At 44.6% G+C, this 72,089-nt stretch overlaps 5 non-coding genes and 1 pseudogene across 5 annotated transcripts; 2 read left to right on the forward strand and 4 right to left on the reverse strand.

Annotated features, from left to right (window-relative positions):
• Positions 1–3,577: 3,577 nt before the first annotated feature.
• Positions 3,578–3,659, reverse strand: trnas-gcu (transfer RNA serine (anticodon GCU)). Its single transcript has one exon. It is a non-coding gene; the product is annotated as a tRNA-Ser (tRNA).
• A 16,754-nt stretch (positions 3,660–20,413) lies between these two features.
• Positions 20,414–20,486, reverse strand: trnar-acg (transfer RNA arginine (anticodon ACG)). The gene has a single exon. It is a non-coding gene; the product is annotated as a tRNA-Arg (tRNA).
• A 2,641-nt stretch (positions 20,487–23,127) lies between these two features.
• trnar-ucu (transfer RNA arginine (anticodon UCU)) lies at positions 23,128–23,219 on the forward strand. The gene is given in 2 exon segments: positions 23,128–23,164; positions 23,184–23,219. It is a non-coding gene; the product is annotated as a tRNA-Arg (tRNA).
• Positions 23,220–24,786: 1,567 nt separating this feature from the next.
• On the reverse strand, positions 24,787–24,860 carry trnaw-cca (transfer RNA tryptophan (anticodon CCA)). Its single transcript has one exon. It is a non-coding gene; the product is annotated as a tRNA-Trp (tRNA).
• Positions 24,861–41,305: 16,445 nt separating this feature from the next.
• Positions 41,306–43,318, forward strand: LOC137335606 (zinc finger protein 271-like; annotated as a pseudogene).
• A 5,549-nt stretch (positions 43,319–48,867) lies between these two features.
• Positions 48,868–48,960, reverse strand: trnay-gua (transfer RNA tyrosine (anticodon GUA)). The gene is made up of 2 exons: positions 48,924–48,960; positions 48,868–48,903 (listed from the first exon to the last, which is right to left on the reverse strand). It is a non-coding gene; the product is annotated as a tRNA-Tyr (tRNA).
• Between the last annotated feature and the right edge of the window lie 23,129 nt (positions 48,961–72,089).

Below are 72,089 nucleotides of genomic sequence, written 5' to 3' on the forward strand. Positions count from 1 at the left end.
AATGAGAGATTCTCCAGCGAGGCCGATGCTTTTAACTTGTGTCCAATCTTCTCTTGCAAGATTTCAAGACCCAAGAAGGAATCTCTCCCAATCTGTAACATAAATTCTGCTAGTTTGCAAAACCTGACATTTATACTCTTTATTTTCTTTGCCTGCATCTCTCCATCTCTCCATGTCTCCGTCTCTTGTCTCTCTGTATTGTCCACAATGGACTTCTCAGGCTTCCTTGAACGGCGATGGCTGATCTAACCTGCAACAATTGCAGAGAACGTTAAAGAAAAAAAAGACTGAGGAAGTAGGAAAAGGAAAGGTGCAACCCAGCTGATAAATTCGTAGCTAATGTTTCCACATTCGTGGCTCTTCGTTCTCATGGTGAATGAAAGCAGCAATTTGAGCAAAGTGTACTTCTGGTGGAGTGTAAACTATGACGATGTCGAGACAGACGACAATGTCGTTTCAGAGTAATTCATTGTGTAAAGTGTTACTTGATAATACAAGTCGTACATTCAAAACAAATTTGATAAAGAGAGACTAATATTGTTGATCTGAAATAATTAGTTTAGAACCTGATATTGCTCTACATCGGATATCGTACAAGAAAGCGAGTTTGGATGGCCATGGTGTTCTGAAAGGATGGCGGATCGGCTGCGTGGCAGTTAAATTTTACAGTGGCTGCACGGCTCTGTTACCAGTTGGACTTTGGATCTGATTCTCGCTCAGGGAGTTTCACTGGTTCAAATCCCGGTATGAGCCCCCTTGCGTCCCCATTTTTCGTCAAAAAACACCAATTGGCTTCTCACATCTTTGAAGCACGTGCAGAAGGCAGGTTTGACTTATCTCCAGCCGAGCATGTTTGAACACCAGAGGACAGAATGCAGAGGGTTTGTCCACGAAAGACACGTCGACGAAATGAAGATAATCTTTCAAGAGGTTGTGCAGATTGAAGCCGGCACATGAATTTATCCCAATTCAGGCGATCTCATGGGTGCAGATACAAAAGATAAAGTAAGCTGCATTGGCCTGGAATCAAACCCCTGGTTTCCCGTCGGCAGGCGAGGGTTCTACACTGAACCACCAATCCACACACGGCTGCAGGCTGCACGTGTAGCGTTGGATACAAGTCTGGAACATGCAGTCTGGCAGAGTTCCTGTGATTATCCTGCGCAATCGACAACCGCGTGCTTCCAGTGGGTGACCAAACGACTGGGTCAAGTATGGCCTTGAAATTCACTGAGATTCGAAATCACATCACATCGCAACTGTAAAATGGTCAAATAAATAAGAGCTGTAGTTACCAGGCAGCGTTTACTTTTTTCAGAAATAATGTAAGAATCCAGCCCTCTGTACACGTCTAAGATTTCACGGCATGCGACGAATTTCCTTTAAGCTGCCACCGAAATTCTGCTCAATCACAGAATTGGAGATTTATACTATTTTTCTTTGCATGTATCTATCTATCTCTGTCTGCGTTTCTTCACTTTCGCTGTTGATCCCTAATGGACTTATCAGGCTTCCTTCAACAGCCAGGTCTGCAAACCCGGGATGGGAAAAGGCTGTCGGTTCTTCGTCCAATTGTTGGATTTCGACGGGATGAGATTTGCTATTTTCCGTCTCCGTTTTCGGAAAAAATAAACCCAGATGGGATTCCCCGTCCTCGGGCCCCGTCATCTCAGGGTAATGGGAATGAACCCGATCTAGCACTCGATTTAATATCTGTCTTCTCATTGTTTAACAATAAAATTATAGGGATATATTTATTTGAGGACACATTTTAGAAATGAACACATCACAGACTTATTCGAAAACTAGAAGCACGTGGGATTAAAGGGTCGGTGGAAACGTGGGCAAGTAATTGGCTAAAGGATAGGAGGCAGAGATTAGTGGTGAACGGATGTTTTTCTGACTGGAGAGAAATATGCAGTGGGATCCCCCAGGGGTCGGTATTAGGATTATTGCTTTTCTTGTTATATATAAATGACTTGGATGTGGCAATAGGGAATACAATTTCGAAGTTTGCGGATGATACAAAACTTGGTAACGTGGTAAATAGTGAGCAAGATAATAGCAGACTTCAGGAGGACAAAGACAGACTGGTGAAATGGGCAGTCACGTGACAGATTTAACGCCGATCGGTGTGAAGTGATGCACTTTTGGAAGAAGAACATGGAGAGGCAGTATAATCGAAATGGAACAATTTATGGGGGGTTCCAAGAGCAGAGGGACCTGGGGGTTCATATTCAGAAAACAGGGCAAGTTAATAAGGTGATTAAGAAAGCGTATGGGATACTTGGCTTTGTGAATCGGGGCATTGAATATTTAAAAAGGAAATCATACTAATCCTTACAAATCATTGGTTCGGCCTCAGCTGAAGTATATTGTACAGATCTGGGCACCACACTTTAGGATGAAAAGGCATTGAAGAGGATTCAGAGCAGGTTGACCTGGATGACACCAGTGCTGAGGGACTTCAGTTCTGTGGAGAGATTGGAGAAGCTGGGATTGTTCTCCTTACAACAGAGATGGTTAACGGGAGACCTAATAGAGATATTCAAAATAATGAGGGGTTTTGAAAGAGCAAGTAGGGAGAAACTGTTTCCTCTGGCAAGTGGGTCGGTAACCAGAGATCACAGATTTAAAATAATTGGCAAAAGAACAAGAGGGGAATTGAGAAGAATTTTTTTCACACAGAGGGTTGTTAAGATCAGGAACGCACTTCCTGAAAGGATGGTGGAAGCAGATTCCATTGGATCATTTAAAAGGCAATTGGACATAATTGAAGAGGAGTAATTTGCAGTGTTGTGGGGAAAAATCTGGGGTGTGGGTCTAATTTGTTCAGATCTTCGAAAAAGCTGACACTGGCACGACGGCCGAATGGCCTCCTTCTGTGCTGTAATATTCTATGATTCTCTGATTACCTTCTGAATCATTGCAATTGAAGCTATTCAGTGTTGAGCAACCAAGAAAATTATAACCGTGATATTCGGCTTTTCCATTCCCTTATGAATATCGCAGATTATAATGTCCAGGCGGGGGTGGGTCTGAATGGGGGATAGAGTGCGGAGCTTGGAATGGAAGCTCATCAGAATGAACTTGGTCTCATCAGTTTTTGTTATTCTTCTTACCAGTTGCCCGAAACAGGCGGTGAGCCTTCTTCTCGAGAGAGGATCGTCATTACAGTTCAGATGGAAAAGGGTCTCAAGAAAATCGGGTAAAACGCACACAGAATGATCCGGGACTTACAGCACACCCCTTTTAAACAGACACAGATACGGAATAATCCGGGACGAACAGTACGTCCCTTTTTAACGGACACGCACACGGAATGATCCGGTCATAAATCTTCATTGTGGTCCATAAGTTTCTCTTACGTTGACCATAAGATTTACTCTTTTTACAATGACACCAATGTACAATCTGATACTTCGCGACCATACAATCTCAACACCTTCCTGGAAGGAACTGTATCTGATTTCAGCAAACAATGCAAAACCCACGGTCTGCCGTTTCGAGAAGGATGGGACTTCGACCAGACCTTCTGGGTGAACTGAATGAGAGAAACAAAACTTAAACAAAATAGCGACGAGGATGGGATTCGAACCCATGCGTGCATAGCACAATGGATTAGCAGTCCATCGCCTTAACCTCTCGGCCACCTCGTCGCATACGGAAAGAAGCGAAAGCTCCTTTATTCAAAATGAAAATACTGGCTATGTGGCCAACCTGAAATGAAAACTGTGAATGTGTTTATCCTCAGCAGGTCAGGCAGAATCTTTGGACATAGAAACAGAGTTAACGTTTCAGGTCGATGACCATCACATGAGTATTCCAACTCACTCAACTTGCGCCTTGTAGATGGTTGAACGGCTTTAGGGAATTCGAAGGTGAGTGACTTGGCTCAGAATATCCAGCCTCTGACCTGCTCTTGTCACCACAGTATGTATGTGGCTGGTCCAGTTATGTTTCTGGTTAATGATAACCACTAGTATGTTGATGGTGGGGGATTCGGCGATGTTAATACCAAATTCCAACAGAAGAGATTTAATGTAAAGATTCCAGGGATGAGGGGTATAAGTTTCATGGATAGATTAGAGAAGCTGGGGTTGTTCTGCTTGGAACATAGACGGTTACGAGGAGATTTGATAGAGGTATTCAAAATCATGAAGGATCTGGTCAGAGTCGATAGAGAGAAATTGTTCCTATTGGCGGAAGGTTCAAGGACCAGAGAACATAGATTTAAGGTGTTTGGCAAAAGAACCAAAGGTGGCATGAGGAAAAACTTTTCGACACAGCGAGTGTTTAGGATCTGGAATGTACCGCCCGAGGGGGTGGTGGAGGCAGATTCAATCATTGTCTTCAATAAGGAACTGGATAAGTATTTGAAACGAAAGAAATTACAGGGCTACAGGGATAGGGTGGGGGAGTGGGTCTGTCTGGATTGCACTTGCAGAGAGCCGGCACGGACTCGATGTGCCGAATGGCCTCTTTTCGTGCTGTGACCTTTCTTTGATTCTATTCTATTTGTCGGAGGCGATGCAAAGCGACCGGAGCGTGACGTAAATCGACCTGCTCATGTACATTCCCTGATAATAAATCCTAGTGTGATGCAAAGAAGAAATTCATAATTATGGTACATATCTTTTATATTATACTGACTATAAAAGGTACTCGGTTCACCAGGGCGCCATTGTGCACATTGATTGATACTTCACCGAGATCACACCTTACAGTCCCAACACCTCCGTCCAAGAAACAGTTGGGTGGCAATCCAGACTCTGCTGAATTGTGCAAACAGGTGTAAACCAGCAATGCGGAAAAGCACTTCTTATCAAAGAAGGGTTTTTGGTGAGGCGGCAAAAATGAAAAACTCTACAAATTCTGGCAGCAGTGAGATACGAATCTACATAATTCAGAGATGTAAGTCCGCATCTTAGACAGCGCAGTTACTCACGCAAATAGTAAACCATTCAGTTCCAATGATAAAGGTCATAGAGCTGGAACGTTCCCTCTGGTTCTTTCTCCACAGGTGCTGCCTGACCTGCTCAGCGTTTTCAGCATTTTCTGTTTTCATTTTTGTGCTTTCACAATGGCTGTTTTCCTGAAAACACCCAATTTGACCCAAGGACGCAGCTCACACTTCACTTTCCTCACGCGCTTTAAAGTCTGCCGTTTCGGAACTAAATCTCCTCCGCGCCGAGCTTTCAAAGGACCTTTCGCTCACGGCCAATCTCCTGTAATCGACACCTTTTCACCATTGCCGCTCTTCTCATTTCTCCTCATTACTTTTCAATCGGACATTTCCACAGACCTATTAAGATCAAGCGGAACATTTCCGACCTTCCTGCACCGCCCAGATTGCCAAAAGTGCACCTTTCAGCCGTCATTCGCAGCTATGCAGCGCCGCCCGTCTCTCCCGCACATCAACTGCTCGGGGAAAAGCGCCAACGACCATGAAAACAAAACCCAGTTCTTCAGTTAACATCCCCCGTGTCACAAGATACCCCATGGAAATTTCACGGAAAAGTATGCGCTGTCCGACCGAATGCCAGCCCTGCTTTCTTTGAGCTTGTCTCTGGAGCAGATGGAAATGTATCGACTGGTTTCAAGGCACAAATGAACATTGATGCGAACGGGACATGTGCCCCCGAGAAACAGCGGTCGATGCAGTGCAAACTTAAAGGTGTAAGACTGTGCAAGTGAGTGTTAGAGTAGGCAAGGCCGCAGGAAAGTGTCAATGAAATAGACCATGATTGTGGAAGGAAAAAAATCTGGAAGAAGCGGCGGGTCTGAATTGTGGATCTTTCAGCAGAAAAACATGAGAGAACAAAAACAGGACACAGACAAAGGTGCTGGAGGCAGAAAGAAAAAGAATGAAATAATAGAAATGAAAAGAGAGTGAAAGAAAGGATAGGATATAAGGCGATGAAAGAAATAAGGGAGCGAGAAAATTAAGCGTGCAATACTCAGCCCGCAAACGGGCGCTGCTCCCAATCGGCTACACTTCGCCCCACAGACCCTCATCCCATTCACACCGTCCTACAATATACTGTCAATGCTGTGCAGTAAAACAGAGAGTTTAAAGGTACAAAGACACTCACACCGTCCTACAATACACTGTCAATACCTGTGTAGAGAGACAGAGAATTTAAATGTATAAAGACAGTCACACACCGTCCTACGATACACTTTCAATACCTGTGCAGTGAGATAGCGAGTTTCAAGGTACAGAGACACTCACCTTTTTTTTCAAAAGTAGCACATCCCAGAAATAAGAGAGAGCGTGGGTCAGTCTCCCTCTCCTGGTGGAGCTGAGGCTTGTCAGCCAACAGTCCCCTCATCCCACTATTGGCTGTGGAGGAAGTACAGTGTAGATTTAATGGAATACCTTCAGCCTGACCGAGGTTAGGCTGACTGGCCACTAATTACTCGATCTACCACATTCTCCCTTTTAAACAACGGTACAGCTTTAGCAGTCCTCCAATCCTCCGGCATCACACCTGTAACCAGGGAGGATTGGAAAACGATGGTCAGAGCCTCCGCTATTTCCTTCCTTGCTTCTATTAACATCCTGGGATATATTTCATCAGGGCCTGGAGATTCAGGTGGAGTGATTTGGGGGTTTTCATTTTCCAGTTTGCAAACGTTTGCACCGCAGGTCAAGATCACAAATCTCGGTCCAAATTAGGACTACTTCCGGGTTTAAACTTCAAATCGTGAATTATCCCACGACCCCAACGAGACTGGAAAGAAGAACGTGTCCTTAAATGAACATGTTACAGACACATTCTATGAGAGTTCTGTCTGAATAATGAAAGAGCGTTTTTGAGCAGTCATCTTGATATCTGTTTCCGCCTGAAACCTGAACAAGTACAAACACCACAGTGTTATTTTGTCGCTTAATTCCACAAATTAGGTAAAAATTGATTGCAGACTGCCCACACCTCCTCTCACTAACATCTATCAGCGACACGTTATTGTCTGTTCGGGGTTCAGACCGTTTTATTTTGTCTATTCCGCTTGTCCGTTTACCTGTGCATCCCGATACTTCCAACATTTCTAGCTGTGTTTATCTTTGTGTATCCATCAGTGCGTTGATACACCGATGATTATGTGTGCTTGTGTTTGTTATATCAACTAAATTCGGGAATCAGACAATTCTCTCTCTGACAGTAAAGAACTATTGAGCCGAACTTTAGAGCAAAGTATTATTTATTGCGGTGCTGAAACTAAAAACCAGAAGAGGAACAATCAGGGAAAAGAGAAAAACCTTTGAGGGAAAATGAGGACAACAATCAAGGTTTTTACCAGTACTTTAAGAGAAAGAAGGGTGACTAAGAGTAATGTGAGCCCCTTAAAGACAGATGGAGGTGATATTGTATTTGAATATCAGGAAATGGCAGAATTGCGAAATATTTACTTCACAGAACAAAATGAAGCTAAAATACCAGAGACACGAGGACAACTGTAAATAAATCATGGGGATTCAGTATAAGTAAAATCATGGCAATGGAGAAAATAATTAGAATAAAGATAGACAAATCTCCAGGACCTGATCATTACCACCCGAGGGGATTAAGAGGAATAGGCGAGGAAATGGCACATGTTTTAGTCATGATCGTTCAAACTTTCTTGATTCAGGAATTGTTCCTTTGATTGAAACATTGTCAATGTCACCCCATTATTTAGGATGGGTAGCAGAGATGAAGTTGGAAATTATAGACCCATTAGTCTGACGTCTGTTGTGGCGAAGTTACCAGTATCCATTATTAGGGAAAGAATGCCTGAGCACTTGGATAAATATGAAGTAATCAGACAGAACCAGCATGGATTTGTAAAGGGTAAGTCAAGTCCAACAAAGCTAGTTGAACTTTTTGAAGATATATCTAACATGGTAGATAATGGAGTGTCTATGGGTGTTATATAATATTGAATTCCAGAGGGATTCGATAAGGAACTACAGAAGAGACTGTTAACATAAATGGGAGTGCGTAGAATTTAAAGCAACCTATTGAAACGGGTCGGGAGTTGGTTAGAAGGTGACAGAGACCCAGTGTATAAATAACGTAGACGACGGAATAGACTGCCGTATATCCACGTTTGTCGCTGACACCAAGTTAGGTGTCACAGTGAGTCGTGTAAATGGAAGCATAAAGTTGCAAAGGGAAATTGAAAGATTAAGTGAGTTGGCAAAATTGTGGCAGATGGAGTTACATAGAATTACAAAGAATGTACATCACGGAAAAAGGCAATTCGGCCCAACTGGATTATGCCGGTGTTTATGCTGAAGACACGCCTCCGCCATCCCCTCTTCATCTAACCGTATGAGCAAACCCTTATATTCCTTTCTCCTCCATGTGTTTATCTAGCTTCTCCGTAAACGAATCCATGCTATTCGCCTGAACTACTCCTGTGGGAGCGAATTGCACATTCTAACCACTCTCTGGGTGAATGTGTTCCTCTTGAATGCCATATTGAATTAAATAGTGAATACCTGATGTTCATGGTTCCAATGATTTGGAGTCCTTACCTCCGCAAGTGCAAACACCTTATCTACGTCTAACCTATCAAACCCTTGCATAATCTTAAAGTCCTATATCAGGTCACCCCCGAGTCTTCTCTTTTCTATACAGAAGAGCCCCAGTCTGTTCAAAGTTTCAAAATGGGCAAGTGTGAGCTCATTTACTTTGGACCGAAGCAAGATAGATCAGAGTATTTTCTAAATGGTGAGAAGCTAGGAACTGTGGAGGAGCAGAGATATTCAGGGGTCCAAGTACAGAAATCGCTCAAAGCCAGTGGAATGGGAGAAAAATTAATTTAAATGTCTCATGGGATGTTGGCCTTTATTTCAGGGAAGCCGATATTCAAAGGGGGGAAGTATGTGACAGATATAAATCCCTGCTGAGAAACAATTTAAAGTATTGCATTCAGTTCTGGGCACCACATCTCAGGAAGGAAATGTTGGCCTTGGAGGGGGTGCAGCGCAGATTCACCAGAATGATATCGGGGCTAAAATGGTTAAATTATGAAGACAGGTTATGCGGAGGTCGGTCCTCATTTTTCTCTTATGAATCAGGCCACAACCGTTTTCTGTTGACGGGAGCGCGTCTAATACTAAGTCAGTCAGAATCGGATGTAAATCACATCACATGCACAGCGGCTCTGGGACTGACGACTGGTTTAGCATTGAGTTTTTTTATGGAGGTTATAGATTGGCCGGTGGCATTGGCGGACACGTGGCAGATGAAATTTAACGCAAAGAAATGCGAAATGATACATTTCGGTAGGAAGAACCAGGAGAGGCAATATAAACTAGAGGGTACAACTCCAAAATGGGTACAGGCCCAGAGAGATCTGGTGGTTTATGTGCACAAATCGGTGAAGACATCAGAACAGGTTGAGAAATCGGTTGAAAAGGAAATTGGATCCTGGACTTCATAAATAGAGGCATCGAGTAACAAGCTATGGAAGTCATGATGAACCATTATAAAACACTGTTTCGGCAACAACTGGACTATTGTGTCCGGTTCTGTGCACCGCAGTTCAGGAAAGATGAAAAGGCCTTACAGAGGGTGCAGGAGAGATATACTAGAATGATTGCAGGGATGAGTGACTTTTGTTACTTAGACAGACTGGAGAAGCTGGGGTTGTTCTCGTTGGAACAAAGAAGGTTGCGGGGAGATTTGATAGAGGTATTCAAAATCATGATAGGTCTAGACAGAGCAGATAGAGAGAAACTGTTCCCAATGGTAGGAGAGTCGAGAATCAGAGGACATAGATTTCAGGTGATTAGCAAAGGAACCAAAGCTGACATGAGGAAAAACTTTTTTAAACAGCGAATGGTTAGGATCTGGATTGCACCGCCCGAGGGGGTGGTGAAGGCAGATTCAAAGGAAACTAGATAAGTGCTTGAAGGGAAAAAAATTGCAGGGCGACAGGAAAAGGACGGGAGAGTGGGAATAGCTGGATTACGATTGCATGGAGTCGAATGGCGTCCTTCCGTGCTGTAAACTTTCTACGATTTCTTTGGGATGTGAGCGTCGCTGGCAAGGCCAGCATTTATTGGCCATCCCTAATTGTGCTTGAGAAGGTGGTGGTGATTCAGCTCCTTGAACCGCTGCAGTCCGTGTGGATGAAGGTTCTCCCACAGTGCTGTAAGGTAGGGAGTTCCAGGATTTTGACCCAGCGACGATGAAGGAACGGAGATATATTTCCAAGACAGGATGGTGTGTGACTTGGAGGGGAACATGCAGGCGGTGTTGTTCCTATGTGCCATATGCCCTTGACTTTCTAGGTGATAGAGGTCGCGGGTTTGTCGAAGAAGTCTTGCAAATTGCTGCAGTGCATCCTGTAGATGGTACACACTGCAGCCACGGTGCGCTGGTGGTGAAGTGGGTGAATGTTTAGGGTGGTGGATGGAGTGCCAATCAAGCGGGCTGCTTTGTCCTGGATGGTGTCGAGCTTCTTGATTGAAGCTGGAGCTGCACACATCCAGGCAAGTGAAGGGTATTCCATCACACTCCTGACTTGTACATTGTAGATAGTAGAAAGACTTTGGGGAGTCAGGTGATGAGTCACTCGCCGCACAATACCCAGCCTCTGACCTGCTCTTGTCGCCACAGTATTTATGTAGCTGGTCCAGTTCAGTTTCTGGTCAATGGTGAGCCCCAGGCTGTTGATGGTGGGTGATTCGGCGATGGTAATGCCGTTGAATGTCAAGGGGAGTTGGTTGGACTCTCTCTTGTTAGAGTTGGTCATTGCCTGGCACTTGAATGTTACTTGCCACTCATCTGCCCAAGGCTGAATGTTGTCCAGGTTTTGCTGCACGCGGGCATGGACTGCTTCATTATTTGAGGGATGTCGACTGGAACTGAACACTGTGCAATCATCAGCGAACATCCCCATTTCTGACCTTATGATGGAGGGATGTCTATTGATAAAGCAGCTGAAGATGGTTGGGTCTAGGACACTGCCCTGAGGAACTCCTGCAGTGATGTCCTGGGGCGGAGACGATTTGCCTCCAACAACCACTACCATCTTCCTTGGTGCCAGGTAAGATTCCAGCCACTGGAGAGTTTCCCCCCTGATTCCCGTTGACTTCCAATTTCCTAGGGCTCCTTGAAGACACATCGGTCAAAGGGTGCCTTGATGTCAAGGGCAGTTACTCTCACCTCACATCCGGAATTTAGCTCTTTTGTCCATGTTTGGACCAAGTCTGTAATGAGGCCTGGAGCCGAGTGATCGTGGCGAAACCCAAACTGAGCATCGGTGAGCAGGTTATTGGTGAGTGAGTGCCGCATGATAGCACTGTCGACGACACCTTCCATCACTTTGCTGATGATTGAGTGTAGACTGATGGGGCGGTAATTTGCCGGATTGGATTTGTCCAGCCTTTTGTGAACAGGACATCCCTGAACAATGTTCCACTTAGTTGGCTTTCCACCTTGGTTACCAAGTGACAGTCGAAACTTTAATGAGTTTGTTGTGTTTTTCCTGTGTTGAATTGTCACCCGTTCTCATTTAAAGGCGGTATTTTAGGACTTGGTTAAAAATGTTTCGTGCTCGTGATGCAAGGTATCTGGTGCAGACTTTGTTAAATTCCCCACCTTAGTAATAAAGAAGGGCAACGTCTGCTCCACTCTATCATACGACCCCAACTAGTGCCGCCTCAGTTAAAGTACATTAACTAGTGCCCCCCACTCTTGTATAACCTCAAGTGAGTGCATACAAAGAGTGTGTGCTTGTTTGACTGTGATGTTTATGCAACAGCATCCGCCAATCTTTCCGTTGCTGTGGAAAGTTTGTTGGAGACGAAAATCGAATCCCACCCTGACAGTCCTGAAGAATCAATGTCCGGACTCAGTGCACTCGGCCATGCTCTATGTCAGTGTTGTCCAAGAGAAATTGCTGACTAGCCGCAAATTTGGCTATAGTGGCATTGTCTAAGTCACATGAACGAATTTTAGCAGAAAACATCTTGCACACACACAATAGACAGTGAGGTGTACTTCACCTGTGTATATTTCATAACAAACATCTCCCACCATTCAGTAACCGAGGAAGTAAAGGACTCACAACGATCAAAACATTCACACACTCTGCTTTTCACCATTTTATCAACAACACACAAAAAGTTTAAAGTCCACATGCGAATATGAGTATTGAGATCACAGGCCTAAAGACGTGTCCATGATTCATTTTTATTTAATAATCGCAATTGTAAATTGCCACATCTTGATTCCCATTTAGCCAGATGAGGCTCGTGGCAAAGGTATTGGAACAACTGGTCAATGCCACAATGGACTGATTCCACGGGCCGTGTTCTGATGACCTCAAACACTGCACATTCTTACAACAAATAAAAATAAATCTGCCGGGGACAGATGTCGGGTTGGTTTTCTGGAAGCAACAAATCAACTGGGCAGAAACATTACCTCCAGCCTCAGGCACAAGAAAGAATTTCGTACAAGCAAAGGACTGAATGTGAAGATTGAGGATTCAAAACCACACCACCAGGCGAAACTGCGATCTGAATACAGCGCCGTCAACCGCTGGCTCATCGTGACTCGAGAAACTCGAGTTTATTGACCCCGATTTTCTCAGTGAGGCCCAATGGCAGTTTCACACTCTCTGGTTCTCGCTAAATCCTGCTGGAAGGCCGAGTGATCAGAATATAAACTCCCCGGAGTTTCCTCTGCCTGTGCTCGGTGTATGGGGACGTTTGGTCGGGCCGTGGTATCCACTTTCCCAGGGAGGTGCAATAATGCTCGGTCTGAGACTGCATTCGCTGCTTTCCCTCGGCAGCGGGTGATTTGAGAGAGCAGGGCCGGACAGGCGGCCTGAATGGTGCTGCTGTCACGGCCTCACTCACTCCGGTAGTTGGGGAACAACAAAAAACTGATGGGATTGTTGCTGCATCTGAGATGCGGCTTCGAACTGCTGTTGTTAACGGAGGCAGCGCTGCAGGATCCTTTAATGATCCCTCACAAATCAACTGAAACCTGTCGGAATGTGAATACCATTTTACTTTTCCAAAGTAAGGGGAGTGACATTCATTGCGGAAAAATGGGAAACAGTTTGCCTCTCGCTCACTGCAGAAATATCCACGTCACAGCGAGACAGCTCTCCGGCAAACAGTGAGTCTCCTCTTCGGACCTGGTCTGTCAAGAAGAATTCTGATTACCTTTAAGCCAATCTCGGATTTTATATTTATTGTTCGTGTGCCTGCTCTCCGACCGCAGGCTTAATGTTGTAATATCAGCCGTGCTCAGCTGGTAGCAGCACTTTAGAAACCCAGCAATGCGAAACAACGAATGTTAAGGTAACAGTTACCCCCTGTGACTGGAATTGAACCACCAACCATTATTATTTAACAGAAACCAATTACGCTACTGAAACACGACGTTTTGCGCACTGAACCATTAATTCACCGAGCGAAAGCTTCAGCTTGCAGTGATCAATGTAACAGCTGTCTGACCATCAGTTTACTTTTCCAAAATAAAGGGTATGCAGTTTGCACGAGTGAAAATCTGTGCTGTCTTATTTCTGAACTTCAAACTCCCCTTTCCCCCAAATGCCTGTATGTTGGAAGACTCAGTCACCCAGTGATAGACAGCATTGATTTTTCGAGCTGTGATTCACCATCCTCTATTTTAGTAATGTTCAGGTTTTTTTATTCGTTCATGGGATGTGGGCGTCGCTGGCGAGGCTGGCGTTTATTGCCCATCCCTAATTGCCCTTGAGAAGGTGGTGGTGAGCCGCCTTCTTGAACCGCTGCAGTCCGTGTGGTGACGGTTCTGCCACAGTGCTGTTAGGAAGGGAGTTCCAGGATTTTGACCCAGCGACGATGAAGGAACGGCGATATATTTCCAAGTCGGGATGGTGTGTGACTTGGAGGGGAACGTGCAGGTGGTATTGTTCCCATGTGCCTGTTGCTCTTGTCCTTCGAGGTGGTAGAGGTCGCGGATTTGAGAGGTGCTTTCGAAGAAGCCTTGGCGAGTTGCTACAGTGCATCCTGTGGATGGGACACACTGCAGCCACAGTGCGCCGGTGGTGAAGGGAGTGAATGTTTAGGGTGGTGGATTGGGTGCCAACCAAGCGGGCTGCTTTATCTTGGATGGTGTCGAGCTTTTTGAGTGTTGTTGGAGCTGCACTCATCCAGGCAAGTGGAGAGTATTCCATCACACTCCTGACTTGTGCCTTGTCGATGGTGGAAAGGCTTTGGGGCGTCAGGGGGTGAGTCACTCGCTGCAGAATACCCAGCCTCTGACCTGCTCTCGTAGGTTTGCTGGAAATGAGATGAGTTGAAATGAGCAGGTCCAACGAGCCGGTGTCTAACACTGCGCGGTGTCTGCAAAGTTGTATCTTGCACTTACAGTGAAACGGACGGCAGTTTTCTCTTTTAAACCAGTGGTTATGATGTTGAGAAAAAAATGTGCCCGAGAAAGACTGGATTTCAGCGGGTGACTCTGGGCCAGAGCAAAGTTCAGTTAAAATTTATGATTGCCAAGTGGCTGGACGGTGGATTTGGAACTCCTGTGCGGCTGCACTGCGCGCTGTCCAGATCTGCTTGGATCGATATTCCCTTCAACTCATTACTAACAGGGACAGTTCGACTCTAAGTTTCTTTTCCCCGGCGCTTGGAGATATTTCAAAAATTGGATAAGACTCGTGCTCAGCCCAACCTCGTCACTTACACGCTGACAGATACAAAGCGGCCATTCTCTGCTTCAGTGAGATGAAAGCCGAGAGCAGTTTCACGATCAAATGTAATGGCGAACAAAACTCATTCAAAGCAAGTGCAGGTCACTGAGGTGCCTTTAAATTCCTGATTGTTTGCACTGAACTTCTTCCCAAAGCGTTTGAGATTCACGTGGGGCGATTTGGGGACTTCTTTTCATTTTATGCAAAAGTTTCAACTGCAGTTCAAGGTCAAAAGCCCTGGGACCACTGTTGTTCACAATTTATCGGTGCTGGGACCACTGCTGTTCACAATTTATAGCTGCTGGGACCACTGTTGTTCACAGTTTATCGGTGATGGGACGGTTTTTATTCACAGTTTATCGGTGCTGGGGCCGTTTTTGTTCACAATTTACCTGGACTGGGACCATTGTTGTTCAAATTTTTTCGGTGCTGGGACCACTGTTGTTCAAAATTTACATGAATGATTTAGACACGGAAATCGGAAGTACAATTTCAAAATTTGCGGACGACATCTAATTGGGAGCTGTAGTTAATACAAACGCAAAATGCGAAAAATACAGGAAGACATTAGTAAACTTACAGAATGGGCGTGTAAATGGCAGATTAATTTCAATATAGATAAGTGTGAGGGGGTGCATTTTGGTAGGAAGAATAAGTAGGCCACATACTGCTGGATAATAAGAGTCTAAATGGAGGAGAGGAGCAAAGGGATCTATGGGTACATAGACAAATCATTAAAAGTCACGACACAGGTTAATAAGGCTATCAGAACGCAAACTAAGCACTGGGGTTCATTTCTAGAGGGATAGAATTGAAAAGCAGAGCAGTTATATTAAACTAGTAGCGATCCTCGTTTAGACAACATTTCGAGTACTGGGCACAGTTCTGATCTCCATATTATAAGAAGGATAAAGGGACATTGGGGAAGATGCAATAAGATTCACAAGGATGATACCAGAACTGAGAGGATATACTTACCAGGAAAGGCTGAACAGGCTAAGGCTCTTTTCTCTAGAAAAGAGAAGGCCGAGGTGTGACCTGATAGAAGTAATGAAGATAATGAAAGGGTTTGATGGGGCAGACGTAGATAAAATCTATCCACTTGCCTTGTGGGGGTGTCCAAAACTAGTGGTCATATGTATAAGATAGTCACTAATAAATCCAATGGGGAATTCAGGATACATTTCTTTACCCAGGGTGTGGTCGGAATGTGGAGCACGCTGGCACAAAGAGTAGTTGAGGCAAATAGCACAGATACATTTAAAGGGAAACTAGTTAAACACACTAAGGAGAAAGGAATAGAAGGATATGCTGATCGGGTTAGATGTGGAAGGGTGAGAGGAGGCTCGTGTGGTGCATAAACGCTAGCATTGAAAAGTTGGGCCGAATGGCCTGTTTCGGTGCTGTGGACTCTATGCAAAAGTCGAGGGCAGAAAGAGACACCGCCCTGAAACTGGGGAACTCAGGGAGACAGACTTTAGAGCAAGGTTCTGTATATTTAGAATGAGCAAATAAAACATTCATTCTGAAACATCCAGTATCCGATCAGCTCTAAAAGCAACTGTTAGCCCCGCGTGATTTGAACACTCAGCTTTCCTGTGACACAATAAGTAATGTGGATGGAAGCAGGAAGTTGAGAAGTGACGTTGATAGATTAAGAGAGTGGGCAAACTGCGGCAAACAGAGTTCAATGTGGGAAAGTGCGAGGTCATTCACTTTGGTCCTAAGAAAGATAGATCAGAGTATTTTCTAAATGGCGAGAAGCTAAGAATTGTGGAGGAGTAGACAAATTTAAGGGTTCATGTACATAAACCACTGCCAACGAGCGGACAGGTACAAAACATAATTCAAATCAATAACGGAGTATTAGAAAGGGTCGTTAGCTCACTTGGTTAGTCCTAATCGCGGGTTTGATCCCCGTACGGGCCATCAGAAGCACACTGGATTTGTTTCCGTTTTTTGCAACTCTTAAAATCCAACATTTACAAGCGAATCCACACTCCGAGTCAAGGGAATTTTTCTGGTTAACACCCATTGCATCTTTGCCCCCGGGGCGGAAAAAACAGATCTTTCTTTTTATGTGTCTTCCTCTGGTTTGCAGATAAACGTTTAACTCGGGGCCTGTTCCCATTAATGGCCAGAAGCAATAACAGACAGATTGGGCGGATCTGACCGCACCGAGATCTGGAAAAGGCAACAGTTTCGGACAAATGCATCAAATCAAATGGTCACCTGGAACCGGGGGAGACAAAACCAAGAGAAAAAGGCAGAGGGGAATAGAGAAATAAAAGCTAAAGGAATATGATCGAACTTTTCCTAAACTTGATTCCTTTCTATTCTATCCCCAATCCTCCAGTGGCGGAAATAAAATTTCACTGTAAATAAACGCAAGAATCGATCCAAATCTGGTTCTGGGGAATGAAGTGGGCCAAGTGGAGCAAATGTCAGTGGGGGAACGTTTAGGGAACAGAGATCATAGTATCATAAGGTTTAGAATCCATAAGGCTTATGGAAAAGAACAAGGAGCAATCTAGAGTAAAATTAGTTCATTGAGGAGGGCCAATTTCAATGGGTTGAGAACGCATCTGGCCAGGGTAAATTGGAATCAAAGATTGACATGGAAAACTGTAATCGAACAATGGGCGGCCTTTAAAGAAGTGATGGTTCAGGTACAGTCTAGGTCCATTCCCACGTGGGGGGGGGAAAGTAGGGCAAATAAAGCCAGAGCTCCCTGGATGATGAAAGAGATAGAGAGTAAGGTGAAACAGAAAAAAGAGGAGTGGGACAGATGTCAGGTTGATAAAACAAGTGAGAACCGGGCTGAATGTAGAGAGTTCAGATGGGAAGTGAAAAGGGAAAAAAGGGGCATGGAGAGATTATCAGTATAGACTGGTGGCTAACATAAAAGGGAATCCAAAATTCTTCTTTTGTCACATGAACAGTAAACGGGTAGCAAGAGGAGGGGTGGGACCGATTACGGACCAAAAAGGAGAGCTACGCATGGAGGCAAAGGGCATGGCTGTGGTACAAAATGAGTACGTTGCATTTGTCTTTACCAAGGAAGAAGATGCTCCCAAGTTGCAGGAAAAGAAGTTGTTGAGATGCGAGATGGGATATAAATTAATAATGAAGAGCTATTAGGAAGGCCATCTGTGTTTAAAGTAGATCAGTCACCTGGTCCGGATGGGATGCATCCTAGTTTGCTAAGGGAATTAGGATTGGAAATTGTGGAGGTACTGGCCATAATCTTCCAATCACCCAATACGGGGGTGGTACCAGAGGACTGGAGAATTGCAAATATTACACCCTTGTTCAAAAAGGTGTCTATGGATAAATCCAGGAACTACAGGCCAGTCAGTTTAACCTCGGTGAAGGGGAAACTTTTAGTAACGATAATCCGAGACAAAGTTAATCGCCAATGGACAAGTGTGGATTAATTAAGGAAAGCAGCACGGATTTGTTGAAGGCAAATCGTGTTTAACTAACTTGATTGAGTTTTTTGTTGAGGTAAGAGAGATTCGATGAGGGCAATGTGGTTGACATGGTATATATGGACTACCAATAGCCGTTTGATAAAGTGTTGCATAATAGGTTTGTCATCAAAGTTGAAGCCCATGGAATAAAAGGGGCAGTGGCAGTACGAAATTGCCTAAGTGACAGGAAACAGAGAGCAGTGGTGAACGGTTGTTTATCAGACTGGAGGGAGGTGTACAGTTGTGTTCCTCACGGGTCGGTACTCGGACCACTGCTTTTCTTGATATATATTAATGAATTGGACTTTGGTGTACAGTGCACAACTTCAAAATTTGCCGATGACACAAAGCTTGGAAGTGTAATGAACAGTGAAGAGCATAGTGATAGGACAAGACAGGCTGGTGGAATGGGCGAACACATGGCAGGTCAAATTTAACGCAGAGAAAAGCGAAGCGATACATTTTAGTAGGAAAAACGAGGAGAGGCGACTTCAACTCAAGGGCTTAATTCTAAAGGAGCTGCAGGAACCGAGAAATCTGGGGGTATTTGTGAACAAATCTTTAAAGGTGGCAGGGCAGATTGGGAAAACGGTTAAAAAAAGCTTATGGGATCCTGTGCTTTACAAATTGAGGCAAAGAGAACAAAAACAAGGAAGTTACGATGAGCTTTTATAAAACACTGGCTCGGCCACAACTGCAGTATTGTGTCCAGTTCTCGGCACCGCACTTTGGGAAGGCTGTGAAGGCCTTAGAGAGGGTGAAGAAAACATTTATTAGAATTGTTCCAGGGATGTAGGACTTCAGTTACGTGGATAGACTGGAGAAGCTGGGGTTGTTGTCCTTAGAGCAGAGAACTTTGAGAGGAGATTTAATCGATGTATTTAAAATCACGAAGGATCTGGACAGAGTAGATAGAGAGAAACTGCTCCCATGGGCGGAAGGGTCAAGAACCAGAGGACAAAGATTCATGGTGATTGCAAAAGAATGAAAGTCGACATGAGGAAAAACGCTTTTACACAGCGAGTGGTTAAGATCTGGAATTCACTGCCTGAGTGAGTGCTGGAGGCAGATTCAATCGTGGCTTTCAAAAGGGAATTGGATAAGAACTTGAAGGGAAAAAATGCAGGGCTACGGGTAAACTGCGGGGGAGTGTGAAGAGCTGGATTGCTCTTGCAGAGTTCAGGCATGGACTCGATGGGCCGAATGGCCTCCTTCCGCGCTGTAACCATTCTAGGATTCAAAGAAGCAGAAATTAAATAACTCAAACTGCCGAAACCCGAGATCTTTAGATCTTAAGTAAAACGCCCTCCCAACTGAGCTATTTCCACCCCACTGTTAATTGATCTTTGTGTCCTTATGTTGGAAGAACATATAACCCCAGGGGGAATTGCCCCTCCCGGTCATTCCGCACTTCATGTATGAACATCACACTCATATCTCCACACCCACAGTTCATATATAAACATCGTACTCATATATACACACCCACAGTTCATATATAAACATCGCACTCATATATACACACCCACAGTTCATATATAAACATCGCACTCATATATACACACCCAGAGTTCATATATAAACATCGCACTCAGATATACACACCCACAGTTCATATATAAACATCGCACTCATTTCTGCACACTCATAGTTGATATATAAACATCGCACTTATATATACTCACCCACAGTTCATATATAAACATCACACTCATATATACACACCCATAGTTTATAAAAGAACAGCGCACTCCTACTCCACACCCAGTTTATATGTATCCAAAGTCCTGTTGAGAGTTCTCACCAAAGTCTGAACACTGAAAGTTTAACTGTTTTCCAGATACTGTCCGTCTTCCTTTGTATTTTCAGCATCGGATTTCCTGCAGACCGGCAAAGGGAGCGGAACAGCGGTCCTGTCGGTGAATGCTGCTTTCAACGAACGTCTCGGCGTTCAGGAGCTGGCGGGGATTGGAAAGCTCTTGTGTCACACGAAGTGTCTGAACGGCCCGGATACACCTGAAGATCTTCAGCGCGGTGTCTCCACCTCGTGCTGCAATGTTCGTGTGTCTGACATCAAACTAAAAGGCGGCTTGTTGGAAAACGTTGTGGTCACAGTTTCTTTTTGGAATTGAACCTAAATCTTTCAAGATGGAATGTTTTCTTTGCTGCTTCACCACAAACAATATCTTATTACGAAATTTGATTCTGAGTTCCCCAGTGTCAGAGATAAAATTGCACAAACCCGAACCAGGTAGGAGTCGAACCTACAATCTTCTGATCCGTAGTCAGACGCGTTATCCATTGCGTCACTGGCCCAAGTCATGGGAGTTGATGTATTTTATTTCACTTTTCATTCAGAATCAACCGACAGGTTGACAGATAAAAACAGCGAGATGTGCAAGCGAAATCGAAATGAACCAAACGGCCTCAAACTCCAACACACAGTGGCGAGTATCTGACAGGTATCAGTGAGAGGAGATGGTGATTTTGCAGCTTGATTTGGCTCCGTGGCTTCGCTGCTCAAAGTGCCTGTTTCGTCGGGTCCTTTATTGTCTTAAGCCTCCGATGTGACATTTACCCAATTTGTGAGTTAAGCAACAAAATGATCTTTAACAAAATAATATTTGTATTAGTTTCGGAGTCAACAAGGAAAGGATTCCAGAACTGCAGTGCGGAAGTGTTCCTTCATTGTGCAGACGGAACTCTCATACAATGTGTCCGAAACACGTTTCGAGGATACTGTTCCAGAGGGCTGATTTTACAAACTACTTTAGTTACAACCAGCAACCAATCTCCATTAAAAGTTACGAAGCGATACTCGTTTCAGAGCAGTTTTCGCTGTTCAGCATTTGTAAAATTAGCAGAAACTCATTTTGAACACATCTTAGTATTAATGAGAATGTCAGGTGCATGACAATTGGGATGGAACCGTCTCTTACAATAAGTACGAAGTTTAATCGATTACAAAGTGAAAAAGCCAATCCAGTCTCTCAGTCTCTCTGTCACTTTCTCGGTGAGTGAATGTAAACCAGCAGAAGAAGCTAAAACAAAGAACTGAGCAGTTTTGTTTGTTTCCTTTTCCTTCGGGCGAGTACAGTTGAAGAGAATGATTTCTGTTTCCAACTGGACAAATAACTGGAATGAGCAATGTATCTGGTTCCCATGGTTACCCAGTGAAACATCCACGTTTATATCTCACATTTACACTGATCCCTTCCTTCCTTACTAATTATAGGAAACTTTTGGTAAGGTTCAATCACACTTCAGAAGTCCAGAAGCAAAAAGGAAGGTGGACACCTCATGGTGACGTCACCTACAGGCGAGAGAGGTTTGCAGGTTTACCTGGAGCTGCAAATGTATAAACTCCTTCCAATGTACAAACTCCCCTCACCAACAGTAATTCAATTCCAACTGATCTGAGACTTTGGGCATTTATGGTGATTATACTTTGTGGAGTTAAAGCAGCAGTAAAATCCGTTGTGTGTTGTATACATAGCCCTTCAGTCAATCTTAAACATTGTCACCCGACCGACCATGAGCAATGCCACACGGGGTATGTTAGGTTACGGACAGTTCTGCCTCCAGCAGTTGTTCTCTCGGTCACACATCCGGCATCACCTCTCGGTCTCACACTGCAGAGTCACGCCTGAATATAACCAAATTTCTGCTTCAGACGTTCACCTGAAGATCAACAAATCACAAGTCAAGAGGAAGGGAACAAACAAATCAAATATTTAAGACCGTTAACAGATAGAAAATTCACCATAAATGACTGAGAAAAAATGAAGCAAACGGATCAAGATGAACAATTAGCAAAAGGTAACAATTAAAGAAAGGAGAAGTGGAACCGATCAAATCGCTCCAAATAGTTTTTGTAAAATCCTTTCGATTTTCATCTTAGTTTCTCCGTTAATTTGGGGACGGACATCGAGAAATATTTTTCGTACCATCATAAAGACAATTAGAATAAAAATTTTCACAAAGTAGGCCTTAATCTTACTTATACGATAGCGTGTTATGTGTTTGTAAAATCTGCAATTGTTCTACCATTCTTTAAGTTTAGCGAGATGCTCTGAATATATGTTCTACATTGAAACGGAAGTGGATTAATAAAATAAAATGAAGAAATTTGTTTAAGAACATGAAGAGCTGACTTTCCATGTTGGATATCGCGATATATTTATTTACGCAACTGTCATTTGTGAAATGATGGAATGTATTTATTTCTATATCTGTACGGGTAAGGAAATCCCCATTGGATCATTTCCAGGAACCAATCAAGTACTTAAATTAGTTTATCAAACCCTAAACACCCTTTGGGATTTGCCGATTGAAAATTTGAATGGAAATCGCGACCATCACAAAGCATTGGATCAAATATACCCACTGAGGTTTCGGGGTTGTTACTGATTTATTTCTATCACTGAGTAACCTATTTTAAACATGGTGAAGCTACAAATCTAATGATAAGGGTCTGGGTTAGAGATGGAACAGATGAAAGTATCAAATTTAATCACACTGATTCCACAAACACTGCACACCACATCCCTTAAACATTGTTAACTGTTTCTACATAAAACTGGAGAGGGTGTGAATAGAAAGTAACAGAAAAAAAAGCTCATTAATGCATCAAATTTAATTTTGATATTGTTGCACAAACACTGAACATTCCATCCCTAAAACACTGTCCCGATCTAAAATCAGTCGGCAGGACCCTGAGCCACGGTGAAAATGCTGTGATTTCAACCTGGTTCAAAACACGCAGCCTTCTGACCTGGAGTCAGACGCGACTGTTCTTGTACCAGGCCCGCAAGTGAGCGGCTGGAGCAGGGTCCATTGGAGGGCGATCGGTGCAGACTGCCGCCGCGGCTCTCGGAATGTGAGAGGCGGAAGCAGCAGCAGTCAGACGGCCTCAACCACAGCACAGTATCCCTGCTCTCTTTCACATTGCATCACTAACTCTGTGGCGCAATGGATAGCGTGTTGGACTTCTACTTAGTGGTTGGAGGAGATATTCAAAGGTTGTGGGTTCGAGTCCCACCAGAGTTAGATTTTAGTTCAGGGACCGGGAGCTGGGAAGTGAAATTTTGCAGCAAAACCGCAACAGGATCATTAATGTCCATCAAGGAGGTGAAACTGCCCCCGACACTTCATCTTATACAAGTGGCTCCAGTCACACCCGAATTCATGATTCTTAAACCACTCTGAGCTGGATTGGCGAAACTCTCTCAAGAAGGAGACTCAACATCGGCTCAGACCGAAAGTCAATTTGCTGGACTTCCGGCTCTGTCAGACTGCACGTTCCTTCAGACAGGTTTCTAACTGACGACATGCATCCTGCTGCCGTGCGGGCATTGGTGCTTGAGGGGTAGAATTCTTGCTTGCAGTCATTCTTTTCCTGTAAAACTGGCTCCTGAAGTGTAGGATGGAAAGTATCCTGGCTGAGCGGTCAAAGGCGCTGGTTTCAAGCTCCAGTTAAATCCCACGATTTGTGGATGGATCAAAATCATAGTTTGCGTCTCCAAAATCGCAGCCTCCCTCCTGTAAACAAGGAATACTAAACATCTCATCTGCTGTTGTAACAGCGTAGTTCGGAGGAACCACATTGCAATTAAAATGAGTAGATGCATTTTGGAACACACCAATTGTGCCTTCAACTCCGGTCGAAATGTTCACAAGCAAAAGGATTGTTTAAGCTAGCTCAGACTCGAATTAACAACCTCGGTATTTCCCGACCCTGTCCTGTCATATAAGGGCCGCGCACTGACCGATTGTGCCGCGAGAGCCCGATCACTCTGATCACCTATCCCACTCTGCTGGAAAGAATCTTAAGGTGAGATGTCCTTACCTGTGGAAACGTGTCCTGTCCCCGTGATGAAACTAAGATCTGCACTTTCACTTTCAGCTTCTTTCACATCCTCTGCTCCATCGCACTACAATCCGGTTTTCTGCGAACAGGTCAAAATAAACATTGCCAGAAATTCTATCAGTAGAATGATTTGAACCCAGCGCCCACGCAGCGATTGGATTTATTGCCTTAAAAGCAGTGAGTTCCGGTTGCACAACGCCTTACCGGTCTTTCACGTTTTGTTTAATGCCGAAATAAATAGATTTGAGCTAATTTACCCCGTGCTGGGGTTGTTCTCCTTCGAGCAGAGAAGGTTCAGAGGTGATTTGATCGAAGTGTTCAAAGTCATGAAAGGTTTAAAGTTAATAAAGAGAACCTGTTCCCATTGGCGGAAGTGTCAAGAACCAGAGGACACAGATTTGAGGTGATTGCAAAAGAACCAAAGGCGACATGAGGAAAATTTTTTTTACGCAGCGAATGGTTATGATCTGGAATGCGCTGCCTGAAAGGGTGGTGGAAGCAGATTCAATCGTGGCTTTGAAAAAGGAATTTAATAAATACTTGAAGGGGAAAATGCAGGGCCACGGGGAAAGGGACCAATGGGATTGTTCTGACAAAAGGCAGGTAAGGTATTGATGGGTCGAATGGCCTCCTTCTGTGGTGTGTTCATTCTATGATAAATATTATTTTACATACAGTGAATAGACCATCCCTGAAAGACTGTCCCGCGATCAAACAGAGTGATACTGAAACGTTGCGAAAATGAGATGACCTCGACGTGATTCGAACACGCATCCATTCTGATTTGGAGTCAGACGCGTTACCGTTGCGCCACGAGAGCCACAGGAGCTAGCTAGAGCCGGATCCATTGGAGGGAGATCGGTACCGACCGCCACAGGGACTCGAAGAAGCGGAAGCAGCAGCAGCAGCAACAGCGCAGGAGCCATAGAGTCATAGAGTCAAAGAGTTATACAGCACGGATAGAGGCCCTTCGGCCCATCGTGTCCGCGCCGGCCATCAGCCCTGTCTACTCTAATCCCATATTCCAGTATTTGGTCCGTAGCCTTGTATGCTGTGGCATTTCAAGTGCTCATCCAAATGCTTCTTGAATGTTGTGAGGGTTCCTGCCTCCACAACCCTTTCAGGCAGTGAGTTCCAGACTCCAACCACCCTCTGGGTGAAAAAGTTCTTTCTAAAATCCCCTCTAAACCTCCCGCCTTTTACCTTGAATCTATGTCCCCTTGTTATAGAACCCTCAACGAAGGGAAAAAGCTCCTTCGTATCCATCCTATCTGTGCCCCTCATAATTTTGTACACCTCAATCATGTCCCCCCTCAGCCTCCTCTGCTCCAAGGAAAACAAACCCACTCTCTCGTCCAGCCGTTACCAGCGGAGAGCTGCCAGTCCCGGCCTGAGCCCTGTCTGGGAGCCGCCTGTCATTCTTTCTTAACAGAACGGGACGATCCAGTTTCAGCTCACACACAAACTCATGACAGATTCACTTATTTAAACCTTGTTTAGATTCAGTGAATTGGGATTTAATTCAATCCTCATCTGCCTGCCGCTCTGTCAGTTCAGGACTTTATTTGAACCGACACTTGGAGCTCTGTTTTACAGGGTGCCGACTGTTTAAGCATTTCTCAGTCCCACCACGAACACTTTTTGCTGCTAACTTCTGCTTAATACACTACTTGGTGTATTCTATAGGCCACCAGCTCGTGGGGCGGATATAGAGGAGCAAATTTGCAGGGAATTGACACAGAGGTGCAAAAGCCATAGAGTAGTGATAACAGGGGATTTCAACTATCCTAATATAGATTGGGATAACCAGAAAATAAGGCGCAAAGAAGGGGAAGAATTTTTGAAATGTGTTCAGGATAACTTTCTCGACCAGTACGTTTCTGGCCCACTGAGGAAGGAGGCATTGCTGGACTTGGTTCAAGGGAATCAGTCTGGCCAATTGGAGCAAGTGTCAGTGGGGGAACATTTAGGGAGCAGCGATCAGTATCATAAGGATTAGAATAGCTATGGAAATGGACTCTGTCCACTCTAAAGTAAAAATACTCAATTGGAGGAGGGTCAATTTCAGTGGGATGAGAATAGATTTGGCCCAGTAGACTGGAATTAAAGATTGTCAGGCGAAACTATAATTGGACAGTGGGCGGCTTTTAAATTGATGATTCGGGTATGGAGAAGGTACATTCCAACGAGGTAGAAAGGTCGGGCAACTAAAGCCAGAGCTCCCTGGATAATAAGAGAGATAGAGAGTAAGATGAAGCGGGGAAAAGTGGCGTATGACAGGTGTCAGATTGATAACACAAGTGCCAACCAGAGAGAATAGAGAAAGTTCAGAGGGGAAGTGAAAAAGGAAATAAGAGGGACAAAGAGAGAGCATAAGAATAGTGGAAAACATAAAAGGGAATCAAAAAGCCTTCTACATACATGTTAACAGTAAACGGGTAGTAAGAGGAGGGGCGGGGACGATTAGGGACCATAAAGGAGATCTACTCATGGAGGCAGTGGGCATGGCAGAGGAACTAAATGAGTACTTCGCATTGGTCTTTACCAAGGAAGAAGATGCTGCCAGATTCTCGATAAAGGAAAATATAGTTAAGATACTGGATGGGCTAAAAATGAGAAAGAAGAGGTACTAGAACGGCTTGCTGTACTTAAAATAGATAAGTCAACTAGTCTGGATGGGATGCAGCCGAGGATGCTGAGGGAAGTAAAGGGGGAAATTGCAGAGGTGCTCGCAATAATCTTCCAGACATCCTGAGATATGGGGATGGTGACAGAAGACTGGAGAATTGCAAAGATTACAACCTTGTTCAAAAAATGGTGTCATTTAAACCCAGCAAGTATAGACCAGTCAGTTTCACCTCGGTGATGGGGAAAGTTTTGGAAATGATAATCTGGGACAGAATTAACAGTCACTTGGACGACTGTGGATTGATTAGGGAATGCCAGCACGGATTTGTTAAAGGCAAATCGTGTTTAACCAGCTTGATAGAGTTGTTTGATAAGGTAACAGAGAGGGTAGATGAGGTCAATGCAGTTGACGTGGTGTACATGGACTTTCAAAAAGCGTTTGATAAAATGCCACGTGGTAGGCTTGCTATCAAGATTGCAGCCCATGGAATAAAGGGGGCAATAGCAACATGGATGCAGCACTGGCTAAATGACAGGAAACAGAGAGTTGTGGTGAATGGTTGTTTTTCGGACTGGAGGGAGGTGGGCAATGGTGTTCCATAGGGGTCGGTGCTGGGACCACTACTTTTCTTGATAGATATTAATGACTTGGACTTGGGAGTAAAGGGTACAATATCAAAATTTGCAGATGACATAAATCTTGGAAGGGTAGAGAACAGTGAGGTGGATCGACTTAAAGAGGATATGGACACGCTGTTGGCATGAACGGACACGTGGCAGATGAAGTTTGACACTGAACAATGCGAGGTGATGCATTTCGGTGGGAAAAACGAGGAGAGGCAATATAAACTAGAGGGCACAATTCTAAAAGGGTTAGAGGAACAGAGCGATCTGGGGGTATATGTGCACAAATCGTTGAAAGTGGCAGGGCAGGTTGAAAAAGTGGTTTAAAAAGCAGACGGGGTCCTGGGCTTTATAAAGAGGGGCATGGAGTACAAAAACAAGGAAGTCATGATGAACCTTTATAAAGCACTATTTCGGCCACAAATGGAATATTGGGTCCAGTTCTGGGCAGTGCACTTTTGGAAGGATGTGAAGGCCTTGAGAGGGTGCAGAGGAGATTTACCAGAATGATTCCAGGGATGAGGGACTTAAATGACATGGATGGACTGAAGAAATTGGGATTGTTCTCCTTGGAACTGAGAAGGCTGAGAGGAGATTTGATAGAGATATTCAAAATCATGAAAGGCCTAGACAGAGTAGATAGAGTGAAACTGTCCCCATTGACGGAAGGGACATGAACCAAAAGGCATAGATTTAAGGTGATTGGCAAAAGAACCAAAGGTGACATGAGTAAAAAACTTCTTTACACAGCGAGTGGTTGAAATCTTTGCTTTTTGTGCTTTGCATGTGATGAAATGTCATCATTTTACAGACTGTATCTTAAGAGTGGGATTAAAAGTTCAGTGCTTCTGACACCAGGAATCGGGTGCAGCCGTTGTTAAATTTATCAAAGCAAGCAATTGTCGCCGTTTATCACAAGAACGCCCGAACCGGATATGCGGTCAAGATGAAAGTAACGCAACGAGAAGCATCTGATACAACACGAAAGGCATCGGACTGTGACAACAATCCCCACCATTTTGCTTTTCCAACATGAAAGGTGTGACATTTATTCTCTGAACATGGAAACAGTCTGGTCTCGCTTACGACAGAAATCTCCACGTCACAGCGAATTCACCTTTCGGGACCTTGTCTGTCAAGATGAATTGTGATTTCCGTGAAGCCAATGTTCCATTCCTTTATATGTTTCATGTGCCTGCTCTCCGATCAAAAGGTTTTTTTTAGTCCACAGGGTAAATGTTGGACTAACAGCCATGCTCAGCCGGCAATGATCACGGTACATTTTCTTGCAGAAAAAACACACAATGAAACCCTGGAACTTTGAGGCGATGAATCCTCAGGAAAAATAAAATAAGGGCTCGAATCAATCTTACCAATAGCACCAACGAGAAAGGTGAAGAGGTCACCTGCTAAACCAGTAATTCACTGAGCTAAACCTTGAGGTTGCAGTGACCAATATAACAGCTGTCTCCTGTCAGGTTACTTTTCCGAAATGAATAGTTGAAGCTTGCAGGAGTGAAAATCCAACGAGCCGGTCTTCACTCTTAAACCAGCAACTGTGAAGTTAAGAGAAACGTGCCGGAGAAATACTCGATTTCAGCGCGGTGACACTGGGCCAGAGTAAAGTTCAGTTAATATGATCGCCGAGTGGCGAGCGGGTGGATTTGGAACTCCTGATCGACCGCACTGTGCATTTTCCAGATCTGCTTGGAGCACCAATCCCTTCAATTCATCACTTACAGGGACAATTCGATTCTCGGTTTCTTTTCCCTGAGTTTGGCGAGATCTTCAAAATTGAAAGCGATCCATATCAATGCAAACCTGGTCAGTGACATGCTCACAGATACAAAGCGGCCGCACTCTGCTTCAGTGAGATGAAAGACCAGAACGATTTCAAGTTGGAAGGCAATTGCAAAGAAAGCTCGTTCAATTTAAGTGCAGGTCATTGAGGTGCTTTTAAAGTCCTGATTGTTTGAAGTGAACTTCTTCCGAAAGCGCTTGAGATTCAGGTGGAGTGATTTGGGGTCTTCCTTTCCCTCTTTGCAAATGTTTGAACGGCAGGTCAAGATCAAAAGTCTCGGGCCAAATTTGTGTTTCTCCGGGTTATGAAACTCGAATCAAAAATTATACCCCGCCCTCAACGAGCCCAGAAACAAGAACGTTTCTTCACATTAATGTGTTCGCGACACATTCTATGAGAGGTCTGTCTGTATAATGAAAGAGGATTTTTGAAGAGAGATTCTGATCAACTCCGTGTTGCTCCTGAACAAAATACAAACACCAAACTGTGCGTTTTTGCTACTCAAATTCAATAAATATCACGAATTACACATAAGTACCGTTGGAAGTTGAACGCAGGATCTTCCTGTTTAACGAGACAGGCACGTTAACCAACTTAGCCACTTCTGAGCCCATTCACGGCCGCGTGTCCAACCTCCTCTCATTAATATCTACCTCACATTCTTTTGCGGGATCAGACTGTTTTATCTTTGTCCATTTCGCTTGCCCGTTTCCCTGTGAATCCCGATACTGACTGCGTTTCAGACTGTGTTCATCTTTGTGTGTCCATCAGTGTGCTGATACACAGATGAATATTTGTGCTTGTGTTTGTTTGTTACATTAAATAAATTAGGGGATCAGACAATTCTCGCTCTGACACTGAAGAACTAATTGAGCAAATTTCACAGCGAAGTATTGTTTATTGTGGAGCTGAAACTAAAAAAATCGTAAGAGGTGCAAAAAGGGAAAACGAGAAAAACTTGTGAGGGAAATTAAGACAACAATCAAGGTTTTTACACGTACATTAAGAGAAAGAAGGGTGACTAAGAGTAATGTGGGCCCCTTAAAGACAGATGGAGGTGATATTTTAATTGAAAATCAGGAAATGGCAGACCAGCTGATACTCACAGAAAAGCATGAGGATAATCGACCAGAAACACGAGGAAAACTAAAAATAAATCAAGGGGATTCAGTGTAAGTAAAATAATGGTAATGAAGAAAATAATGAGACTAAAGATGGAAAAATCTCCAGGATCTGATGGTTACCACCCCAGGGGATTAAAAGGAGTAAGTGAGGAGATTGTACAAGCTTTGGTCATGATCTTTCATACTCTCATGATTCAGGATTTGTTCCATGGATTGAAAAATTGCCAATGTCACTCCATTATTTAGGAATGGGAGCAGAGATAAAATAGGACATTATAGACTTTTAGTCTGATGTATGTTGTGGGGAAGTTACCCGTATCTGTTATGAGGGAAAGAATGACTGAGCACTTGGATAAATATGAATTGATCAGAGAAGCCAGCATGGATTTGTAAAGGGTAAGTCAAGTCTAACGAAACAAGCTGAACTTCTTGAAGATGTAACTAACGTGGTAGATAATGCAGTGTCTATGGGTGTTATATAGACTTCCAGAGGCATTCGATAAGGTACCACGTAAGAGACTGTCAACAAAAATGAGAACACATGGAAATTAAAGCAACCTATTGACATGGGTAGAGAGTTGGTTGGGAGGTAGGAGACAGAGAGTAGGGATAATAAATCTGTGCTCAAATTGACAGGATGTGATTAATGGTGTCCCCCAGGGATCTGTACCGGGGCATCAACTTTTTACTATATGTATAAATGAGGCAAATGAAGAAATAGAGAGCCATATATCCAAGTTTGTCGACGACACCAAGTTAGGTGGCACAGTGAGTAATGTAGATGGGAGCATAAAGTTACAAAGCGAAATTGATAGATTAAGTGAGTTCGTAAAACTGTGGCAGATGGAGCTTACATAGAATTACATAGAATGTACATCACAGAAACAGACAATTGTGCCCAACTAGACTATGCCGGTGTTTATGCTGCAGACGAGCCTCCTCCAACCCCTCTTCATCTAACCCTATGAGCAAACCCTAATATTCCTTTCTCCTCCATGTGTTTATCTCGCTTCCCCGTAAATGCATCCATGCTTTTCGCCTTAACTAGTCCCTGTGGGAGCGAGTTGCACATTCTGGCGAGCATCTTTGTAAATATGGTTCTCTTGAATGTCATATTGGATTAATTTGTGACTATCTTATACTTATGGTCCCAATTTTGGACTCCTCCCCACAAAATTGCAAACACCTTATCTGCATAATCTTAAAGTCCTATTTCAGATCACCCTCAGCGTTCTATTTTCTATGGAAAAGAGCCGAAGACTGTTCAATCTTTCAATACGGGGAAGTGTGACGTCATCCACTTTGGACCTAAGCAAGATAGATGAGAATATTTTCTAACTGGTGACAAACTAGGAATTGTGAAGGAGGAAAGATGTTTACGGGTCCAAGTGCAGAAATCATGAAAAATCAGTGGACAGTTACAAAAAATAATTGAAAAGGCTCATGGAACTTTGGCCTTTATCTAAAAGGAGCTGGAATTCAAAGGGGTGTAAGTTATGTTACAGTTATACAAGCTCTGCTGAGGCCACATTTCGAGTACTGCATTCAGTTCCAGGCACCACACCTCAGGGAGGATATATTGGCCTTGGAGGGGGTGCAGCGCGGATTCATCAGAATTATACCGGAGCTAAAATGTTTAAATTATGCGGACAAGTTGCAAAGAAAAGTTTTGTATTTCCTTGTGTACAGAAGTTGTTGAAGGTGATTAAATGAACCAATGGTGTGTGTGCGAGCTGTGAGACAGCTTGAAATACCAATCCTCTGCACCACTGGGGACTGAGACTTTCAACATACAGGGATTTTCATTCGTGCAAGTTTCGTCCACATTTTCTGCTCTTCATTTCTCCGACCTGCTTGTTGCGCATTTCCCTTCAATTCAGGACTTACAGGAAAAACTCGATTCTGCGGTCAATCTTCGGGTCACATGGTGAGATTTCAAATAATTGAAATCGACCCTTTTCAACCCCAATATCGTCACCTACACGTTTGACGAATTCAAAGCGGCTTCTATCACGGTTTTGCTGCACAACTCGTTCAAAGATACTGTCGGTAATTGGAGGGTCTTTCAAGTCATGACACGAACATAACAGTTCGCACTGCCGTTTTCGCAAGACGCTTCAGATCCATGTGGAATGATTACGGTCTGGCGGTTAAATCTGTTCCCTCTTTACTAAAAATACTAAAATTCCCCCCTTTGAACCCGGGACTTTTAGCATTTTTATAACCTATACCAAACTTGTTTATCCTGTACTGTACATTACTTATTAAATATTACAGGTAAGCAGAGTACTTGAGCTGTCACAGCTGTGACTTTGACATTTCTCCCTCTCCTCTGGATCTCCCCGGTAACTGCCACGAACCACAATCTTCTGTCACTCTTCTCCATCAGGAAGTTCCGAGTCTCGGTTTTCAAATGAAATAACGCCCATCTCTTCAATCAACGACAGCCCAGAGAGAGTTTCTTAGTTTCAGCTCCCAATTTCCCCAAATCCACAAAGTAGCATCAAAATAATTGTCCTTAAGTTAATAATAATAATATAATTAAAAGTTCTTATCGTCTGGGGTTTTGTTTCAGATTCCACGGCTTTTAAATGTCGCTGCGGATGTTTAACGATTCGCCTCTTGGTTGGAGGCTTCTGTGTGGGAAAGATCAGGAAGTGATAATTGAGAGACCGAGGATGAAGCTGTTTGATGGGAGCACTGGTGACACAGACCGTGCGCGGCTCCAGTGGCGCAATCGGTCAGCGCGCGTTATTTCTACAATAATTATACCCTCGAGAAATGCTGGAGTTGTGAATTTCAGCTCCATCTAAAGTAGTTGAACCTTCTAAACATTTTTGATTGGAGTTCAAGGTACAACCGGTTCCATAACGCATCGACTTCTTCATGTCCCCATGTGGGCACTGAGGCTCCTCTGGCCTCCCGTCTTGCAACAGCAGGTGAGAGTTTATTTGTTCATAAGAGGAGAGGGGGCGAATAGCGACAACTGAAATGGTAAAGCGGCAGGCACGAGATGTTTAAATCTGAAGAACCAAAACACAATTCTTCTTTCCGTGAAGCAGGTATTCATCGGTTTGAAGTGTCGTGTAGGGAAAATTCGGGAGGCAAATCTGTTGCCTGGTGTCACGGTGTAACGGGTGAAATTATTCAGCTTTCAATTGTTGATCGGCTGAAAGGTCGAGAGGCCTTTTCCAGCTCCCGTGTGGAACAAGTTTGGCTTTTGAGCCATTGGGTAAAGTGTTTTATTTTTATTGCTGCTGAGGAATGACAAGACATTTTGTACAAACAAGAAGAATTGCAAAATCACGAGTTCACTGTCCATGTTTCTTACATCATGTTCAACAGAAACAAGGATTCTCCTCAACACGTTGCTGAAAATTGGATAAAAGGGATACTCCCCCAAATTCGACAGCGACAAGGATAATTCTGAGTCCTACCATGAATCTGTATGATGGAAACCAATTTGACAGCGAGCCTGAATAGCTCAGTCGGTAGAGCATCAGACTTTAAAAACAGGTAGTGATCTGAGGGTCCAGGGTTCAAGTCCCTGTTCAGGCTAAAAGTTTTAAAACAGCTGGCAAGATCTGCTTTTCCAGCGGACCAATATCAACGAAAGGAGCAAGAGTTGGCCATGCAGTCCCTGGAGCCTGCTTCGCCATTTGATAAGGTCATCGCTGATCTTCGACCTCAACTCCACTTTACCGACCTATCACCATATCCCTTGAGTTCTTTTGTGTCCAAAAATCTATCTACCTCAGTTTTGAATCTATTCAATGGCTCAGCATCCACAGGCCTCTGGGGTGGAGAATTCCAATGATTCACAACCCTCTCAGTGAAGAAATCTCTCTACAAAATGGCCGGCCCCTTATCTTGAGATTATAACCATTAGTTCTAGACTCTCCAGCGTGAGGAAACAACATCCCAGTATGTACCCTGTCAAGCCCTCTAAGAATTTTATATGTTTCAATGAGATCACCTCATTATTGTAAACTGCAGAGAATATAGGCCCATTCTACTCAATCTCTCCTCACAGGACAACCCTCTTATCCCAGGAATCAATCTAGTGAACCTTTGTTGCACCCACCCGAAGACAAGTGCATCGATCCGCAGATAAGGAGATCTGCCAGGTGAATTAGATGTTTGTTGCAAACACGGAGAATTAATGAAACCAAGACTTCCCTGCAGAGCAAGGAGTTGGAAAGAAAGATGCTGGGCATTGAGAGGCGAAGGATTTTGTATGTTGCAGGATGAATGGACAAAAGGATCTCAACTCCCTGCTTCTTTTCTACACTGATAAATCGAGACAAAAATATAATCTCCGTGCTTCTTTCAGATAATGAATGTCTGAATGCTCAAGAGATCACTGATCCAAGCCAATTATCTCCACTCGCACTCTTCTTCCACGTTGCTTAGCTTTGAAATTGTGCATTTTTTCACACTGGGATTCAACTTGAAGAAAACGAAGCTGTGATCAGCTGGTGTTGTTCAGGAAACGGAGTGCAAGAAGATACATAAAAGGCCAATGATAACAGTGACTGTTCGAACACTGTGAGCTACAGTTAAAGATTAGCAACATTTAAAGTGTCAGGCAGCAGATATTTTCCAAGTCATGACAGAAATGGCAAGAAAATTTCACACTCTGGATCTTGACCCTTCCCCTGGGATTCTCACTTTGAACAAGTGGGATTTGTTTTGAGACAGGATGTCCCAGCTCTCCACCTTTAAAGGGACAAGGACAGGACCAGATGTGCTGAATGGCATTTCTTTTTGACTTCACTGCAGTGCCTAGAAACCCTGCTCACTATGGTCTGTGTGTGTTTGATGGGACAGCATAGAGGGTGTGGAGGGAGCTTTACTCTGTATCTAACCCGGGCTGTCCCTGCCCTGAGAGTGTTTGACGGGGCAGTGTAGAGGGAGCTTTACTCTCTATCTAACCCGTACTGTCCCTGCCTTGGGAGAATTTGATGTAACAGTGTAGAGGGAGCATTACTCTGTGTCTAACCTGTGCTGTCGGTATCCTGGGTGTGATTGATAGCCCAGTCCTGAGGGAGCTTTACTCTGTATCTAACCCGTACTGTACATACCCCAGGAGTGTTTGATGGGACAATTTAGAAGGTACTTTACTTTGTATCTAACCCGTGCTGTACATACCCGAGGAGGGTTTGGTGGTACAGTGAAGAGGGAGCTTTACTCTATATGTAACGCGTGCTGTACCTGCCCTGGGCTTGTTTGATGGTGCAGTGCAGAGGGTCTTTAGTCTGTATCTAACCCGTGCTGTACCTGACTGGAGAGTGTTGACACTGGGTGCTCACCTCGATGAGAACAACATTTAACCCGAAGATGATAAGATAAACCCATCTGCTCCTCCCCTGTACACAGACCTTGGGAGACATTGAGTGTACCTAACATATTTAGACAATGCCCATAATCAATTTTTGAACACCTCCCTCAGATCTCCCCTTACCGTTCTTTGTCCTATGAAAAGAGTCCCAGTTTCTCTAATCTCTCCTCATATCTAAAGTCTCTCGTCACTGATATTTCACATTTCAGTGAATCATTTCTGCACTCTCTCCATGGCATTGACATCCTTCCGAGTGTAAGATCCCCAAAACTTGACACAATATTCTAACCGCAGCCTAACCAATAACTTGTACAGGTTTACATGGCCTCTGTCCTTTTGTACTCTATACCCCTATTTGTAAAACCGAGGATCACATGTATTTTTCAACCACTTTATCAACTTGACCTCCCACTTTTAAAGGTTTGTGTATCTGAACACTTTGCAGGTTTAGAGATATTAACATAACATGGCTACAATACATTGACATTAAATATCTGATATAATGTGTATTATGGGAAAGAGAAGTTTAATCTGAGTTAGAAACTCAAACAGGCGCTTGACTGCAGGCAGGTCGTCATGGCAACACAAATCAGCCATTCCATTCCACAGAATCGGCTGGTTGGAATCTCTAATCCGATAAGGGGAAGGAACAGGAATTCGTCTGTTATTAACCATAATATAAACCTGAACCAGAGTGAGCAATATAGTAGATTAGATTGTAATGTGTGATGCTTATTTAATGAATATGAAATGTTATCTCCTGATGTTAAGTAGCATACAGGGTAAGATAAGGCAGAAAAGGAAAGCTTATGTCAGACACCGAGAGCTCAATAATACAGAAAGCCGAGAGGAGTATAAAAAGTGCAGGGGTGAAATTAAAAAGGAAATTAGGAAACCAAAGAGAGAGCATCAAAAAATATTGGCAAATATAATCAAGGAAAATCCAAAGATGTTTTATGAATACATTAAGAGCAAGAGGAAAATGAAGGAAAGGGTAGGGCCTTTTAGAGACCAAAAAATGAACCTATGTGTCGAGGCAGAAGATGTAGGTCTGGTTCTTAATGAATACTTTGCTTCCGTCTTCACAAAAGAGAGGGATGGTGCAGACATTGTAGTTAAGGAGAAGGTGTGTGAAATATTGGGTGCGATAAACTTAGTGAGAGAAGCAGCATTAAGGGGTTTAGCATCTTTGAAAGTAGATAAATCACCAGGGCCGGATGAAATGTATCACAGGGTGTTACAAGATGCAAGGGAGGAAATAACGGAGGCCCGAACCATCATTTTCCAATTCTCAGTGGATACAGGCGTGGTGCTGGAGGATTGGAGGACTGCTAATGTTGTACTATTGTTTAAAAAGGGAGCGAGGGACAGACCGAGTAATTACAGGCCAGTTAGTCTAACTTTGGTGGTGGGCAAGTTTAAGAATCAATTCTGAGGGACATGATAAACCATCACTTAGAAAGGCACGGAGTAATCAAGGACAGTCAGCGTGGATTTGTTATGGGAAGGTCGTGTCTGACTAACTTGATTGAATTTTTTGAGGAGGTAACAAGGAGAGTCGATGAGGGTAATGCATTTGATGTAGTCTACATGGATTTTAGCAAGAGTTTTGACAAGATTGCACATGGCAGACTGGTCAAAAAGGTACAATCCCATGGGATCCAAGGGAGAGTTGCAAGTTAGATCCAAAATTGGCTCAGTGGCAGGAAGAAAAGGGTGATGATCGACTGGTGTTTTTATGACTGGAAGGCTGTTTCCAGTGTGGTTCCGCAGAGCTCAGTACTCGGTCCCTTGCTTTTTGTGATGTATATGAATGATTTGGACTTAAATGTAGGGGGCTTGATCAAGAAGTTTGCAGGTGATACAAAATTGGCCGCATGGTTGATAGTGAGGAGGAAGCTGTAGAGTGCAGGAAGATATCAATGGACTGGTCAGGTGGGCATAAAAGTGGTAAATGGAATTAAATCCGGAGAAGTGTGAGGTAATGAATTTGGGGCCAGCAAATAAGGCAAGGGAATACACAATAAATGGGAGGATACTGAACGGTGTAGAAGAAGTGAGGGACCTTGGAATGCATGTCCACAGATCCCTGAAGGTAGCAGGATAGGGAGATAAGGTGGTTTACAAGGCATATGGAATTCTTTCCTTTACTAGCCACGGCATAGACCAGGGAGGTTTTGCTGGAACTGTATATAACACTGGTTAGGCCACAACTTGAGTACTGTGTACAGTTCTGGTCACCACAATACAGGAAGGGTGTAATTTCACTTGATTGGGTACAGGGGAGATTTACGAGGATGTTGCCAGGACTGGATAGTTTTATGCACGAGGAAAGATTGGATAGGCTGGGATTGTTCTCTTTGAAACAGAGGAGGCTGAGGAGTAATTTCATTGAGGTGTACAAAATTATGTGTGGCCGTGATAGGCTGGGTAGCAAGGACCGATTTCCCTTAGCAGAGAAGTCAATAAACAAAGGGCAGGGCATAGATTTAAAGTGATTGGTAGTAGGATTATTGAGGAGCTGAGGAAAACATTTTTCACCCAGAGGGTGATAGGTGTCTGGAACTCACTGCCTGAAAGGGTGGTCGAGGCAGAAACCCTGAACTCATTTAAAAGGTACCCGGATATGCACCTGAAGTGCTGTGACCGAAAAGGCTATGGACCAAGTGCTGGAAAGTATGATTAGGCTGGATGGGACGAATGGCCTCCTTCTGTGCCGTAAATTTTCTATGATTCTATGATTCTAATTAACAGTAAGCAGGGTAGTTCAGGGATCAGGAGAACACTACTGAAGAAAAGTAACTGCTGGGAACCAAGCAATGTGTCCTTGTAAACCACAGATTAGGGAAGTTGCAGCTCCAGTGACAGATGGATCACAACAGGGTATAAAAATGAGGGGATACTGATGTAAGGGGCAGTTGGGACTGGAGACACCGGAGATCAAGCTCAGGGCGTCCGTCGTTCCATCCAGAGGACTGATCTCGTCTACACGGGGGATTTGCATGTTTACTCTGGAACGGTAGAGGCAAGAGAATTTGCTCATATATTTCTTAATGAGGTATTAAAGTTGCTGACTCTCAGACTTGTTAATAAATAAGACAATGCATCAGTTAAAACCTTCCACACCTAAGTCTCTTTGCTGCTCGACTTTAAGACTTTGACCATTTAGTTTACATTTCATCTCATTTTTCTTCCTCTCAAAATGCATCCCGTCACATTTCTCTGCATTAAATTTCACCTGCCCCATTTACTAACCCGTGGACGTCACAATTGCCCAAGGTGCCAATTTTGGCGTCATCTAGAAATTTTCACCTTGTGTCCCACATATCCAAGCTCAGATCATTCTCTATATTGAGAAGAGCCATGGTAACACTGACCCTGGGGCACACCACTATTAATATCCCTCCAGTCTGAAGAACATCCATTAACCACTACTCTCTGTTTTCTGCCCTTTACACAACTTCCTATCCACACTGCCTCATTCCCGATAATAAGGGCAGTATTAATTTTATCAACAAGCCTCCTGTCCGGCATCTTACCAAACACCCTTTCACAATCAATGTACACAATATCCACTACATTCCCTTTATCAGTAGACTTGAGTTCTCTCAAATGATCCATGTTGGCTGTTCTTAATTAATGTGTTTTTCTAACAAATGTTGAAATGCTTGCTCCACCTCATCTGCTTTGATCTGTTTTAAAACGCAACAGAAAGATCAAGTCGTCTTCTGGAGTTTAAGATAAATTAGATTTTAAAAATTATGTTTAAGACAATGACGGGCATCTGGGCTTAGACCCGCCCATTCTGTGCCGCAACTCTCGCCCCTCACACACTCCGATTGATTGGAGGAACAACTCACCCGCTCACCCCTCCAGTCAATTTCCGCTCCTCCTATTGATACGGAACTCTCCTTCATCACCATGGTGGGATTAGTGTTGACACTGACATCCTGAGGTGCAGTTCGAAAATAAACCTTAATTGAACCCGTCAGTTGCAACATTTAATAAAACGAAATTAATAAAAGTTACCGTAAAAAATATTTTCTGGAGTTTACCAAAGTGGTGGAGCGTCTGCGCTGTGTGTTTGTGCCAGTTTAAATGGCACGAAGAGCTGGGGTTTCAGTTAATTTTATTTTCCTTGGTCCAAAGGCGCTCTCGCTTCTTCCAATGTATTTGCTTCTCAGCAAGATGTTAAGACCAGCAATGGCGGCGGCATCACCCAGCATGCAGCGCGGTACAGATTGTGCCCTATTTGAATCAGTGGAGCACAGAGCGCAGGCGCAGTAGTGACTCATTATCGGTCAGTGTGTCCTGAGCATGCGCGGCCATTCGAGGCTGCGGGAGGAGCGCGTTCGGTGCAGGTGAGAGGATCGGAGCAAGAGGATCAATAAACCCCGGGGCCCGGGTCCGGGCTCAGGCCCAGGCTCAGGCTTCACAAACCCCGAGTGCGGCCCCAGACCCGAATATAAAACAGTGAACATTATCCCCCCCTCACTACCCGCCGGTTTCCGGTTTCTCCCGTTTCGCTCCGGACCAACTCTCAACAAAAGGCCGCGGCCCCGCGCATGCGCGGTGTAATCTGGGAATTCTCAGGGAGCGTCTGTAAATGAAGGAGAAATGGTGATCGGTCAGGGAGCGTCTGTAAATGAAGGAGAAATGGTGATCAGTCAGGGAGCATCGGTAAATGAAGGAGAAATGGTGATCGGTCAGGGAGCGTCTGTAAATGAAGGAGAAATGGTGATCAGTCAGGGGGAATCTGCAAATGAAGGAGAAATGGTGATCAGTCAGGGGGAGTCTGTAAATGAAGGAGAAATGGTGATCAGTCAGGGAGCATCGGTAAATGAAGGAGAAATGGTGATCTCTTTTTCTTCAGTCATCCAGGGAGCTCGAGCTTTGGATGCTGTTCCTTTCCTCCTCGTGGGAATCGGTCTACTCTCTACCAAACCCACTCCTCCTCGAAGGCCTCCCATTGTTCAATTACTGTTTTGTTGCCAATTTTTGATACCAATTCACCTGGACAAGATCCCTTTTTAACTCATGAAATTAGCCCTCCTCCAGTTAAGAATTTTCACATTTGACTGTCCCCTGTCCTTTTCCATAACTGTTCTAAACCTAATGAGATTATGATCACTGCTGCCCCATTGAAACATGCTCCACCTGCCCCACTTCATTCTCCACACCGAGCCCACTGCTGTAATCACATTCACTCTCTCACACTCACTCTCTCACACTCACTCTCTCACATTCACTCTCTCACCCTTTCACTCATGGTTTAGGGCCACTCAAAGATGATGCGATGTGTTTGGATTTCAGCACAGGGAGGAGGGAGAGTGTGTGGGACGGGGATTTACAGCTTTGAGGAATAAGAGAGGAAAGAATGTTCCATAGAACGTCGAGTTATCTGATCTGAATTTTTATCCTGTACTTACAGTGATAACTTTTATAAACTCCTTTTACAGGGTATTAGAAGGGGAGGATTTGCAGACAGGAAACTCAAACCAAAGATCACGTCAAGATCTGACAGAGTCATTTGATTCATCAGGACTTGAAGATCATCGGCCTTTGAATGTGGAAGGAGAAATGTTTCTCTGTTCTGTCTCTGGGAGAAGATTTCAAACATCAGTGTGAGTGGAAAAGCACCGAGACACACACACCCGAGTGAGAGTGTTCCAGTGCACTGACTGTGGAAAGAGCTTTAACCAGTTACATAGCCTGAAAAAACATCACACCATTCACAGCGGGGAGAAACCGTACACGTGTTCTGTGTGTGGACGAGGCTTCAACTGATCGTCCAACCTGGAGAGACACAAGGACACCCGGACCACGGAGAAACCGTGGAAATGTGGGGACTGTGGGAAGGGATTCAATTACCCTTCACTGCTGGAAACTCATCGACGCAATCACACCGGGGAGAGGCCGTTCACCTGCTCCGTGTGTGGCAAGGGATTCACTCAGTCATACAGCCTCCTGATGCACCAGCGATTTCACTCTGATAAGCGACCTTTTAAGTGTTCGAATTGTGAAAAGAGGTTTAAAAGCAAAAGTAACCTGCTGACACACCAACGCATTCACACCGGGGAGAGGCCGTTCACCTGCACCGTGTGTGGGAAGGGATTCACTCGGTCATCTCAGCTTCTGTCACACCAGCGAGTTCACACTGAGGAGAGGCCGTTCTCCTGCTCCGTGTGTGGGAAGGGATTCACTGGTTCATCCACCCTGCTGACACACCAGCGAGTTCACACTCGGGAGAGCCCGTTCACCTGCTCCGTGTGTAAGAAGAGATTCACTCAGTCATCCCACCTTCTGTCACACCAGCGAGTTCACTCTGATGAGAGACCTTTTAAATGTTCTGACTGTGAGAAGAGGTTTAAAAGCAAAAGGAATCTGCTGACACACCAATGCACTCACACTGGGGAGAGGCCGTTCACCTGCTCAGTGTGTGGGAAGGGATTCACTCGGTCATCCATCCTGCTGACACACCAGCGAGTTCACACTGGGGAGAGGCCGTTCACCTGCTCCGTGTGTAAGAAGAGATTCACTCAGTCATCCCACCTTCTGCAACACCAGCAAGTTCACTCTGATGAGAGACCTTTTAAATGTTCTGACTGTGGGAAGAGATTTAAAATCAGAATTGAACTATTGAGACACCAACGCACTCACACTGGGGAGAGGCTGTTCACCTGCTCCTTGTGTGGGAAGAGATTTACTCGGTCATCCCACCTTCTGTCACACCAGCGAGTTCACACTGGGGAGAGACCTTTTAAATGTTCTGACTGTGAGAAGAGATTCAACAGCAAAATTGATCTGCTGTCACACCAACGCAGTCACACTGGGGAGTGGCCGTTCACCTGCACTGCATGTGGGAAGGGATTCACTCGGTCATCCACCCTGTTGATGCACCAACGCACCCATACTGGGGAGAGGCCGTTCACCTGCTCTGTGTGTGGGAAGGGATTCACTCGGTCATCCACTCTGCTGACACACCAGCGAGCTCACACTGGGGAGAGGCCATTCACCTGCTCTGTGTGTAAGAAGAGATTCACTCAATCATCACACCTCCTGTCACACCAGCGAGTTCACTCTGATGAGAGACCTTTTAAGTGTCCTGACTGTGAGAAGAGATTTAAAATCAGAAACGAAATGGTGAGACACCAACGCACCCACACTGGGGAGAGACCGTTCACCTGTTCCTTGTGTGAGAAGAGATTTACTCGGTCATCCAACCTTCTGTCACACCAGCGAGTTCACTCCGATGAGAGACCTTTTAAATGTTCTGACTGTGAGAAGAGATTTAAAAGCAAAATTGATCTGCTGACACACCAACGCACTCACACTGGGGAGAGGCCGTTCACCTGTTCCTTCTGTGAGAAGAGATTTACCCGGTCATCCACCCTGCTGAGACACCAGCGAGTTCACACTGATGAAAGACCTTTAAATGTTCTGACTTTGGGAAGAGATTTAAAATCAGAAACGAACTGCTGAGACATCGACGCACTCACACTGGGGAGAGACTGTTCTCCTGCTCCGTGTGTGGGAAGGGATTCACTAATTCATCCCACCTTCTGAAACATCAACTTGTTCACACTATTGAGTGACCTGTTAATTCACTGACTGTGAGAAGAGCTTTAAAAGCAGAAATGAACTGCTGACACATCAACTCACGCCCATTGGGGAGAGACTGTTCACCTGCTCCGTGTGTGGGAAGGGATTCACTCAGTCATCACACGTGCTGAGACACCAGCGAGTTCACATATGACTGCAGGGGTCGGATTCTGCTGTTAATCCCATCCAGGACTGAACCATGTTCATTCTGACAGTTGGGGTTTGTTTCTGCTGATGTCAATAACCCCTATAACTGGGCTGGAGTTTAATAATCTGGATATCTGTAAAATAAATCAGATTTGTTTTAAACACCTTGTTGTAGATTTTAGTCTTTCCCACCTGAGTGTTTAGCATCACCTGACTGGAGCTCAGAAAGGACAATCTGCGGGGAGGATCGTCCGGTGGGAACAGAACTTCAGCCTGGACACAGTCCTTCAGGGCCACACTGAGAGGGATAAACGGCACTTTGGTCTTTCTCGTCTCCCTTCTCTGACAGTAAAGTCACCGTGCGGCATCCAGTCTGAAAATGACTGTGGTAATTATTCTATGAAGATTTCACCTGTTTGAGTGACAGTCCTGAGTCTACCATTTAAGGCAGGCGTTAACTCATTTAAAATAAACCCGTTAAAAATAAATGAGTTAAAGTCTGCATTAAAATAGCAGAGGGAGGAGTTCACAGGAGCCTGTTAACTGCTGGTACAATTATACAACAGTCATTCGATCTCCAGATAAAGAAGGACCTGCAGTGTGTTTCCAGAATTCATGGTTTTATTGATGTGTGCGTGTTAGACACCAGGATCACTAAAAATACACGACCCGGACCATCCACAGGGTGGGGGCGATCCCGACAGTTACTCTGGGATCACTCCCACTGCGGAACTCCACCACTGACCCTGCTGAAGGTTGCAGGCTCAGGGAGTGGGGCCTCCAGGAGTGGACTGTGAGAAAGCTGGGTTTCAGTATCCTGACAAATATATGCTGAGGTACCAGAGGAATCCTTACTAAGGAACCGTCTGGGATTTTACCTCTCAGTGTGGGTCTAGCGGTGAATGATTCCTGAGTCCCCGAACTGTCTTACATTTAACCCAGATCGGATCAGGATCAATTCAGTTTACAGGAGAATTGGGACAAATATCACCCACAATCGAGGGAGACAAAAGCAGCCATTGGAGAAGCTCAGAGATCTTTGGAAAAGAAGATGGTGCACAATTGTGGGAATAATAGCAAATGTCTTTCCAGCTACATCAGGAGTCAGAAGACCATTTCTGACATTTGTTACCCGGGGATGAGGGGGCGGACATATGAGGAGAGGTTGAGTAGATTGGGACTCTACTCATTGGAGTTCAGAAGAATGAGAGGCAATCTTATTGAAACATATAAGATTGTGAAGGGTCTTGATCGGGTGGATGCAGTAAGGATGTTCCCAAAGATGGGTGAAACTAGAACTAGGGGGCATAATCTTAGAATAAGGGGCTGCTCTTTCAAAACTGAGATGAGGAGAAACTTCTTCACTCAGAGGGTGGTAGGTCTGTGGAATTTGCTGCCCCAGGAAGCTGTGGTAGCTACATCATTAGATAAATTTAAAACAGAAATAGACAGTTTCCTAGAAGTAAAGGGAATTAGGGGTTATGGGGAGCGGGCAGGAAATTGGACATGAAGCTGAGTTCGGATCGGTCAATGCCCTGTGGGTGGCGGAGAGGGCCCAGGGGCTATGTGGTCGGGTCCTGCTCCGACTTCTTGTGTTCTTTAGATTTGTGGTTGGGATCAGATCAGCCATGATCTTATTGAATGGCGGAGCAGGCTCAAGTGGCCGATTGGCCTACTCCTGCTCCAATTTCTTATGTTCTTATGTTCTTATGTTCATTAAAGATGGTTTAGGGCCACTCAAAGACAGTTCAGGACAGATTCCCGGGCTATGGCAGAGCTGTTAAATGACTATTTCTCATCAGCCTCCACTCCTGTGGATGATGCTCAGATTCCAGCTGTGGGATGTGCTGTCAACAATAACATCATAAATATTAAAATAGAAAGGGATGTCACTTTGGATAAAATATGAACTCTCAAAATGCATTGTGCTCCAGGTCCAGATGATATCCACCCCTGGGTGTTTAAAGAGATGGGACGGGTGCTCTGTGAGCCCCTTGCCTGTATCTTCAACAGCTCAATAGAGTCAGGGATTGTCCCCTGAGATTGGAAGGTAGCTCACGTAGTTCCCATTTTCATTAAAGGGGACAAATCAGAGCCGGGGTAGGACAAGCCCATCAGTGTGACCTCGATCAGAGGGAAGATGCTTGAAGGGATCCTAAGAGATGCTGTTTATCATCACGGGGAAAGAGAAGGGGCCATTAGAGATACTCAACACGGCTTCTGGGAAAGAAGGTCGTGTCTCACAAACTTGCTTGAGTTTTTTGAAGAAGTTGCTGGGTCAGTGGATGAGGGTAATCCGGTTCACATTGTCTATCTCAGGGGTGTCAAACTCATTTCCTTTGGTGAACCTGATCCGATATCCTGACACTTGGCCTGGGCCACATTCAGCAAAAGTTATTAAACTGGAAATAGATGAAGATGAACTATATTGTTACTTACGTACATTTAGATGTTGTTTACTGCTACTGCTGCTCCCGATACCTGGCGCCTCTTAGCTTGAACTATTGCACCAACATTTGGAGTAAATGACTGGGCTGAGGCCTGTCTTGGATAAAAACATGAGGACCACTTGTCATTACAGAACTGTGTGCCCCAAACACTAACCGTGGAAGTGAATTCCACAGACTGCCTACTCCCTATGTAAAGAAGTTTCTCTTGAATACTGCTCTAAAACAGATAGCAGGGGTTAATTGTAGCGACTCACACTGTGTAAGGTGGAAAGTGATGTTCCACAAGGATTGGTTCTGGGACCACTGTTCACAATTCACATAAACGATTTGGACTCGGGAATCGGAAGTACAATTTCAAAATTCACAGATGACACCAGATTGGCAGGTGGGGTGGAGTTTAGATAATATTGATGAAGATTGCGACCAAATACATAATACATTAATAAACTTGCAAAATGGGTGTTTAATGCAGATGACAGTGGAGTGGAGCATTTTGGGGGCAAGAATTTGGAAATTGTGCCCTGTTTAGCTCCTTGAAAGTGGAGTCACAGGTGGATAGGGTGGTGAAGAAGGCATTCAGCATGCTTGGTTTCATTGGTCAGATCATTGAATGCAGGAGTTGGGATGTCTTGTTGAAGTTGTACAGGGCATTGGTGAGGCCACACTTGGAGTACTGTGTACAGTTCTGGTCACCCTATTATAGAAAGGATATTATTAAACTAGAAAGAGTGCAGAAAAGATTTACTAGGATGCTACCGGGACTTGATGGTTTGACTTACAGGGAGAGGTTAGACAGACTAGGACTTTTTTCCCTGGAGAGTAGGAGGTTAAGGGGTGATCTTATAGAAGTCTATAAAATAATGAGGGGCATCGATAAGGTAGATAGTCAAAATCTTTTCCCAAAGGTAGGGGAGTCTATAACGAGGGGGTACAGATTTAAGGTGAGAGGGGAGAGATACAAAAGGGTCCAGAGGGGCAATTTTTTCACTCAAAGAGTGTCTGGAACGAGCTGCCAGAGGCAGTAGTAGAGGCGGGTACAATTTTGTCTTTTAAAAAGCATTTGGACAGTTACATGGGTAAGATGGGTATAGAGGGATATGGGCCAAGTGCAGGCAATTGGGACTAGCTTAGTGGTATAAACTGGGCGACATGGACATGTTGGGCCGAAGGGCCTGTTTCCATGTTGTAACTTCTATGATTCTATGATTCTATGATTCTATACCCAAGTCCAAGTCAGTAATATATATCAAGAAAAGCAGTGGTCCCAGCACCGACCCCTGGGGAACACCACTGTACACCTCCCTCCATTCCGAAAATCAGTCATTCACCACGACTCTCTGCTTCATGTTATTCAGCCAATTCTGTATCAATGCTGCTACTGTCCCTTTTATTCCATGGGCTTCAATCTTGATGACAAGCCTATTATGCGGCATTATATCAAACGCCTTTTGGAAGTCCATACACACCACATCAACCGAATTGTCCTCATCGACTCTCTCTGTTACCTTATCAAAAAACTGTATCAAGTTAGTTAAACACGATTTGCCTTTAACAAATCCGTGCTGGCTTTCCCTAATCCTTGTCCAAGTGGCTGCTAATTGTGCCCGGGTTATCGTTGCTGGAACTTTCCCCACTACCGAGGTTAAATTGACTGGTCTGTCGATGCTGGGTTTTATCTTTCACCCTTTCTTGAACAATGGTGTAACATTTGCAATTCCCCAGTCCTCTGGCATCACCCCCATATCTAAGGATGTTTGGAAGATTATGGCCAGTACCTCTGCAATTTCCACCGTTACTTCCCTCACTAACCGAGGATACATCCCATCCGGACCAGGTGACGTTTCTACTTTAAGTCCAGCCAGCCTTTCAAGTACCTCCTCTTTATGAATTTCTAGCCAATCCAGTATCTTAACTACATCTTCCTTTACTGACATTCTGGCAGCATTTTCTTCCTTGGCAAAGACAGATGCAAAGTATTTATTTAGTACCTCAGCCATGCCCACTGTCTCCCACTGCCACTTCCTCACTATAACTGGGGTTAGTGGTGCAATGGATAACGCATCTGACTATGGCTCAGCAGACGATATGTTCGATTCCTACTTGGCTTGGGAGTTTTTTTAATGCAAACTGCATTATTTTATGGCTTTCAATACCTTGCAAGCTGTTCCACTTGGTGGTGCTGCCTGGCTCCATACCTGGTAAGTGCCTTCTCAGTGCAGCAAGCAGTGGTTCAGTGCCATAATCTGAAAGTCCTGAATTCAATCTTCAGAGAAGGCATCAAGGATTACGATGCTTTTTTTTCCATCTCTCACCTCATCTTTCCATCTTTGCTGCAAAGCAAAATCAAGAACTTTTGCTTACTGCAGCACATCAAAAGATTTGCTGCCCCTTGACCTCTCTGTACCCAAACACACAGTGAAGTTTAGGAAGTTCATGGGCTATGGAATCACTGACAACACTCTTGTTTCTGTATAATTGTCCCAAGACAAACGGCGAGTGGAGAATATAATCAACGATCCCGCTACTTCTCACATGCCAAGTGAGCGCTCCACCAGTTGAGCTAATTCCTCATTTGCTGTTTGTAAATCGCCCTTCACAGTTCCCGCCTCGCACTCGCCTCCAAGCTGCTCCACGACCAGCAGAGAAATCTTGATTTGGGTTGCCGCTCCTTGAATATATTAAATACTTTGCTCCAATCGGCGGTATCGAGCATCAGCAAGTGAGGAACAGCAGAACGGGAAGCCACAGTAATCATGAATGATGCTGAGAAGAGCCCGAGCCTTCGGAAGGAAGACGAGGTCACCGGAAAGCAACGGCCGCCCGAGCTTGAGGGAGCAGCGTCAGCCCTGTCTGACTGACTGATCGAAGATCTTTTTGCCTGAAATTGAGGGCGATTTGAAGTGTTGCTGCTCAAAGGCACTCCCTGCTGGTGAGCAGAGGGAAATGCTCGAGTGAAACAGCCGTGCTCGGGCAGAAACAGAAAGCTTTAAGGTTTGAGAAAGGAAAAGTGGTGTCCTGTGACTCAGTGGCAACATGTTAATCTGGAAACTGCCGTTAAAGTTCAGAGAGCGACCTTGAGGTAATTGCTGCTTATTCCAAAAGCACACTCACTCCTTCGAGCCGGAATTGAACCAGCGACCTAAGGATTACTTCAATTGTTTAATTCACTACAGTCCTCCGCTCTACCAGCTGAGCTATCCAAGGGAAGTGATACAAAAAATTGTCTTTGGTGATTGTTCACCGTGCGCCTGTTGACACGTTCAGACTCGTGGAGTCCGGTGCTGATCGAAGACTTCTTTCACCTGAAAGCGAGAGCTGAGTGTTTTGAAGTATTGCTGCTCAAAAGCACTCCCTGCTGGTGAGCAGAGGCAAAACAGCCGTGTTTGGGCAGACACAAAAAGTTTTGCGGCTTGAGAAAGGAAAAGAGGCGTCCTGTGCCTTCATGTCAACATGTTAATCTGTAAGTTGCCTGTAAAGTTAAGAGAGCGACCTTGAACTAATTGCTGCTTATTGCAAAATCACGCGTACTCCTTCGAGGAGGAATTGAACAAATGATGTAAGGGTGCCTTTGTCTTATTTTCTACGATAGTCTTGTCACTCTGACAGCTGAGATATCAATGGGAAGCAGCAAAAATATTTCACTTTGGTGATTGTTCACCGTGCACCTTTGACACACCCGGACTCGTGGATTCCAGTGCTCATGACTGAGGCTGACTCGGTACCTGCTCATACCGCAGCGCTGTGGAAGTGTGAGCTGCTCCGTGTTCTCCACAGCCTGGGCCAGTGACACAATGAATAATGTGACTGATTATTGATCTGGATATTGTGGGTTTAAGTTTACGGAGGGTGTAAAGTGGAAGGCCGGGCCTGGAGAGCATTGGAATAGTCGAGTCTAGAGATAAACAAAGGCACGGATGAGGGTTTCAGCAGCAGAACATCAATCTGGCAGTTGAGATTTGTTTCTGCTGATGTTAATAATCGCTATAACTGGGCTGAAATTCAATATTCTGGATCTATGTCAAATAAATCAACTTTATTTCAAACAGAATGGGTCAATTACTTGATGAATTCAAGGTAAGAGACTAATTGATGTCCTAATTACCGATTATTATGCCTTTTCTCCTTTCTCACTGTAGATTAATTCAGTTCTCATACCTTCAATTACTCTCATGGCCAAGTCCCAGTTCCCCGGTCCTTCCCGAGTGCCTCTCCCAGCCTTGGGAGCCAGGGAAGGTATCGGTAATGTACCCGGGATCACTAAACACAAAACCCAGTCTGTGAATCACTTTCAGCTACTGGACTTATCGTGTGTCCCACAGCATCTCTCTCACCTTCGATGTGTGAATAGAGCATCAGGCCTGGAAATCTCGTCTTCAATTTAAATCCACTCTGCAAATGTATTTAACAAAATACAAACAAGTAAACACATCATGGCCCAATAATCCAGCACTAAATTCAAAGGAGTCAGTCTGTTATCAAACTCCTTGAGTGGACAGACAAAAGAAAAATCCCAACTCTAAGATCCCCTCGAATCCTTTGCAAATACCTTTCAAATCTTGACAATAATCAACAAGTCTAATTTAATGTTGATCTTTATCTTGAGTGGGGTTGGAATACAGAAGTGATGCTTCAGTTGTAAAGAACCTTGGTCAGACCCCATCTGGAGAACAGGGCACCGAACCGAGAGAGAGATCAATCGGCCTTGGGAAAGATACAGTGCAGATTCACCAGAATGACGCAGGGGTTAAAAGGATTAAATTATGAGGACGGGTTGCATAAACTTGGTTTTTATTCCAATGAGTTTAAAACATTGAGATGTGATCTCGTCGAGATGTTTAAAATAATAAAGGGATTCAATAAGGTAGATACAGAGAAATGATTTAATCTGGAGGGGGAATCCTGAACAAGAGGGCATAAGAAATAGGAGCATGAGTGGGCCATACGGCCCCACGAGCCTGCTCTGCCATTCAGTAAGTACATGGCTGATCTTCTACCTTAACACCACTTTCCTGCCTGATTCCTTGAGTCCTTCTGTGTCCAAACATCTCTCGATCTCATTCTTGTACATATTCAACGTCTGAGCGTCCACAGCCCTCTGGGGTAGAGAATTCCAAAAATTCACCACCTTCTGAGTGAAGAAATTTTTCCTTATCTCTGTCCTAAATGGCAGATCCCTTATCCTGAGACTATGCCTCCGAGTTCGAGACTCTCCAGCCAGGGGAAACAGCCTCTCAGCATCTACCCTGTCAAGCCTTCTAAGAATTTTAGACGTGTCAATTAGATCACCTCTCATTCTTCTAAATTCCAGAGATTATAGGGCCATTCTGTTCAATCTCTCCTCACACAACAACCATCTCATCCCAGGAATCAATCCAGTGAACCTTTGTGGCACCCCCTCGAAGGCAAGTATATCCTTCCTCGGGTCAGGAGACCAAAACTGTACACAGTACTCCAGGTGTGGTCTCACCAAAGCCCCATATAATTGCAGCAAGACTTCCTTACTCTTATACTCCAACCCCCTTGCAATAAAGGCCAACATTCCATTTGCTTTCCTAATTGTTTGCTGTACCTGCGTATTAACTTCATGTGATCCGTGTACAAGGACACCCAAAACCCTCTGAACAACAGCATTTCTTAGTCTCTCACCTTTTAAAAAAATATTCTGCTTTTCTATTCTTCCCACCAAAGTGAATAATTTCACATTTCCCCACATGATACTCCATCTGCCAACTTCTTGATAATCTTAACATTAGAGCGAGGTCATTTATGAGCAAAATAAGATAGTAATTTTTCACACAAATGGTGGTGGAAATCATAAACTCACTTCCCCGAAAGGCTGTGGATGCTGGGGCTCGATTGAAATGTTCAATATTGAGATTGATGGGTTTGTGTTGTGTGAGGGTTGAAAGGGATCTGGAGCTTGAATCTGATCAACAAGCCTCCTGTCCGGCATCTTCTCAAACACTTTTTAACAATCCATCTTCACAACCTCCATTGCATTTTATCCCCACACTGTGTTATTCCCTCCAATAATCCCTGCTGTCTGTCCTGAATTAATCCATTTCATTCCCAATGTTGAAATCTTTGCTCCACCCACTCGGTTCCATCGGTTTTTCTCCACAACACAAAGGGCCAGTTTTCCCCAAGAGTTTCACACCAATCAGCTTTCAAAATGAGGCAGAGTTTCAGCCAATGAGGGAGATCCGGGCTCAGCCCCGCCCACTCGGTGCCGCAAGTCCCGCCCCTCACACACTCCCATTGGTTGGAGGACCAACCGCCCGCTCGGTCCTCCAGTCCCTCTCCGCTCTTCCTATTGGTCCGGAGCTCCCGTCAATCACCCGGGCAGTGTGAGCTGAGCATGCGCGGCGGGCGGGGAGTGAGGCCGAGATCGTGTCCGCAACAGGTGAGAGATGGGCGGGGGGAGCGGGTTAATAAACCCCGGGGGAGGGGGCGGGGGCTTCACAAACCCCGAGTGCGGCCCCGGGCCCGAATATCAAACAGTGAACATTCTCCTCTCTCTCTCTACACTCCGGGGGCTCCGGTTTAGATCAGACCCGAAACTCGACAAACGGCCCGCGGCCTCCGAGCATGCGCAGAGTCAGCGTCAAACCTCGTGACTCATCGAATCAGGGAGCGTCTGTAAATGAAGGAGAAAAGGTGATCGGTCAGGGAGCGTCTGTAAATGAACGAGAAATGGTGATCGGTCAGGGAGCGTCTGTAAATGAAGGAGAAATGGTGATCGGTCAGGGAGCGTCTGTAAATGAAGGAGAAAAGGTGATCGGTCAGGGAGCGTCTGTAAATGAAGGAGAAATGGTGATCGGTCAGGGAGCGTGTGTAAATGAAGGAGAAATGGTGATCGGTCAGGGAGCGTGTGTAAATGAAGGGGAAATGGTGATCGGTCACGGAGCGTCTGCAGATGAAGGAGAAATGCTGATCGGTCAGGGAGCGTGTGTAAATGAAGGGGAAATGGTGATCGGTCAGGGAGCGTCTGCAGATGAAGGAGAAATGCTGATCGGTCAGGGAGCGTGTGTAAATGAAGGGGAAATGGTGATCGGTCAGGGAGCGTCTGCAGATGAAGGAGAAATGGTGATCGGTCAGGGAGTGTGTGTAAATGAAGGAGAAATGGTGATCGGTCAGAGAGCGTCTGTAACTGAAGAGAACTGGTGATCAGTCATGGAGTGTGTGTAAATGAATGAGAAATGTGATCAGTCCGGGAGCATATTTGAATGAAGGAAAAATTGTGATCCGTCTGGGAGCATCTGTAAATGAAGGATAAATGGTCATAGAATCATAGAAGTTGGCCCTCCGGCCCAACATGTCCATGTCGCCCAGTTTATACCACTAAGCTGGTCCCAATTGCCTGCACTTGGCCCATATCCCTCCATACCCATCTTACCCATATAACTGTCCAAATGCTTTTTAAAAGACAAAATTGTACCCGCCTCTACTACTGCCTCTGGCAGCTCGTTCCAGACACTCACCACCCTTTGAGTGAAAAAAATTGCCCCTCTGGACCCTTTTGTATCTCTCCCCTCTCACCTTAAATCTATGCCCCCTCGTTATAGACTCCCCTACCTTTGGGAAAAGATTTTGACTATCTACCTTATCTATGCCCTTCATTATTTTATTGACTTCTATAAGATCATCCCGAAACCTCCTACTCTCCAGGGAAAAAAGTCTCCGTCTATCCAACCTCTCCCTATAAGTCAAACCATCAAGTCCCGGTAGCATCCTAGTAAATCTTTTCTGCACTCTTTCAAGTTTAAAATATCCTCTCTATAATAGGGTGACCAGAACTGTACACAGTATTCCAAGTGTGGCCTTACTAATGTCTTGTACAACTTCAACAAGACATCCCATCTCCTGTATTCATTGTTCTGACCAATGAAACCAAGCATGCTGAATGCCTTCTTCACCACCCTATCCACCTGTGACTCCACTTTCAAGGAGCAATGAACCTGTACTCCGAGATCTCTTTGTTCGATAACTCTCCCCAACGCCCTACCATTAACGGATTAGGTCCTGGCCCGATTCGATCTACCAAAATGCATCACCTCGCATTTATCTAAATTAAACTCCATCTGCCATTCATCGGCCCACTGGCCCAATTTATCAAGATCCCGTTGTAATCCTTCTTCACTGTTGGTGTCATCTGCAAACTTACTAACCATGCCTCCTAAATTCTCATCCAAATCATTAATATAAATAACAAATAACAGCGGACCCAGCACCGATCCCTGAGGCACACCGCTGGACACAGGCCTTCAGTTTGAAAAACACCCCTCTCCAACCACCCTCTGTCTTCTGTCGTCAATCCAACTTTGTATCCAATTGGCTACCTCACCTTGGATCCCGTGAGATTTAACCTTATGTAACAACCTACCATGCGGTACCTTGTCAAAGGCTTTGCTAAAGTCCATGTAGACCACGTCGACTGCACAGCCCTCATTTATCTTCTTGTTTACCCCTTCAAAAAACTCAATTAAATTCGTGAGACATGATTTTCCTCTCACAAAACCATGCTGACTGTTCCTAATCAGTCCCTGCCTCTCCAAATGCCTGTAGATACTGTCTCTCAGAATACCCTCTAACAACTTACCCACTACAGATGTCAGGCTCACCGGTCTGTAGTTCCCAGGCTTTTCCCTGCCGCCCTTCTTAAACAAAGGCACAACATTTGCTACCCTCCAATCTTCAGGCACCTCACCTGTAGCTGTCGATGATTCAAATATCTCTGCTAGGGGACCCGCAATTTCCTCCCTAACCTCCCATAACGTCCTGGGATACATTTCATCAGGTCCCGGAGATTTATCTACCTTGATGCGCGTTAAGACTTCCAGCACCTCCCTCTCTGTAATATGTACACTCCTCAAGACATCACTATTTATTTCCCCAAGTTCCCTAACATCCATGCCTTTCTCAACCGTAAATACCGATGTGAAATATTCATTCAGGATCTCACCCATCTCTTGTGGTTCCGCACATGGATGACCTTGTTGATCCTTAAGAGGCCCTACTCTCTCCCTAGTTACTCTTTTGCCCTTTATGTATTTGTAGAAGCTCTTTGGATTCTCCTTTGCCTTATCTGCCAAAGCAATCTCATGTCCCCTTTTTGCCCTCCTGATTTCTCTCTTAACTCTACTCCGGCAGTCTCGATACTCTTCAAGGGATCCACTTGATCCCAGCTGCCTATGCATGTCATATGCCTCCTTCTTTTTGACTAGTGCCTCAATCTCCCGAGTCATCCAAGGTTCCCTACTTCTACCAACCTTGCCCTTCACTTTATATGGAATGTGCTTACCCTGAACCCTGGTTAACACACTTTTGAAAGCCTCCCACTTACCAGACGTCCCTTTGCCTGCCAACAGACTGTCCCAATCAACTTCTGAAAGTTCCTGTCTAATACCATCAAAATTGGCCTTTCCTCAATTTAGAATTTTAACTTTTGGGCCAGACCTATCATTCTCCATAGCTATCTTAAAACTAATGGAATTATGATCACTGGTCCCAAAGTGATCCCTCACTAGCACTTCTGTCACCTGCCCTTCCTTATTTCCCAAGAGGAGGTCAAGTTTTGCCCCCTCTCTCGTCGGGCCATCCACATACTGAATGAGAAATTCCTCCTGAATACACTCAACAAATTTCTATCCATCCAAGCCCCTAATGCTATGGCTGTCCCAGTCAATGTTGGGAAAGTTAAACTCCCGTGCTATTACCACCCTATTTTTCTTGCAGCTGTCTGTAATCTCCTTACATATTTGCTCCTCAATTTCCCGTTGACTATTTGGGGGTCTGTAGTACAATCCTATCAAAGTGATCTCTCCCTTCTTATTTTTCAGTGATGGGTCAGGGAGAGTCTGTAAATGAAGCACAAATGGTGATCAGTCAGGGATCGTCTGTAAATAAAGGGCAAATGGTGATCGGTCAGGGAGCTACTCCAACCCCCTTGCAATAAATTCCAACATTCCATTTGCCTTCCTGATTGCTCGCTGGACCTGCAAGTTAACTTTCAGTGTTTCTTGTACGAGGACACCCAAATCTCTCTCAACGCCAACATTTCATACTTTCTCACCATTTAAAAAGTATTCTGTTTTTCTGTTTTTCCCACCAAAGTGAAGAACCTCACATTTCCCCACATAATACTCTATCAACAACCTTCTTGCCCACTCACTTAACCTGTCTATATCCCTTTGCTGACTTTTTGTGTTCTCCTCACAGCTTATTTTCCCACCTAGCTTTGTATCGTCAGCAAACTTGGATACATCCTTGTGGCACCCCACTGGTTACATGTCTAAGTCATTAATATATCTCAAAAAGAGTCATGGTCCCAATACCATCTCCTGCGGATCATCACTGTACACTACCTTCCAGTCTGTGAAACAATGGTTCACCACTGATCTCCACATTCTGCCAATTTTGTATCCATGCTGCCATCGGCATCAGTTTTACCAACAGGTCCATTCGGTGGTACTTTACCAAACGCCTTTTAAATGTCCGTATACACAACATCGACTCACTACCCTCATCACCCTCTCCGTTATTTAATTGAAGAACTCAGTCAAATTCGTCAGACATGATTTTACTTTTAACAAATCGATATTGACTGTCATTTATTAACCCACGTTCTTCCAAGTGAGAATTAATTTTGTCCTGGATTCTGGTCTCTGGAAGTTTCCCACCACCGACGTTAGGCTGACTGGCCTGTAATTGTTCGGTTTATCCCTCTCCCACATTTTTGAACAGGGGTGTGACACTTGCAATCCTCCAGTCCTCAGACACCACTCCCATATCCAAGGAGGATTGGAAGATTGTGGTCAGAGCCTCCGCTATCTACACCCTGACTTCCCTCAGTAATCCAGGAGGCATCCCATCTGGATCGAAAGACGTTTTTACTTTGAGCACTGCCAATCTTTTAAGTACCTCCTCTTTATCTATTTTTAATCATCTCCAATATCACGACTACCTCCTCCTTTACTGCTACAATGGCAGAATCCTCTTCTCTGGTGAAGACGGATGTAAAGTACTCATTTAGAGCCTCAGCCATGCCCTCTGCCTCCACAAGAAGATCTCCTTTTTTGTCCCTAATCGACCCCACCCTTCCTCTGACTCCCCTTTTACTATTTGTATGTTTATAAAAGACTTTTGGATTCCCTTTTATGTTAACCACCAATCTATTCTCATACTCTCTCTTTGCACCTCTTATTCCCTTTTTTAGATCTCCTCTGTACTTTCTTTGTTCAGCCTGGTTCACTACTGTATTATGAACCTGACATTCATCACAAGCCTCCTTTTTCTGTTTCATTTTAATCTCTATCTCTTTAGCCATCCAGGGAGCTCCAGCTTTGGATGCCCTTCCTTTCTCCCCCGTGGGGATCTGTCTGCTCTGTACCTGAACCAACTCCTCCTTCAAGGCCTCCCATTGTTCAATTACTGTTTTGTTGCCAATTTTTGATTCCAATCCACCTGGACAAGATCCCTTTTTAACTCACTGGAATTAGCCCTCCTCCAGTTAAGTATTTTCACATTTGTTTGTTCCTTGTCCTTTTCCATAACTATTCTAGACCTAATGAGATTATGATCACTGCTGCCCCACTGAAACATGCTCCACCTGCCCCACTTCATTCTCCACACCGAGCCCACTGCTGTACTCACATTCACCCTCTCACATTCACTCTCTCACATTCACTCTCTCACATTCGCCCTCTCACATTCGCCCTCTCACATTCGCTCTCTCACATTCGCCCTCTCACATTCACTCTCTCACATTCACCCTCTCACATTCGCCCTCTCACATTCACTCTCTCACATTCGCCCTCTCACATTCGCCCTCTCACATTCGCCCTCTCACATTCACTCTCTCACATTCACCCTCTCACATTCCCCCTCTCACATTCGCTCTCTCACATTCGCCCTCTCACATTCGCCCTCTCACATTCGCCCTCTCACATTCGCCCTCTCACATTCGCCCTCTCACATTCGCCCTCTCACATTCGCCCTCTCACATTCGCCCTCTCACATTCGCCCTCTCACATTCGCCCTCTCACATTCGCCCTCTCACATTCGCCCTCTCACATTCGCCCTCTCACATTCGCCCTCTCACATTCGCCCTCTCACATTCGCCCTCTCACATTCGCCCTCTCACATTCCCTCTCTCACATTCACCCTCTCACATTCACCCTCTCACATTCACCCTCTCACATTCACTCTCTCACATTCACTCTCTCACATTCACTCTCTCACTTTCAATCTCTCACATTCACTCTCTCATTCACTCTCACTTTCAATCTCTCACAATCATTCTCTCACATTCACTCTCTCACATTCACTCTCTCACATTCACTCTCTCACATTCACTCTCTCACATTCACTCTCTCACATTCACTCTCTCACATTCACTCTCTCACATTCACTCTCTCACATTCACTCTCTCACATTCACTCTCTCACATTCACTCTCTCACATTCACTCTCTCACATTCACTCTCTCACATTCACTCTCTCACATTCACTCTCTCACATTCACTCTCTCACATTCACTCTCTCACATTCACTCTCTCACATTCACTCTCTCACATTCACTCTCTCACATTCACTCTCTCACATTCACTCTCTCACATTCACTCTCTCACATTCACTCTCTCACATTCACTCTCTCACATTCACTCTCTCACATTCACTCTCTCACATTCACTCTCTCACATTCACTCTCTCACATTCACTCTCTCACATTCACTCTCTCACATTCACTCTCTCACATTCACTCTCTCACATTCACTCTCTCACATTCACTCTCTCACATTCACTCTCTCACATTCCCTCTCTCACATTCACTCTCTCACATTCACTCTCTCACATTCACTCTCTCACATTCACTCTCTCACATTCACTCTCTCACATTCACTCTCTCACATTCACTCTCTCACATTCACTCTCTCACATTCACTCTCTCACATTCACTCTCTCACATTCACTCTCTCACATTCACTCTCTCACATTCACTCTCTCACATTCACTCTCTCACATTCCCTCTCTCACATTCCCTCTCTCACATTCCCTCTCTCACATTCACTCTCTCACATTCCCTCTCTCACATTCACTCTCTCACATTCACTCTCTCACATTCACTCTCTCACATTCACTCTCTCACATTCACTCTCTCACATTCACTCTCTCACATTCACTCTCTCACATTCACTCTCTCACATTCACTCTCTCACATTCACTCTCTCACATTCACTCTCTCACATTCACTCTCTCACATTCACTCTCTCACATTCACTCTCTCACATTCACTCTCTCACATTCACTCTCTCACATTCATTCTCTCACATTCACTCTCTCACGCACTCTCACATTTACTCTCTCTCACAATTATTCCCTCACATTCACTCTCTCATGCACTCTCACATTCACGCACTCTCACATTCACGCACTCTCACATTCACACTCTCTCACATTCACAATCTCTCACATTCACAATCTCTCACATTCACAATCTCTCACATTCACAATCTCTCACATTCACAATCTCTCACATTCACAATCTCTCACATTCACAATCTCTCACATTCACAATCTCTCACATTCACAATCTCTCACATTCACAATCTCTCACATTCACAATCTCTCACATTCACAATCTCTCACATTCACAATCTCTCACATTCACTTTCTCAGTTTCACACTCTCTCACTTTCACACTCTCTCACTTTCACTCACTCACATTCAATCTCTCACAATCATTTTCTCACATTCACTCTCTCATTCACTCATGGTTTAGGACCACTGAAAGATGATGCGATGTGTTTGGATTTCAGCACAGGGAGGAGGGAGAGTGTGTGGGACGGGGATTTACAGCTTTGGGGAACAAGAGAGGAAAGAATGTTCCATAGCATCTAGAATTGTCTGTTCTGAATTTCTATCCTGTATTTACAGTGATAACTTTTATAAACTCCTTTTACAGGGTATTAGAAGGGGAGGATTTGCAGAGGGAAATTCAAACCAAAGATCACGTCAAGATCTGACAGAGTCATTTGATTCATCAGGACTTGAATATCATCGGCCTTTGAATGTGGAAGGAGAAATGTTCGTCTGTTCTGTCTCTGGGAGAAGATTTCAAACATCAGTGTGAGTGGAAAAGCACCGAGACACACACACCCGAGTGAGAGTGTCCCAATGCACTGACTGTGGAAAGAGCTTTAACCAGTTACACAGCCTGAAAAAACATCACACCATTCACAGCGGGGAGAAACCGTACACGTGTTATGTGTGTGGACTAGGCTTCGACTGATTGTCCAACCTGGAGAGACACAAGGACACCCGGACCACGGAGAAACCGTGGAAATGTGGGGATTGTGGGAAGGGATTCAATTACCCGTCAGAGCTGGAAATTCATCGACGCATTCACACCGGGGGGAGGCCGTTCACCTGCTCCGTGTGTGGGAAGGGATTCACTCAGTCATACGACTTCCTGATACACCAGCGCACTCTCACTGGGGAGAGACCATTCTCCTGCTCTGTGTGTGAGAAGTTATTCATTTGGTCATCCAACCTGCTGAGACACCAGCGAGTTCATTCTGATAGAATCATAGAATCATAGAATCATAGAAGTTACAACATGGAAACAGGCCCTTCGGCCCAACATGTCCATGTCGCCCAGTTTATACCACTAAGCTAGTCCCAATTGCCTGCACTTGGCCCATATCCCTCGATACCCATCTTCCCCATGTAACTGTCCAAATGCTTTTTAAAAGACAAAATTGTACCCGCCTCTACTACTGCCTCTGGCAGCTCGTTCCAGACACTCACCACCCTTTGAGTGAAAAAATTGCCCCTCTGGATCCTTTTGTATCTCTCCCCTCTCACCTTAAATCTGTGCCCCCTCGTTATAGACTCCCCTACCTTTGGGAAAAGATTTTGACTATCGACCTTATCTATGCCCCTCATTATTTTATAGACTTCTATAAGATCACCCCTTAACCTCCTACTCTCCAGGGAATAAAGTCCCAGTCTGTCTAACCTCTCCCTGTAAGTCAAACCATCAAGTCCCGGTAGCATCCTAGTAAATCTTTTCTGCACTCTTTCTAGTTTAATAATATCCTTTCTATAATAGGGTGACCAGAACTGTACACAGTACTCCAAGTGTGGCCTCACCAATGCCCTGTACAACTTCAACAAGACATCCCAACTCCTGCATTCAATGTTCTGACCAATGAAACCAAGCATGCTGAATGCCTTCTTCACCACCCTATCCACCTGTGACTCCACTTTCAAGGAGCTATGAATCTGTACTCCTAGATCTCTTTGTTCGATAACTCTCCCCAACGCCCTACCATTAACGGAGTAGGTCCTGGCCCGATTCGATCTACCAAAATGCATTACCTCACATTTATCTAAATTAAACTCCATCTGCCATTCATCGGCCCACTGGCCCAATTTATCAAGATCCCGTTGCAATCCTAGATAACCTTCTTCACTGTCCACAATGCCACCAATCTTGGTGTCATCTGCAAACTTACTAACCATGCCTCCTAAATTCTCATCCAAATCATTAATATAAATAACAAATAACAGCGGACCCAGCACCGATCCCTGAGGCACACCGCTGGACACAGGCATCCAGTTTGAAAAACAACCCTCGACAACCACCCTCTGTCTTCTGTCGTCAAGCCAATTTTGTATCCAATTGGCTACCTCACCTTGGATCCCATGAGATTTAACCTTATGTAACAACCTACCATGCGTTACCTTGTCAAATGCTTTGCTGAAGTCCATGTAGACCACGTCTACTGCACAGTCCTCATCTATCTTCTTGGTTACCCCTTCAAAAAACTCAATCAAATTCGTGAGACATGATTTTCCTCTCACAAAACCATGCTGACTGTTCCTAATTAGTCCCTGCCTCTCCAAATGCCTGTAGATCCTGTCCCTCAGAATACCCTCTAACAACTTACCCACTACAGATGTCAGGCTCACTGGTCTGTAGTTCCCAGGCTTTTCCCTGCCGCCCTTCTTAAACAAAGGCACAACATTTGCTACCCTCCAATCTTCAGGCACCTCACCTGTAGCGGTGGATGATTCAAATATCTCTGCTAGGGGACCCGCAATTTCCTCCCTAACCTCCCATAACGTCCTGGGATACATTTCATCAGGTCCCGGAGATTTATCTACCTTGATGCGCGTTAAGACTTCCAGCACCTCCCTCTCTGTAATATGTACACTCCTCAAGACATCACTATTTATTTCCCCAAGTTCCCTAACATCCATGCCTTTCTCAACCGTAAATACCGATGTGAAATATTCATTCAGGATCTCACCCATCTCTTGTGGTTCCGCACATAGATGACCTTGTTGATCCTTAAGAGGCCCTACTCTCTCCCTAGTTACCCTTTTGCCCTTTATGTATTTGTAGAAGCTCTTTGGATTCACCTTTGCCTCATCTGCCAAAGCAATCTCATATCCCCTTTTTGCCCTCCTGATTTCTCTCTTAACTCTACTCCGGCAATCTCTATACTCTTCAAGGGATCCACTTGATCCCAGCTGCCTATGCATGTCATATGCCTCCTTCTTATTTTTGACTAGTGCCTCAATCTCCCGAGTCATCCAAGGTTCCCTACTTCTACCAGCCTTGCCCTTCACTTTATAAGGAATGTGCTTACCCTGAACCCTGGTTAACACACTTTTGAAAGCCTCCCACTTACCAGACGTCCCTTTGCCTGCCAACAGACTCTCCCAATCAACTTCTGAAAGTTCCTGTCTAATACCATCAAAATTGGCCTTTCCCCAATTTAGAATTTTAACTTTTGGGCCAGACCTATCCTTCTCCATAGCTATCTTAAAACTAATGGAATTATGATCACTGGTCCCAAAGTGATCCCTCACTAACACTTCTGTCACCTGCCCTTCCTTATTTCCCAAGAGGAGGTCAAGTTTTGCCCCCTCTCTAGTCGGGCCATCCACATACTGAATGAGAAATTCCTCCTGAATACACTCAACAAATTTCTCTCCATGATAATAGACCTTTTAAATGTTCTGACTGTGAGAAGAGGTTTAAAAGCAAATGTAATTTGCTAGAACACCAACGCACCCACACCGGGGAGAGGCCGTTCATCTACGCCGTGTGTGGGAAGAGATTCACTCAGTCATCCACCCTGTTGACAAACCAGCGAGTTTACTCTGATGAGAGACCTTTCAAATGCTCTGACTGTGGAAACAGCTTTAAAAGCACAAACAAACTGCTGACACACCAACGCACTCACACTGGGGAGAGGCCATTTACCTGCTCCGTGTATTGGAAGGGATTCACTTGTTCATCCCACCTTCTGACGCACCAGAGAGTTCACTCTGGTCAGAGACCTTTTAAATATTCTGACTCTGAGAAGAGATTTAAAAGCACAAACGAATTGTTGGAACATCAACGCACTCACACTGGGGAGAGGCCGTTCATCTGCTCCGTGTGTATTAAGGGATTCACTCGGTCATCCCACCTGCTGACACACCAGCGAGTTCACTCTGATGAGACCTCTTAAATGTTCCGACTTTGGGAAGAGGTTTAAACGTAAAAGGAATCTGCTGACACACTAACCCATTCACACTGGGGAGAGGCCGTTCACCTGCTCCGTGTGTAAGAAAAGATTCACTCGATCATCCCACCTTCTGTCACACCAGCGAGTTCACTCTGATGAGAGACCTTTTAAATGTTCTGACTGTGAGAAGAGGTTTAAAAGCAGAAACGAACTGCTGAGACACCAACGCACTCACACTGGGGAGAGGCCGTTCACCTACTCCATGTGTCAGAAGAGATTTACTCGGTCATCCCACCTTTTGTCACTTCAGCGAGTTCACACTGGGGAGAGACCTTTAAATGTTTTGACTGTGAGAGGGCTTTAAAAGCACAAATGATCTGCTGAAACACCAACGCACTCACGCTGGGGAGAGACTGTTCACCTGCTCCCTGTGGGAAGGGATTCACTATTTCATCCCACCTTCTGAGACGGGTTGCACGCAAGCAGAACCGGGACCAATATCCTCGCGGGGGCATTTGCTAGTTCTGTTGGGGAGGGTTTAAACTAGTATCGCAGAGAGATGGGAACCAGAGGGCAGGTACAGATCGAACAAATTCAGACCAGGAAACGGGAAGTAGAAAAGCAGTTAGTGACGTAGTTAGCGACTCAGAAAGGCAAAAGAAGCAAAGATTAAATAGTGTTCAGCACAGGAATTTGACGGGGTTAAAGGGTATATACTTCAATGGAAGGAGTATTACAAACAAAGCGGATGGGGTGATATCAATAGTGTACAAAATTATGAGGGGCACAGATAGAGTAGACAGGAAATACCTGTTTCCCCGAGCGGAGAGTTCAAGAACTAGAGGACATAGATTTAAACTGATTGGCGGAAGGATTACAGAGGACATGAGGGAAAACTTTTTTACCCAGAGGGTGGTGGGTGTATGGAATTCGCTGCCCGAATTGGTGGAAGAGGCAGGGACCCTCAACTCATTTAAAAAGTACCTGGACCTGCACCTAAAGTGCTGTAAGCTGCAGGGCTACGGACTGGGTGCTGGAAGGTGGGATTAGAATGGGCACCTCATTGTTCTTCGAGCCGGCGCAGACACAATGGGCCGAATGGCCCTCTTCTGTGCTGTATTTATTCTATGGTTCTATGAGCTGAGGGCACAGATAGACACATGGCAGCATGATACCATTGCTATAATGGAAACCTGGGTTAAAGAGGGGGATAATTGGCAGCTCAATATTGGATTGTTTCGCAGGCTATTGAGTTTTCAGGCAGGATAGAGTGGGTGATAAAATGGAGGGTGGTAGCATTATTGGTTAAAGAATCAATTACAGTTGTGAGGAGGGATGATATGCTAAATGGATCATTAATCGAGGCCATATGGGTTGAGCTAAGAAATAAAAAAGGGGCAGTCACACCACTAGGAGTGTACTATAGACCCCTGAATAAGGAAAGGGAGATAGAAGAACAAATAAGTAGGCAAATTTCTGAGTGCAACAATAAGGGGGCAATAATAGTAGGGGACTTCAACTACCCTAACATCAACTGGGATTCAAACAGTGTGAGGGGCACAGAGGGCGCAAAATTCTTGATCGGTGTCCAGGAGAACATTTTTTGCCAGTACGTGACAAGCTCAACAAGATGGGATGCAATTCTAGATTTAGTGCTGGGAAATGAAGATGGGCAAGTGGGTGAAGTGACAGTGGGTGACTATATTGGTGATGGTGACCACAATTCAGTTAGTATTAGTATTATTATGGAAAAGGACAGAGTTAAATCAGGAGCAAACATTTCAAATTGGGGGAAGGAAAATTTTACAGCACTAAGAGGTGATTTGGCAGAAGTGGACTGGACACAACTACTTGAGGAGAAATCAGTGGCAAGCCAGTGGGAGGCACTAAAAAGTGGAATTCGACGGGTACGATGCAGACACGTCCCCTCAAAGAAAAGGGTGGCACTGCCAAATTTAGAGCCCCCTGGTTGTCTAGAAGTATACGGGGCAAGATAAAGCAGAAAAAGAAAGCTTATGACTGTCACAGAAAACTAAATACTGCAGAAAGCCTAGGGGAGTATGGAAAGTACAGGGATGATGTAAAAAAGAAAATAAGTAAAGCAAAGCGAGCGCATGAAAAAATATTAGCTGGTAAGATTAAAGAAAACCCAAACATCTTTTATCAGTACATTAAGAACAAGAGGATAGCGAAGGAAAAGGTGGGATCTATCAGGGATGATAAGGGTAACTTGTGTGTAGAAGCAGAACATGTGGGTAGGGTTTTAAATGAATATTTAGTCTCCGTATTCACAAAGGAAGGGGATGATCCGGAGGTAGGAGTTGAAGAGGAGAGGTGTGAAATATTGGATAAGGTAAACATAACGAGAGAGGAAGTACTAGAGGGACTGGAATCCTTGAGAGTTGATAAGTCATCATGTCCAGATGGATTGTTTCCTGGGTTATTGAAGGAAGCCAGGGAGGAAATAGCGGATGCTCTGAGGATCATTTTCCAATCCTCATTAGAGACAGGGGAGGTACCGGAGGACTGGAAGACTGCAAACGTAGTACCATGGTTTAAAAAGGGTACGAGGGAAAGGCCGAACAATTATAGGCCGGTCAGTCTTACCTCAGTGGTGGGCAAACTATTAGAATCAATGCTGAGAGATAGGATAAACTGTCACTTCGAAAGGCATGGTTTAATCAGGGATAGTCAGCATGGATTTGTTTAGGGAACGTCATGCCTCACAAATCTGATTGAATTCTTTGAGAAAGTGACAATGAGGATTGATGAGGGTCGTGCTGTTGGATGTTGTCTACATGGATTGTAGTAAGGCATTTGACAAGGTCCCACGTGGCAGACTGGTCAGAAAGGTTAAAGCCCATGGGATACAGGGAAATGTGGTGAATTAGATCCAAAATTGGCTCAGTAACAGGAAAGGGTAAAAGTCGATGGATATCTTTGCGAATGTAAATCCATTTCCAGTGGTGTGCCACAGGACTCAGTGTTGGGTCCCTTGCTGTTTGTGGTATATATTAATGATTTGGACTTGAATGTAGGGGGTACGATTGGCAAATTGCAGAAATTGGCTGTGTAGTTGATAGTGAAGAGGATAGCTGTAGACTCCAAGAAGATATCAATGGGTTAGTGGAATGGGCGGAAAATGGCAAATGGAATTCAACCCGGAGAAGTGTGAGGTAATGCACTTCGGGAGGGCAAACAGTAAAAGGGAATACGCAGTAAACAGGAATATATTGAGAGGGGTAGAGGAAGTGAGAGCCCATGGAGTGCATGTGCACTGGTCCCTGAAGGTGGCATTACAGGTAGATAAGGTTGTGAAGAAGGCATACGAATGGGCACCTGGTTGGTCTTTGAGCCGGCGCAGATATGATGGGCCGAATGGCCTCCTTCTGTGCTGTATCTTTTCCATGGTTACCTTATATCCAGTAATACCAGGTTTTAGCTGTTGTCAGGAATAGTCCCTTCGTGGTCGCCAATTGTAGGATTTAAACCACTATATTCAGGATTATAATCTAATCCAATCTAAGGACTGGTTCCTGACAACAAGATCACCACGGTACTGGTATTATGGTTAATGGCAAAACAGATTTATTAAGCACATCACAATTAGTACAAAAAGGTGATATTTAACATGGAAAAATGGTCAGTGTTCCTTGAAACCTCGGAAGTATCCCTCCAAGTGGCTGCGGCGCGGTCTCTCTCTCTCTCTCGCTGTGATCTGTTGACTGAAAAGTTCTCTTCCTTGCCAGAATGTTGAGCGCCTTCCTCAGCCTTTGAGGTCTCTTCTTATCCCCTTTTTCACTTTATGAGCAGTTCACGATCACATTCACATCTCTCAGCCTCACCATTATTCATGTCTCTCAACCGTCGGAAGTTACATTCCAAGCATAACTCCTGGTACCATCTGTGCCTTGTTGTTACAGACTTAATGGTACCTTACCTTAGAGCATTGCCAGCCTTCACAGAACCGTTTGTATAAAAAGACTTCTATTCGCTAGCTTGCGGAGGCTCGAGATAGAGAGGCCTAAGCCGGCGTGACTCCTTGATTTAATTAAACTTCAGTCACTTTATCTACATGTTGTTTAGACATTGTGCTATTCCAGCACATTCCTACCTTAGTGTCTCTGATTTCCCCAAGGTCTGTTCATTCCCACTTTAATGTTGTCAGCATCCTTTTAGTTTTAACTGCAAACTTGACTACAATAACCATCATGTATCCTTCTCGGCCCACCAGCACTTTCTTATTGAATACACGTTACATGGTTCATACTATATTAATACACAGTACAGTTTACATTTATAGATACATAGATTCATAGTACATTTCATTCTACTTCTACTATTGATTATAATTATACTAAATTATAACTGTTATTGGGTTAATCATTACACATTGTTCTTCCTGACTCTGAACACCAGAGTTCAGTCCTGGATGTGATTAACTGCAGAATCCGAGCCCTGCAGTCACAATTGAACTCGCTGGTGTCTCAGCACGTGTGATGACTGAGTGAATCCCTTCCCACACATGGAGCAGGTGAACAGTCTCTCCCAAATGGGCGCGAGTTGATGTGTCAGCAGTTCATTTCTGATTTTAAAGCTTTTCTCACAGTCAGTGCATTAAAAGGTCACTCAATAGTGTGAACAAGTTGATGTCTCAGAAGGTGGGATGAATTAGTGAATCCCTTCCCACACACGGAGCAGGTGAACAGTCTCTCCCCAGTGTGAGTATGTTGGTGTTTGAGGAGATCATTTGTGCTTTTAAAGCCCTTCTCACAGTCAGAACATTTAAAAAGTCTCTCCCCAGGGTGAGTACATTGGTGTCGCAGTAGATTCCTGTTGCTTTTATATCTCTTCCCACACTCAGAACATTTAAGAGGTCACTTATCAGAGTGAACTCGCTGGTGTCTCTGCAGGTGGGTTGACTGAGTAAATCTCTTCTTGCACACGGAGCAGGTGAACGGCCTCTCCCCAGTGCCACTGCGTTGATGTCTCAGCAGTTCCTTTCTGCTTTTAAAGCTCTTCCCACAGTCAGAGCATTCAAAAGGTCTCTCATCGGAGTGAACTTGCTGGTGTGTCAGCAGGGTGGATGACCGAGTGAATCTCTTCCCACACACGGAGCAGATGAACGGCCTCTCCCCAGTGCCACTGCGTTCATGTCTCAGAAGTTCGTTTCTGCTTTTAAAACATTTCCCACAGTCAGAGCATTTAAATGGTCTCTCATCGGAGTGAACTCGATGGTGTATCAGCAGGTTGGGTGACCGAGTGAATCTCTTCCCACACACAGAGCAGGAGAACGGCCTCTCCTCAGTGCCACTGTGTTGATGTCTCAGAAGTTCTTTTCTGCTTTTAAAACTTTTCCCACAGTCAGAGCATTTAAACGGTCTCTCATCGGAGTGAACTCGCTGGTGTATCAGCAGGTTGCATGACTGAGTGAATGTCTTCCCACACACAGAGCAGGAGAACGGCCTCTCCCCAGTGTGAACTCGCTGGTGTGTCACCAGGGTGGATGACTGAGCGAATCTCTTCCCACACACGGAGCAGGTGAACGGCCTCTCCCCAGTGTGAGTGCGTTGATGAATTTCCAGCTCAGACGGGGAATTGAATCCCTTCCCACAGTCCCCACATTTCCACGGTTTCTCCGTGGTCCGGGTGTCCTTGTGTCTCTCCAGGATTGACGATCAGTTGAAGCCTCGTCCACACACAGAACACGTGTACGGTTTCTCCCCGCTGTGAATGGTGTGATGTTTTTTCAGGCTGTGTAACTGGTTAAAGCTCTTTCCACAGTCAGTACACTGGGACACTCTCACTCGGGTGTGTGTGTCTCGGTGCTTTTCCACTCACACTGATGTTTGAAATCTTTTCCCAGAGATAGAACAGACAAACATTTCTCCTTCCACATTCAAAGGCCGATGATATTCAGGTCCTGATGAATCGAGTGACTCTGTCAGATTTTGTGTGATGTTTGGTTTGAGTTTCCCTCTGCAAATCCTCCCCTTGTAATAACCTGTAAAAGGAGTTTACAAAAGTCATCACTGTAAGTACAGGATAGAAATTCAGAACAGACAATTCTAGTTTCTACGGAACATTCTTTCCTCTCTTTTGCCTCAAAGCTGTCAATCCCTATCCCATACACACTCCCTCGTCCCTGAGCTGAAATCCAAACTCATCGCATCATCTTTCAGTGGCCCTAAACCATGAGTGAAAGTGTGAAAGTGTGAGAGAGTGAAAGTGTGAGAGAGTGAAAGTGTGAGAGAGTGAAAGTGTGAGAGAGTGAAAGTGTGAGAGAGTGAAAGTGTGAGAGAGTGAAAGTGTGAGAGAGTGAAAGTGTGAGAGAGGGAATGTGAGAGAGTGAATGTGAGGACAGCAGTGGGCTCGGTGTGGAGAATGAAGTGGGGCAGGTGGAGCATGTTTCAGTGGGGCAGCAGTGATCATAATCTCATTAGGTTTAGAATAGTTATGGAAAAGGAAAAGGGACAGTCAAATGTGAAAATTCTTAACTGGAGGAGGGCTCATTTCAGTGAGTTAAAAAGGGATCTTGTCCGCGTGGATTGGAATCAAAAATTGGCAACAAAACAGTAATTGAACAGTGGGAGGCCTTCATTGAGGAGACGGCTCGGGTACTGAGCAGACAGATTCAAACGAGGAGGAAAGGAACGGCTTCCGAAGCTGGAGCTCCCTGGATGAATAAAGATATAGAGATCACCATTGCTCCTTCATTTACAGACGATCGCTGACCGATCATCATTTCTCCTTCATTCACAGACGTTTCCTGACTTATCATCACTTCTCCTTCATGCAGGTGACAGAAGTGTTAGTGAGGGATCACTTTGGGACCAGTGATCATAATTCCATTAGTTTTAAGATAGCTATGGAGAAGGGTAGGTCTGGCCCAAAAGTTAAAATTCTAAATTGAGGAAAGGCCAATTTTGATGGTATTAGACAGGAACTTTCAGAAGTTGATTGGGAGAGTCTGTTGGCAGGCAAAGGGACGTCTGGTAAGTGGGAGGCTTTCAAAAGTGTGTTAACCAGGGTTCAGGGTAAGCACATTCCTTATAAAGTGAAGGGCAAGGCCGGTAGAAGTAGGGAACCTTGGATGACTCGGGAGATTGAGGCCCTAGTCAAAAAGAAGAAGGAGGCATTTGACATGCATAGGCAGCTGGGATCAAGTGGATCCCTTGAAGAGTATAGAGATTGCCGGAGTAGAGTTGAGAGAGAAATCAGGAGGGCAAAAAGGGGACATGAGATTGCTTTGGCAGATAAGGCAAAGGAGAATCCAAAGAGATTCTACAAATACATAAATGGCAAAAGAGTAACTAGGGAGAGAGTAGGGCCACTTAAGGATCAACAAGGTTGTCTATGTGCGGAACCAGAAGAGATGGGTGAGATCCAAAATGAATATTTCGCATCGGTATTTACGGTTGAGAAAGGCATGGATGTTAGGGAACTTGGGGAAATAAATAGTGATGTCTTGAGGAGTGTACATATTACAGAGAGGGAGGTGCTGGAAGTCTTAATGCGCATCAAGGTAGATAAATCTCCGGGATCTGATGAAATGTATCCCAGGACATTATGGGAGGTTAGGGAGGAAATTGCGGGTCCCCTAGCAGAGATATTTGAATCATCGACAGCTACAGGTGAGGTGCCTGGAGATTGGAGGGTAGCAAATGTTGTGCCTTTGTTTAAGAAGGGTGGCATGGAAAAGCCTGGGAACTACAGACCGGTGAGCCTGACATCTGTAGTGGGTAAGTTGTTGGAGGGTATTCTGAGAGACAGGATCTACAGGCATTTGGAGAGGCAGGGACTGATTAGGAACAGTCAGCATGGTTTTGTGAGAGGAAAATCATGTCTTACGAATTTGATTGAGTTTTTTGAAGGGGGAACCAAGAAGATAGATGAGGGCTGTGCAGTAGACGTGGTCTACATGGACTTTAGCAAAGCCTTTGACAAGGTACCGCATGGTAGTTTGTTACATAAGGTTAAATCCCACGGGATCCAAGGTGAGGTAGCCAATTGGATACAAAATTGGATTGACGACAGAAGACAGAGGGTGGTTTTTCAAACTGGAGGCCTGTGACCAGCGGTGTGCCTCAGTGATCAGTGCTGGGTCTGCTGTTATTTGTTATTTATATTAATGATTTGGATGAGAATTTAGGAGGCATGGTTAGTAAGTTTGCAGATGACACTAAGATTGGTGGCATTGTGGACAGTGAAGAAGGTTATCTGGGATTGCAACGGGATCTTGATAAATTGGGCCAATGAATGGCAGATAGAGTTTAATTTAGATAAATGTGCGGTGATGCATTTTGGAAGATCGAATCGGGCCAGGACCTTCTCCGTTAATGGTAGGGCGTTGGGGAGAGTTATAGATCAAAGAGATCTAGGAGTACAGGTTCACAGCTCCTTGAAAGTGGAGTCACAGGTGGATAGGGTGGTGAAGAAGGCATTCAGCATGCTTGGTTTCATTGGTCAGAACATTGAATACAGGAGTTGGGATATCTTGTTGAAGTTGTACAAGACATTAGTAAGGCCACACTTGGAATACTGTGTACAGTTCTGGTCACCCTATTATAGAAAGGATATTATTAAACTAGAAAGAGTGCAGAAAAGATTTACTAGGATGCTACCAGGACTTGATGGTTTGACTTTTCGGGAGAGGTTGGATAGACTGAGACTTTTTTCCCTGGAGAGTAGGAGGTTTCGGGGTGATCTTATAGAAGTCTATAAAATAATGAGGGGCATAGATAAGATAGATAGTCAAAATCTTTTCCCAAAGATAGGGGAGTCTATAACGAGGGGACATAGATTTAAG

The sequence above is a fragment of the Heptranchias perlo genome, chromosome 20, assembly GCF_035084215.1.
Source record: "Heptranchias perlo isolate sHepPer1 chromosome 20, sHepPer1.hap1, whole genome shotgun sequence".
In the NCBI taxonomy this organism is placed as follows: domain Eukaryota; kingdom Metazoa; phylum Chordata; class Chondrichthyes; order Hexanchiformes; family Hexanchidae; genus Heptranchias; species Heptranchias perlo.